This window comes from Mesoplodon mirus (genome assembly GCF_964341445.2).
Source record: "Mesoplodon mirus genome assembly, chromosome: 14".
In the NCBI taxonomy this organism is placed as follows: domain Eukaryota; kingdom Metazoa; phylum Chordata; class Mammalia; order Artiodactyla; family Ziphiidae; genus Mesoplodon; species Mesoplodon mirus.
Genome location: NC_138990.1, coordinates 45,604,947 through 45,662,141, shown reverse-complemented (window position 1 = coordinate 45,662,141; position 57,195 = coordinate 45,604,947). Strand labels below are relative to the sequence as shown.

At 47.7% G+C, this 57,195-nt stretch overlaps 1 protein-coding gene across 1 annotated transcript; it reads right to left on the bottom strand.

Annotated features, from left to right (window-relative positions):
* Positions 1–3,006: 3,006 nt before the first annotated feature.
* Positions 3,007–51,770, bottom strand: DPYSL5 (dihydropyrimidinase like 5; the record flags this gene model as incomplete). Its single annotated transcript, XM_082642947.1, has 13 exons — positions 3,007–3,109; positions 5,685–5,766; positions 7,808–7,976; positions 9,685–9,892; positions 11,943–12,085; positions 13,496–13,637; positions 18,106–18,262; positions 19,273–19,348; positions 21,192–21,236; positions 23,170–23,238; positions 24,053–24,232; positions 26,243–26,401; positions 51,510–51,770. The coding sequence occupies 13 exons, from the start codon at positions 51,768–51,770 to the stop codon at positions 3,007–3,009; spliced, it is 1,794 nt and encodes a 597-aa protein (XP_082499073.1).
* Positions 51,771–57,195: the final 5,425 nt, after the last annotated feature.

Here is a 57,195-nt window from a genome sequence, read left to right as displayed (position 1 = left end):
GAGCGGCTGAGCCCGTGAGCCATGGCCGCTAAGCCTGTGCTCCGCAGCGGGAGAGGCCACAACAGTGAGAGGCCCGTGTACCGCAAAAAAAAAAAAAAAAAAAAAAAGTGTAACATGACTTTACGTCGAAAACTTACTAAATTTATGCTCAGCAGAGAAATATCTAATAAACCTCTAAGCTCACTATATTTCTAAGTTTGTCAGATTGGTAATAATTATTTAGTACTTGGGAAAGGTATTTAAAAAGGAAATCGAATTTTAAATGTAATTTAAAATGTTGTAATGTGTTTAAATTTATAAATTGAATCAAAGTCCCCTTAAAAGTAAATGATAAAATTTGGTAGGCTTACAACTTTTAATGGAATAATAAGGTCTATATGCTAAACTGAAAAGCTAGGAAAGTGCCCCCAGGCCTTTACCACTCTGCTGCATCCACAGCCGCTGAGACCTCACGAGGCCTCGGAGGGCTGTGCGGAGATTCAGGGCTCGTCACCAGAAACTCCAGTCCTCGCCCGTGAAAAAGGACCCATTTTCCTCGCCTCTCACCATGCCCTGCCCATCTTTCAGTGATGGAAAAACTTTTGACGCCTGACAAGCATATTAATAAACTCATGAATATATAGGCGTACCTAAGATGCCCAAAAAATTCATTGTCCAAACCAAGACACATTTGAAAGTGAAGGGGGCGCTATTAATAATTATCCTGGAGGGCAATAGACTTAAACCAGGACTGTCTGGGCAAACCCAGACAAGATACCTCTAGGTATAAATGTGTGGTTTGTAAATATATGAGGGGAAGCAGGTGAAGAACTCAGCTGCCACCATTAGAAGATGGTATCAAGTATCAACAAATGTTAGATCCTTGAATGTTTTGCTGGAAAAGTACTAAGAGCCCTTTCAAATATATTATCAGCAACACGGTCAAATAGCCGTTTATTAATTTAGGACTAGAAGGTCTACACTCCCTGTGTGTCGTGAGGTTTCTTCTTTGTACCTTGGGTGTCATGAGGCCCATCCTCCTCCACTGCAAGAAGTGCAAGGCAATTCTTAGTGTTAGGTTGTACCTGTATATAAAAGTCAGCCTGGGGCTTCCCTGGTGGTGCAGTGGTTGAGAGTCCGCCTGCCAATGCAGGGGACACCGGTTCGTGCCCCGGTCCGGGAAGATCCCACGTGCCGCGGAGCGGCTAGGCCCATGAGCCATGGCCACTGAGCCTGCACTCCGCAATGGGAGATGCCACAACAGTGAGAGGCCCGTGTACCGCAAAAAAAAAAAAAAAAAAAAAAAAAAAGTCAGCCTGTAATTGGAGTGAAGAAATTGAGGGTGATGGTTGCTTAGCCGCTGGCTCGTTCAGTTTCCGCAAATGCAGATTCTTACAAACGATCAAGTGTTACTTTTAAAGTCTGAGTCTGTGGTCTTTTGTTTTCCCACAACTACATACGTACAAAGGCAACCAGTGTCTTCCTGGGTATCTTATTTTCTATAAACCACCTGGTACCGTGCACATGACCTGCCAAATGAGTGACCATGCCATTTTTTCATTCAAACACTTACAAAGGATTTTTGGCAGTTAGTCAAATTCTGGTGTGCTCCCATGCATGCTATGGGGAAACAGGGTAACACAGGCGCTTTGGTCCAGTATCATCCCAGGGACTTGGCATCCTTCACAAGCCCAATAATGGTGTTTCCATCTGGCTCCGAAACCCCAGTAGAACTTATACACACAGCTCATTTCATTACAGTGAAGGGCTCTGTCCTAACTGCAGTGTTCTGGGTATTTCTTTTGGTCATGGGCTGCCTTATTTGCAGGAGGGTTGCTTATTTGGTGAGAGCTTGGAAGGTTCTCCGGCTGCCAACTATTTCCCCATTCTACCTAAAATTCCCTCATTAAGGTTTTGTTTTTGGGGCTAAGAAGTACAAGTGACCCCATAGTACTGGTAGCAGAAATTTCCCTCACTCTTTAGTGAAAGTGTTTGATCAGATAACCCCCCAACCTCTGGCTGAGATCTAAGAGAAGGTAGATTAGTCTTGATGCAGATGGAAGGGTTTGAAGGCACAGTGGGCCAATCCAAAAGGTGGGGTTCCGGAGAGCCAGAGAGCAGCCTACAGGTCCTTCAAAGACACACTGGCCTTGTACAGTCCTTTGAAATGTGATCTTGTGAGACCATGATTCCAACAGCCAAGGGTTCCAGTGTGAAGACGGGGCTATGGGTTTCCAAAATGGTAACCAAGAGAATAGGTGAAAAAGGGTGGGTGGGGAAAGCCTAGTCCCATCCCCACTCCTGCCTGCCTTTTGTAGCTGATGTTTTCCCCAAATTATTCCTTTTTCAGATAACTCAGCCCAAACTTGTCCTGGGATATTTGGTGCCAAAAACCTTGGTTTTGTTCCCACCAGGAGAGAGGACTGGCTACTAGCTGTTGGGCCACTGAGGCTCCCATCTCTTAACATTTTTTTTTTTTTTTTGCGGTATGTGGGTCTCTCACTGCTGTGTTCTCTCCCATGTGGCCTCTCCCACTGTGGAGCACAGGCTCCGGACGCACAGGCTCAGCGGCCATGGCTCACGGGCCCAGCCACTCCGCGGCATGTGGGATCCTCCTGGACCGGGGCACGAACCCGTGTCCCCTACATCGGCAGGTGGACTCTCAACCACTGCGCCACCAGGGAAGCCCCTAACATTCTTAATCTTCAGTCTCTGCTCAGGCCTCCCAGTGAGCTGTCACCTGCCACCTAACACAAGTGAAGACCCAAAACTGACTTTTTTAGCAACTGAAGCCTCATCCCAGCCACTGTGGAAGAAGAGGTTCCCTTACCAAGCTCCCTCTTCTTTGAAGAAACACAACTGAGACCAAGTGAGAAGTAGCTACAGTTTAATACAAACCTGCACCAGAACACAACGAGTCGGGCTGTTTTGTTTTTGCCTCAGTCAGGTGGCCAAAGCACAGGACCACGTGTCCTCTTGGGGTTGACACAATCTTAGCACCATGACATTTACAGAGGAGTGAGGAAGTCACTTGGGTGCTGGAGGCTCCATCCCGACCCCAGGCTGTGGCTGCCACCTGGGCAGCTGGAGGGGGTTTGGGTTTCCGAGCGGTTCTGTGGTTTCTGGGTCAGTATCGGAAAAGCCCTCCTCACGGCATTGGCTTGACTGAGACCTACTGTGGACTCCTAGCACTACACACACGCGCACACGCGCACACGCACAGTAGCACAATTTCCTGGTAACTTAACCCCACAAACCTAGAGAGCAGCTAAGGCAAGAACAACGGTATTTATTCAGCAAGTACAAGACCAGTTTGAGAGCTGCATTCGGTGCAACCAGAGCCCCTTTTCATTCCAACCAAGAGCCAGTGGGGCTGGTGATGGGGCTGGCCGGAGCTCGGCACAGGGGCAGGGAATGGGTGGCAGGGGGTGACCTTTCATTTGGTTCCTTGAACCTCCTTCTGATTTTCGTCTAGAAGCTCCTGGGCAAGGGTGGGTCTATGTAAGGGTCGGGGGTGAATGAAGTGGAAGGCCTTCGATGGACCACACCACCGTGTGGTCTCCCAGAGCCACGGACCATGCATCTCTCGGGCGGAGGCACTCAGAGAAGGTAAAGCTTTCCTAGCCCAAGCAGGGATGCTCTGCCCCCTGGCCACCACCACTGCTTGGCTCTTTGGCATCTGCCCAAGGCCCATGACCCAGCAAGGGCTGAAAGGGATAAAGATGATGCGCACTGTACCACGGGGTCAGTGTCACACAATTTCCTAGGCTCAGATCCCCACCAACTGTCCCCATGGCCACCACCCTCCATGAGTGTCTTTGTTGCCTCTGCTTCCTGGGTTACTGCCTCAGTCCTCTCAGCCCCTAAGTGAGGAAGAGGGGCATGAGTGGAGAAGTGAGGATGTGGAGACAGCTCAAACCAGAGGGCAGGCCTCCAAGTAACTGGCTCTGGCTCAAACAGTGATACGCGTTAGTTTGTTTACAAGAAAAATTTATCTACCTGTGCAAAACAAAGCAGAATGCCTACTGGGAGAGTAAGTCTTTTAGTTGGTTAAACTCTCAGGTGGGATCTGCAAGAGATGTCACTCCACTCCTCCTGTCCACAGCTAGGGTACACAGCCAAGCTCTTAAGGGCAGTCCTGGACGTTTCTGGAGTCAGAAGGCCTAAGCTTTCTGGGCCACAGCTGTGAAATGGGGAGAATAATACACACTTTGTGGTCATGAGGAGCAATTGAGAGCTCATACATGAAAGGGCTTTGACAACGTGAAAAGCACTACAGAAATGTGCCGGGTATGACCACCGGCCCAAGAGACCAGGAGCCGCGTGTCAGCCCGGGTGCTCAGACCAAATGTGCAACATGATGTCGCTCCCCGAGGGGGAACAAGGCTTAGCAAGGGCAGCCTCTAGTGTTTCCATGGAAACCACCTGGAGCTTTGGAGGCAGGGAGGGCCCAACTGGGAGGAGATGGAGGCCACAGGCAGGTTAGGGTGAGGTGCTGACCACAGGAGACGGCAGCCCCTGAGCAGCGCTGTGGGCTACAGCCAGGTCTTACTGGCCTGGCCTCCCACCTGGCATCTAGTCCCACCCCCATCTCTCTTAGCAGGCATGAGGCCTCTCACCAATCACACAGATGAGCGCCGGGGCCTCGGTCCAGTAGGCAGAAGCCTACAGGCGGCTGGGTGTGTGTGTGGCGTTAGTGCTGGGAGTGACCAGGGCCAGAGATGGGAAAGGCCACCCTGCTCCCTGAAGGTCTGCAGGGCCAGCATCCCGGGCATCCTCTCAGGATGCAGGAAACTAGACCAGGAGGGGAGGGGAGGGACAGGAAGACTCCAGGAAGGGAGAAAAAGGGCCTGCGAGTCCAGTATCCCCCTCTCACCCCTGTCATCGGTGCCCTAGGCTGTCTGGTTGGTGTAGATGCAGCATCTCCTAAGGTCCACATCTATTCCTGTTTCTATGCTATGCTAGTGACACGAAGCACCGTCATTTTTCACAGGATGCACAAACAAGTCAAACCAAACCACTGCGCAAACCAAACGTGCAAAACAAAATCATATACACGCGCCTGGCACCAGCCTCATGCCCGCCCAGCCAGCCCTTCTGGGCCTGGGACTCCTGGGGGGTGGCGGAGAGGAAGCAGCTGGCAAAGGGCGCAGAGTGTCCCAGCCACAACCAAACAGGGGCAGGAGATGAGTGGGGAAAAACCGGAGGTCCTGGGCATGGCTGGGATGCTAACACCTGTCTGACTTGGGGAAAGTGACCACTGGGCCGAAGGGGATAGGGGAGGGAGTCCTTTTCTTTTAAAACACATCTGCTAAAGTGCTCTGGACAGCTGGCGGGTCAGCCAGGGGCAGGGCACTAAGGTCGGGCTTTCCCAAGGCCAGCCCAGAGGCGGGTGTGAGAGGAGGGGCGGGGCCAGGCTCTATGCATTGGGCTCAGTGCATAGCATGGGCCCCTGGGAAGCCTGCCGAGGCCAAGGCAGGAAAGGACTGCAGCAGGTGGAACACATCTCAAAGTGCCTGTTAGGGTCGGCTCGAAGCACAGTGAATCACGTGTCAGACATGGGGAGGGCTCCCCATGTCCCGGGGCCCCCTCAGGTGGTGCGCTGCCCAGCCCGGCCTCTCCCGCCCCCTGCAGCTGTGGCCGGAGGGCGTGTGGGCTGGTGGCAGCGGTGCATCTTCACTTGGGGGGCTGGTCAGTGCCTTTACCAAATGCCACTTGACCTGCCTCCGGGGGGAGCGAGGATCCGAGCTGAGGCTCTCTTTGGAACATGGTCATCGATCTGAGAACCTGTAAGGAAGGAAGCAGAGGGTGAGCTCCCTTGGGTAATAAAACCAGGTCCTCCATGCTTAGGATCTAATTTAATTCTCAATTCAACTCCATCCCATTTTACAGGTGGGGAAACTGAGGCTCAGGGAAGTTAACTTGGCTAATGTCACACAGCGTATAAGTGGTAGAGCCTGGACTTGAACCCAGGTCTTCCTGGTTCAGAGCCTCCATGATTAACTGCCTTGCTACGCTGCCTTCACTGCTGCCAACCCTGGGGGTATGGTCTCTTGCCACGCACATGGACCAGGGAGCTGCCTGTTAGCAAGTGGGCCTTTGCACATATGCCTCAGTGAGCAAGAGAGCGAGAAGAAAGGGTGCGCCACTGCTTTGGAAAATAAAAGAACAACACCCCAAAGGCCCCCACGTCTCAAAGTCCCGAGACTTAGAAAAGAATGCCTGGGGACTTCCCTGGCAGTGCAATGGTTAAGACTCTATGCTTCCACTGCAGGGGGCATGGGTTCGATCCCTGGTCAGGGAAATAAGATTCCCGCATGCCCTGCGGTGCAGCCAAAAATAAATAAATAAATAAATAAATAGGAAAAAAAAGAAAAGAAGGTCTGTGCCCCAGGGAGTGTGGTGGGACATTCTTCAGCCTGTCCCATTTAGAACAGATGAGGTTTGGGGCGGAGGGAAGGTGAGAGGCTGTCTGATGTCTGCTGAACCTGAGAGCAGTTCCACCCAGTCTTGGCTCTGCCCGAGACTTGAGTGGGAGCAGAAGCCAGGGGCCAGAGGGGGCTCGCAGCTCTGGGGGCCTTGCTGCTTCTCCCGGGGCTGGCAGCTGCAGGAAGGGGCGGGCCCAGGCAGCCGTGGGGAGCTGCACCTCCTGGACTGGCAAAGCCGGGGCTCCCACTGACACTCCACCCCGCAGATCCCTTTCTGACTCCCTGCACTCGGTCCCGTCGCTGGCGGGAGTAGCAGTGGCCCTCAGGGTGGGGAAGAAGTTATCTCGGTAATGAGATTGGCTCTGAGACGATGGGGAGGGTGGTGGAGAGGACCCCTCTCCACAGGTGGTCAGCTCCTCAGTCAAGAACCACCTGAGCTGCTGCCAGCACACGGCTGGGCACAGAGGAAGCTCAGCGGGCAGCGGGCCCCTCGGCTCCCCTCTGGTTTAGTTCTCGGCCTCTCATGTTAGGACAGTTTGCGGCTGCGTCTTACCTCCCCCAGGATCTTGCTCCTCCCAGCTTCCGGCCCCAGCACGGCTCCGCTGCAGAGCGGAGGCTCGGTCTGCGCCAGGGCTAGTCGTGAAGGCCGTTCAGTGAGACCCGGCCCCTGCCCCTTTCAAGTAGGGATCATGGCTTCCAGCAAAGCTGCTTGCAGGACCAAGGCATCTTACAGTCTCTGCCTGCTCTCCCGTGAGGCTCGCCGTTTATGCCGCAATGACCCCCACCTTTAACTACGGCCGAGCACCTGGGACACACGCTGTCGACGATAAAGTCTCTAAGCATAGATACACCCCATATATTCTGCATTGTATTACATACAGTACAATTCCTGGCAGCAAAGAAGGTGGCAGAGGAGCAAACCTGAGGTTAAGATGAGGGAGGAAAGGGTATAAAGGGAAACACTACGTCTTTTCAGCGAGGCTGGTGAGGAGCGGGGTGGGAAATGGGGGTGCAGACCCACGTAGCACAGAGTTAACGCTTCTGCGCTCAGATCATCTCTGGGGCATCCCTATGTGCAGGGCCCTCAAGGTATCTCAAGGGATGAAACTATTTGAACTTAGAAACCATGGGGAAAGGCCCCAAAGGGCCATGGCCTGCTAGAGTGGCTGGTGCCCAGGGACTGGGAGAGCCCTCCTTCCCCGCCCGCCAATATTAGTGTGTCTATAACATGGGGCCCAGCAGTCATCACCGGGCAGGGGATCGGGGAGGGAGGGAGAAGATGGAGAGGAAAGCAGCATAAACCCCTCTGCGGGGGTGGGGTTCCTAGTCCCTCTGCCCTCCTCCTGTCCCCTCACTGGGGTGGAGATGCAGGTGCCAGGCCAAGTGGCCCTTGCTCTTACCAGAGAGGCTGAAGCTGGATTCATGAAGGTCCCTCATGCCTCCGTGTCGGGTAACAGGCCGGGTAGGGGTGTCTGCGAGTGGCGTTCCCATCTCTTTTTTCCCAGGATGCACAACGACAGCTACATCCCCCAGGTAGGGAGTGCGGTCCACTCCCCTCACCTTTAAGGTCTAGTGAAGGTGGAGAGCAGAAAAGGGGAAAAGATGATGCCGTCATCTTTTTTTTTTTGTCTATGGATTTGCTTCTTCTGAACATTTCATACAAATGGAATCATATAATATGTGGTCTTTTGTGACAGGATTCTTTCACTTAGCATGATGTTTTTAAGGGTCATGCATGTTGTATGTAGTATATATTAGCACTCCATTCCCTTTTATGGCTGAATAATATTCCATTGTATGGATATACCACATTTTGTCTATTCAGTAGTTGATGGACGTTTACATTGTTCCCAACTTTTTGGCCTTTATGAATAATGCTGCTATGACATTCATGTACAAGATTTTGTGAAGATATATCTTTATTTTTCTTGACTCTGTATATACCCAAGAGTGGAATCGCTGAGTTATTTTAGTGACTCTATATCTAACATTTTGGGAACTGCCAAACTGCTTTCCAAAGTGGCTGCACCATTTTACATTCATTTGACGATGAATGAGGGTTCCAATTTCTCCATATCCTCACTGACACTTGTTATTTTCCTTTTTCTTATTTTAAATCATTGCCACCCTTGGTCAGGTAGTCTTGTGTGTGAATGTGTCGCTCTTACAGTTCTTTGTGGCACGTCCCCCAGAGGTGGGGCTGAGGTCTCCTGCCATTGTCTACATCTGTGAAGCATATTGGAGATGGGACCATTCACCTACCTGAGAGATCCTGAGTTCGCTCTTGAATTGAATACTGGGATAACTAAAGTCATGCTTTTTTTTAAGGTAATCCAAGTCTTCTCCCTGATAGAACACCTGCATTTGGGCTGGGGCTCCCAGGCCCTTGGTCATGATATTTCTAAGAACATCCACCCTTTCTAGACAGAATCTGGAAATAGCTAGGCAGGAGCATTTTGAACCATAATAATATTGCTTTAGGCCAGAGGAAGGGAAGGGGAAACCTCATGATGCTTTCACCTGTCAGTTTTGTCAGATTTGTTCTTTTCTGATGATTTGGGTTCTCCACCCAGAGGCCAGGGCTGCAGTTGGTTCCCAGCACCCGGAGTTGTCAGGAAGGACAGGATAGCTCTCAAAGATAAGGCTGGACAATCAATCCCCAAGCGACGAGGCAATAGCCAGTCTTCTCTTGGGTGAAACTCTACCCAGAGTTCGGTATCCCTGGGGATAAGGTGGAGCCCCAAGCTTCAGTGAACACCCAGGGTGTTTATGGAATCCGAGGACTGGATGAAACTCTCACGATAAGACCTCAGGCCACCCCCGCATGGCAGTGAGCTAGACCTGGCTTGACCACTTCATTGGGGGGCCCAGACTCAGCAAAGCCCACCCAGCCTACTGCAGTTACAGGGCGGCTGTGGGGAGTTTGGGGAAAGAGCATCTCCAGGGCAAATAGGACAACCCAGGCCAAGCCAGGAGTCCCCTGCCCCTGAGGGACGACAAGAAGCCTGGATGTCAGGGAGAGCTATGAGCACCTCATAGTATCCCCGGGCTCTGAGGGAGTTGGGGACCCTTCCCAATAAACTTTACTTTGTTACAGGTGCTCCTTTTCTAGAATTTTGATTGTTCCCAAAGTGACTGTTCAGGCAATGAGATTTGGTGGAAAGACAGAGTGAGAACCTCTTCGAGATGTAAAAGTCATATAAGGTGTCGCCGCCAGGGGCCTGCAACCTCTTCCCACGCGTCTTCTCCGCACCACCACCCCCGCCGCCCACCTCACCTTTTCTCTCTGGACCAGCTTCTTGTAGACAGTGTCTGGGAAGGACCTCAAGGGGCAGAACTTGCCGGTGCCCTCAGCGCACATGAAGACGCCGTTCTCGTACACGACCCGCCCCCGGCTGATGGTGACCAGTGGGACACCATGGCAGCGCATGTTCTCATACAGGTTGAAGTCTCCTCCCTGCACCTGGGTGCTGGCTGAGATGGTCCTGGTGGGAAGGCAGTGGAGGGAGAGAACGCTCTGAGAGGAGGTAAAGATGTCACAGCTCAACAGAAGGGAAGGTACTTAGCGGGAAGGGATGCTGCTCAGTGGGAAGGGAAGATGCTCAGTGAGGAGGGATGACCCCCAAAGGCTAGGATGGGCTGTGTCCCCCACAAATTTATATGTTGAAGTCCTAGCCCCCAGTACCTCAGAATGTGACTGTATTTGGAGATAGGCCCTTTAAAGAACTAATTAAAGTGAAATGAAGTCATAGAGGTGGACCCTAATCCAATCAAATGGGTGTCCTGATAAGAAGAGGAAATTGAGACACCAGAAGTGCACACACAGAGGAAGTGCCATGTGAAGACACAGGGGGAAGATGGCCATCTACAAACCAAGGAGAGAGGCCTCAGGATGAAATCAACTCTGCTGACACCTCGATCTTGGACTTCTAGCCTTCAGAACTGTGAGAAAATAAATTTCTACTGTTTAAGCCTCCCGTCTGTGGTATTTTGTTATGGCAGCCCTAGCTGACTAATACACTGGGCTACACTCTAGGGGTCTTTCTGCCAATAGCAATCACTAACAACCACACCTGCAACAGCAGCAGGGACCAGCCCCAGGCTGGATGCAGAACCCGGCTTCTCAAGTGCCCTAACGGAGAAGCAGTGTGGGGATCCCAGCAGGGAGGTGCGTTTCTTTGCAATTCAACTTTAAAAAAAAATTTTTTTTGTGGTACGCGGGCCTCTCACTGCTGTGGCCTCTCCCATTGAGGAGCACGGGCTCCGGATGCGCAGGCTCAGTGGCCATGGCTCACGGGCCCAGCCGCTCCACGGCATGTGGGATCTTTCCAGACTGGGGCACGAACCCGTGTCCCCTGGATCGGCAGGCGGACTCTCAACCACTGCGCCACCAGGGAAACCCACAATTCAACTTTTTATCTTCAAAATCCCAGCACATTTTTGTCTCTCTTGTTCACTGCTAGCTTGTGCACTTAGAAAAGTGCTCAGCAAATGGTGGCACTTCTCTATTTGTTGAGTGATTGAATGAAATTTAACATTAAAAAACAATTCCCATTACCCTGCTCAAATCTCTGAGTAAAGATGATGCCCTGGGGCTTCCCTGGTGGTGCAGTGGTTGGGAACCCGCCTGCCAGTGCAGGGGACAGGGGTTCAAACCCCGATCCGGGAAGATCCCACATGTCACGGAGCAGCTAAGCCCGTGCACCACAACTACTGAGCCTGCGCTCTAGAGCCCGCGAGCCACAACGACTGAGCCAGCGTGCCACAACTACTGAAGCCTGTGCACCTAGAGCCCGTGCTCTGCAATGAGAAGCCACCACAGTGAGAAGCCAGCGCACTGCAAGGAAGAGTAGCCCCCGCTCGCCGGAACTAGAGAAAGCCTCCGTGCAGCAACGAAAACCCATCTCAGCCAAAAATAAATAAATTACATAAATTAATTTAAAAAAAAAGATGATGCTCATAACAGATGAGTTATGCTGTGGCTTGATAACTCCTGATGCACTTCATTTACCCACTTGTGTTCATTAACGCCATGGGTGTCAAGCGCTGTGTGCTCAAGGGGACCTACACCCTCAACGGGAGAAGCAGAGTGTTGGTGGAAGAGTCTGGAACTGAGTGTCAGGACAACTATCTGGTTCAGCCAATTATTAGCTATGTCATGTGGGGAGTCCCTCTACTCTCTGCTCTTAGTTTCTTCAACAGTAAAATGGAAATAAGAACTTTAGGCTTAAGTGCTTCCTGGGGCTATGTGAAAAGCAAACGAGATGGTTGATGTGACCTAGCTCTGAAAAACTGTAAAGTGCTGTCCACATTGAGCGGCACTCTAGCAGATCTTCAGACCTTCTTGTTCACTCTTGCATTCCTAGTGCTTGGACCATGGCAAGCCCTCAAGTATTTGTTGAATTGAACACACCTTAGGGTCATCTTGCTCTATGCTATAAGTAATGCAAAGATGATATGCTTTTGGAGTTCTGTAATATAAGGCCCTTAAAATCCCAAGTCCCTCTAGCCCTGGAGACTGGCAGCAGGTTTTACTTTGTAGCTTCTGGGTCCCACACAACCACGTCAGCATCGGCTCCAGGGATGATGCGGCCTTTGCGGGGATACAGGTTGAGAATCTTCGCTGCATTGGAACTGGTAACAGCCACAAAACGGTTCTCATCCATCTTTCCTCCAACCTGAAACATTGCAAAAGTATTAGGTCAACTGAGGCCCTGTGTGTGTGCCTCAAACCCCGGGTCACGCTTGACCCTGGCCTGAGGACTTTTAGTTGGTCAGAACAATGGTGCTGAGAAGGACAATGCCACGGGCATCATCTCAGATGAGCCAACCTGCTAGGCTTGGTTCCATGCTATTCCTCTCTCCTTTTTGCAGCAGTGGGGGAGGGTGGGCCCTTGTTCCAAAAGGTTGCTTTCCTGGTGCAAATCTACCTCCTGTTTGTGAAACCAGGTCTACTCGGTACTTACTCTGGATAAATCAGGAGCTTCCCTGCATCCATGAAGGGACATATATTCTCTCCTGGAAAGGCATCTTATGGTCCCACCCGTGAAGGCACCGTGGACCCTTTTCAAAGGGGATTCCGGAGCTGCCCATGGGTCTTCCCTGAGCTGGTTGTTTAGGCTTGAGGATTTCAAATCTCTCTGGCCTCATACTCTATGCTGCATCTAATCTGTGATAGGTCAAGATCAGAACTACTTATTCTTCATGGGCAGAACAGGAGATATTCAAATGAAGTCCCAGTCTCTATCTTTATTATTGGACAAAAGATATCAAGATCTTTAAAAAGGTTCATATCCCTTGGCGCAGAAATCCGCTTCTAGGAATCTGTCCTCAGGAAATAATTAGAAATGCTGATGTACACTCATGAACAAAGAGATTCTCTGCAGCATTATTTCTAAGAGTAAAAATTTGAAACAGCTGAAAGTTCCAAACATCGTGGAAGGATTAATTAAAGTATGGCACTTCTGTTGGAGGGAATATTATTTAGCCATTAAAAATATGTTTTTGGGCTTCCCTGGTGGCTCAGTGGTTGAGTCTGCCTGCCGATGCAGGGGACACGGGTTCATGCCCCGGTCCAGGAAGATCCCACATGCCGCGGAGCAGCTGGGCCCATGAGCCATGGCTGCTGAGCCTGCGCGTTCGGAGCCTGTGCTCCACAATGGGGAGAGGCCACAACAGTGAGAGGCCCGCGTGCCGCAAAAAAAAAAAAAAAATAATAATAATAAAAATAAATAAATAAAAATATGTTTTAAAAGAATTTTTACTGATATAGGAAGACACTCAAAATACACTGTTATATGAAAAGAAGATGAACCCAGTAATTAAAATAATGTACAGTACATGCATAGAGCTGGAAAGAAATATACCAAAATATTAATAATTTCTCAGTATGGAATTATGGGTTTTTTCCCTAATACTTTTCCGTATTTTCCAAATTTTTATGCTAGGCCTTATTACCTTTCCAATCAGAAAAAAAAAAGACCTTTTCTGTTTTCCTTTTGAGTGAAACAGGAGCTGTGGTTGACCCAGCCCTCCTAAGGGTGAAAATTCTTCCGAGGCCCAGAGTGGGGAGGGTCCTGGGAACGTACCACGCCTCTCTCCCAGATGACGCTCATGCGGTCCTGTACGCCGCTCACGCCGTGTGGGATCTTGGTGAAGTCCTCCTTGCCCATGGCTTTCTGCTTCGTGGTGAAAGGCCGGTGATCTGACGCCACAATGTTCAACGTATCACTGGGTAGAGAGAAGGACATGACCAGTAAGGGGAGGGGAGGCCAGGGTCCCAGAGGGTGGGGACAGGGACAGGGAAAACACCTTCACTTGGAAACCCGGCAAAGCTGGTTTCAATCTCGGCTCTGCCACGTCATAGCTGTATGACCTCCAGTGAGTTATCTGTGAGAACCTCAGTTTACACATCTGCAGAATGAGCGTATGTGCCAACTGTGGCACAGAATGCCAGCATCACGGGAGACCCTGAGAGTCTTTGGATGTTAAGAGAACTAACGGGTGGAGAAAAATTGAACTTAAGAGTTTAACTAAGGGCTTCCCTGGTGGCACAGTGGTTAAGAATCCGCCTGCCAATGCAGGGGACATGGGTTCAAGCCCTGGTCTGGGAAGATCCCACATGCCGTGGGGCAACTAAGCCCGTGCACCACAACTACTGAGCCTGCGTGCCACAACTACTGAGCCCGTGTGCCACAACTACTGAAAACTACGTGCCTAGAGCCTGTGCTCCACAAGAGTAGCCACCGCAATGAAGCCCGCACACCGCAACGAAGAGTAGCCCCCGCTCGCCGCAACTAGAGAAAGCCTGCGCGCAGCAATGAAGACCCAACGCAGCCAAAAATAAATAAATTAAAAAAAAAAAAGAGTTTAACTAAAATGAGAGGGTGGAGGTAGTTTTACTTCCATAGAACCATATGCCGACTCCCTCTCATCTCCCTCCTCAACCCGCGCCAGGCCCTGCTGGCAATAAGCACGTGCTTGGTAAAACGCTCAAGTTCCATGTTAAGCTTTGCTTGGATGTGAGGGCCCTCTTGGCCCGGCAGGGAAGAGGAAGGACAAGACGGAAGAGAAGTCTGCCTTGATCAACCAGCAACGACATGCCAGTGGTTCATCACCGCTGCCATCCGTGAACATGGTCCTCAGATGGTTGCTGAGGCTACGGTGGGTAAGGCATGGCCAGGCTCTCGAGGGGTTCCGGGCCAGCTCAGAACTTGGGGCAGAGACTTACATCGGTGAGAGTGCACATGGCATGCCACTCTGTGGCATGGGCTGGTAGATCCCTGCGCCAAAGGCGCTGCTCTGGGCCCTCTCAGAGACTGCGGGAGGGGCTCTTCCACAGAGCAGAGGGTTTATTCTAGGGTCTCCTGGGGATCCCCACATCCCCCAGACCTGCAGAACCCACCAGAGATAGACAGAATCTTCAGGTTTTTACTTTGTCCTCAGGGATCCACCAGACACCCGGGTAGGGCTCAGGTCAGAAGATGCCCATCAGAGTCATGGGTTGAGGGTCTGGGATCCCAGGACCCCATGCTTTAACTGACAAGTCTTACTGAGCACCCACTTTTCTAAAAAGGCCCCTACACAAATAAGTGCTCACTAGGCAAGAGTGAACGGGGGGGCACATTCCAGAAGGGCTTTTGGGGTCCCCTGATGCTGCCCTGAATCTGGGAGGTATGACAGACCCATCCCTACTCTTTAAAGTTTAAAACACCACTGCCTTTTGTTAAGTACTTTAAAAATATATATGTTCAAATGAAAAAATTTCTGATCCCTTTGAGAAGTCAGATTTTAAATAAAGGACAAATCCTTATATCTATAGATTGTACTTATTACCCTGGTATATTCGAAGAAACCACATCCTAAAGTAGGTCATTATGAAGCAGCTCATATTTTCTTATAGAAATATAATAATTTGTGTCTGGGTTTTCTATCAAGTATTTTGCATAATACCAATTATCACCAACAATGTCATAGAAGCAAAATTATAGTAATCATAAATTCCTAAAAATGTAAAAACTATGCTCCAAATTCTATAAAACTGCACACGTTTACAATATGCACTGATTAAAAAAGGGATTCGGGGACTTCCCTGGTGGCACAGTGGTTAAGACTCTGAGCTTCCAATGCAGGGGGCCTGGGTTCGATCCCTGATCTGGGAACGAAATCCCACATGCCGCAACTAAGAGTTCGTGCGCTATAACTAAGGAGCCAGCGAGTCGCAACTAAGGAGCCCATGAGCTGCAACGAAGGAGCCCGCCTGCTGCAACTAAGACCCGATGCAACCAAATAAATAAATAATAAATAAACAAATAAATATTAAAAAGTGGGATTCAAACTATTCTCCTAATAGTTCACATGAAATTATAATTCTATTTAAATGAGTAGAATTTAGTTAAATAATTTAAATAAATTTGACAAAATAGGCTAGATATAAAAACTTAAATTATTTGATTAATAATACTTTTCTTCCCCTGCCTATTTAAATTTGTGTGGGTTTGGGCACTGTAATTTGGGTGGGTTGGGGGTTTTACTACCTTTTTGTTCTTTCAGTAAATTTGCTTGTGGCAAGCAGAGGTATTTCAAAAGATTCTTTGACCTTGGAACTGAGCCCAAATTCTTATAGTGGGTTCTTGATACTTGTTTGTTTTTGTTGTGTTGATAATGATGAAAAGGAGGCTGGTTTTTCCCAACAAGAAGCATTTTTTTCTTTTTTTTTTGGCAGTACGTGGGCCTCTCACTGTTGTGGCCTCTCCCGTTGCAGAGCACAGGCTCCGGACACTCAGGCCCGGCGGCCATGGCTCACGGGCCCAGCCGCTCCGCGACATGTGGGATCTTCCTGGACTGGGGCATGAACCCGTGTCCCCTGCATCGGCAGGCGGACTCTCAACCACTGCGTCACCAGGGAAGCCCCCAAGAAGAAGCATTTTTAAAAGAAAGAGCTGATCTAGCTTTTCTCCCTTTACTCTCTCAGATTGGTTAAATCTGTCAGAGCTGCCACTGCTCAGAATCACAGCAAAACTATGGGACAGGCTTTAATTACTGCCACTGTGCCACAGCATATCCTGCCCCTCCAGGGGCCACCTTCACCCCGGGACCCGGGTGTATTTGGAAAGCCCCACACTGCTCTTTCGGTTGTTAACATAGCAGGATGTGGAGTGGAAATTTTCTAGTTGTTAGCCAACCAGGACTGAAAGCTAAGGACATGGATGAAATAAAAGCCCCATTATCTAACGACAGCCACCTCCAACTGGAGCCGGTCACTTCCCTCAACACCCCCCACCATCACCCCAACAGAAGTGTATCACCACCCCCAGGTCTTGTAAAAGCAGAAGACAGGGAGGGCGACTGAGGTGTTAGCAGAGTGGTGAGTCCTGCAGTCTCTCCCTTCTTCCTCTTTTCATGGGTTGAATGGTGCTTTCCTCTCCCCCAACTAGTCTCCTCAAGAGGGGACATTTCGAGAGGTTCGCCTGTGGAGAACAGAGGTGACAGCAACGGGCACCTGCCTGAGCCTCTGGGTGAGGAGAGCCAGGGGTGGGGGCCAGCCTGCCCTCCCACCGTAGGGAGTGGCAAAGCTGTGTGAGCTTGCTCTGGGCCCCAGATACTGTAGAAGGTGGCCAGGCTTAAGCTGCTTAGCCAGATTCTTGTTCACGGGGAATTGCTAGTTCTGGAAGCCGGGAAGGTACGGGAAGAAGAGGTCAAGCTGCACTCCATCTCCTGTGTCAGAGGATTGCGTGAGGGTGACTCAAGAGAGCCTGTATTTGGGCACATGCCCCACACAAGGAGGGCCCCAAAGGCCAGTCACTTTCAGCCAGAGAAGCAGCAACAATCAGTGCAGGAGTTCAGATCGTGCTTGGGTATGGAGTGGAATTCCCCACCCTTTAATTCTACTAACATCCCTACTAATTCTCTGAGCTGGGGGCGGGGAGGAGAAGAGGATGACTTTTAAACTGAACTGGACTTCAATAACCAAAAGAGAAGGAAAAGCAATGGCCTTTACCATTATCACAATGTCACTAGAGGCAAGAAAGAATTTGAAGCAAAACGAAACAAAATCTTTCCATGTTTGTGTCCCACCAAATTCAGACTATTCATTAAAGCATTTTATTTCGACCTGGATTGAATGGGGAAAAGCAGTGTTAGAAAAAGAGGAGCCGGGGAAAGGGAGGTCTGGAGGAAGAGGTTAAGGGGAAAGAGGGAGAAAGTGCGGAAGAAAAAGGGGAAGAGGAAAGAAAGGAGGGAGAAACACACAGAAGGAGGGAGGTACATACAACGAGAGAAAACCACATAGGACACAATGAGAAGAGGGAGAGGTGAAGAAAAAGGAGAGATAGAAAGATGCACAAATTTTCTAGGGTAAGTCAGAGACCACGTCCTATAGTTCCCCAGTGGTCTCCAGTGTAAGGTATCAATGTCCTTTGAAATTCTGATAGCCACTGTTCACAGTTTTATATATGCTCTTTACTTGTCACCTCTGAAGCTCTCATCCAAATCAAGTGGTGATAGGAGCTGCATGGATGGCAATTATCTGATGGGCTTTGGAGAAGCTAACAAAAGCAAAATCATCCTCTGGACACAATGAAATCAAACTTAGGTCAGGTTTGGGGCCTCTACGATATCACCTTAAAGATCTACAAATTCCCGGGATGGCGCGCGTTGTGAGATAGTGCCATGCCGTGGTCCTGCTGAAACACCTTACTTGGCCAGCAGGCTCATGAGGTAGGTTGAGGTGTTGGTGTCCAGTCTCAGGGGAGGCACTGTGACGTAGGCGGCTGCATGGGACCAGTCCTGGTGGTAGTAGTGTAAGCCCGTCAGTGTGGCGTGCGCGGTGGTGGTCTCGGCCAGCACGACTTTCCCTGAAAGAAGAGGGTTCAAACCATCACCAGGAGGCCAGTGAACCTGGGAGATCATTGGTCTGAGCCTCTCATGGGGAAGGTGAAGGAGCTGAAGTCAGAAAGGAAGGGACTTGCCCGAGCTCAGCTGGGCATTTGAGAGCTCAGCTGGGGTCAAGGTCAGACTGCTCTCTGTCCCCGTGCTGACTGCAGGCAAGAACAGAAGGGCGAGGCGCTGAGGCGGGGCAGCACTGGTCTGTTTTCTGAGTAGGCGGCTGCTGGGAGCAGCTTCAGGAGAACACTGGGGGTGGCACCGTAGCAGGGGATGGAGGGCAGGGAGACGGAGGGGGGAGGCTGGAACAACAGCGCAGGAGAGACAGCGAAGGGGGTCCCGCTAAGGAGAAGCAAGAGGCAGGATTTGGAGGGCAGTGTGGTGGGAAGGCTGAAAGCCCTTGCTCCTGATTTATACCCTCAGGTTTCTGACCGTGACCTGTTTCTCCTGTTACTGGGCCCTCACTGGCACCCCGAGCCGGACTGGGAGTACAAGCACGTACAAAGCCTTCAGGTGCTGCCAGGTGCTCCGACACACAGGTGCCCTGGGGCTGGTACACTGGGTTCCTGAAAGGGACATTGGGCCCTCACAGTGTCGTTTCTCCAGGGACTTCCCAGGCATTTCCCCCCTGAAATGTCCGTTGGAACTGGTCCAGGATTTCATGTTGGTTACCAATGCAACCACTAGCAAAACCCAAGAGACTGAAAAAAATACCAGTTAATGAGTTGACTGAAAACTTGGAAAACTTTACCAGACCCAGGAGACGTGATGGACACTTCTGTAAAGCTGTTATGCAAACAAATGTGCAGAGGAAAACACTGGTGCTAATGGACTGAACCCAGGCCAGTGCAGGGTGCTTGTGAGGAAGACAGCCAGAGAGAAAAGGGAAAGGCAGGCTCAGGGCCTGGCCCCAGGAGCTGGGCTGGGAAGTGCATGGGCCCCACCACACATGGGTGCTGCTCAGCCCAGCCTACGGACTCACCTTGCATCTTAGCAGCTGCTATAACGTCACCGGCCGAGATGCTGGACACGTTGACCAGGTAGATGGGACAGTGAGTCTAAGGACGGGAAACACGGTGGGAAGGAGAGAGCATCAGCCCCATAACCTAACAAGGACCAAGGTGACCGGACCAGCCCAGTCCTGGCCCCAGCGCCGCCCCCTGCATCGCTTAGCACTCCCCTCAGCGTGGCGGTCTTCTGCCGGGAATGCAGGGCTGGTGGCTGCAGGCTGGGGAACCCCACGAAACAAGGAGGGGACAGGCAGCGCCCAGCACCAGAGCCCAGCAGGGGGACATCAGGGCAAGATGTCAAGTGGTGAACCTCACATTTTCTGCCAGCCAACAACAAGACTATTTACAACTTGAAATGAGGGGCTCTTAATTTCCTATTCATGAACGTGATGACCTAGAGAGAGTTGTGTATTATATCCCATATCTAAAATGATGATACCTGCCATCTGAGGGCTGCTTTATCAGTAGACAGAATGTACCCTGGAGAAGAAACAATACACAAGAGGTTCAGGGCTCACAGTCTACACCAGACAGGACTGGTCTTGCAAATGGACGCCTGGATTACAATACTGATTAGCTTTTCCTCTGTCAAGCTGTGTGACCACGGTCCATGGCTTCACTTCTCTGGGCATGTGTTTGAACTAAGAAAATGAGGAGCTGCCCTTTTGTTATTCAGAACTTTCCTAATTCTGGGGTAAGTTTCCATCAGGAAGTAATTGATAGCATAACTATTGTTATGACACTACATCAATGTCCTTGTCCAGCTCCTGGACTTATAAAGAGCTAATGGGAAACTGTTTTCCCAAATGTTATTCTAATGCCTTCTTTGCCTATCAAATTAGGAGGATAGAGAATTTAGGGGCTGGCCTGACATTTGAGGTGCTTGGCACAAGTTTCCTGGCTAATTCTGAGGCCAACTGGACCTCCAACCTCTGTGTTCCCCTGGTGTTCCTAACACCACATCCTCAGCTCACAGCCTTCAGGGTAGCCTAGGTCTTTCCGGAGAAGTTCTTAAGGGTTAGCGCCCATTAGGATCATTAGCAGGCTTGTTAAAACACAGATTGCTCAGCGTCACCCCCAGTTTCTGATTCAGCGGGTCTGAACAGGCCTGAGCATTTGCATTTCTGAGTTCCTATTTCTAACAAATGATGTTGATGCAGCCGGTCCAGAGACCACACTTAGAAAACTAGAGTTCAGACTCTCTGAGCAAATAGAACACTTAATGATGGTTTAGGAGGAGAAAGGATCTTGGTACAGTGTTCTCCTGTTTTTAAAGTGCTTTTCCTTCCACGACTCCTTGGATCCTCACAACCGTCCTGTGAGGAGTAGGTGATATTATCATTCCAATTTTAGATAATAAAATAGTCTCTCGGAGTGGTTGATTGACTTGCGTGTGGCTGGAAGCTTGTCTTTGGTCAAGGCCCCAAGGTGTGTGCTCATTCCCACCACCACACTGCATCCCCCTTACATACAGTTCAGCGCCCCCTTACCCTGAACCATACCAAGGAAAAATCATGAATGGCCCAGAGGCGGAGGTTCGAATCATGGTTCTCTAAGCAAATGTCTCTCTGCTCCTCTACAAGGAACAGATTCCGGCTGCCATGAGGCTCTGTGGTTCCCACCTTGCCCTGCCTCTGCTGGGAGGCATTTCCATTTGAGCAATGAACCAGGTCTCAGCAAGCTCAGCAGGGTAGAATGGAGAGCCGGTGGCAGGGAGGACTCCTGCCAGGTCTGTGGGAATAGCAACGTTCATTCAGCAAACGGTGGTCATTTGCGGTCCTGTGAGCCAGGCATGGGGCTGTCCCCCAGAGCAGAATGGGACTCTACTGTACAGGCTGGGTTCTGACCCCAGAGTGGAGAATGGGCTGAGGGTGAGCTGGGGTCTACTTACTCTGTTTGCAATGGTGATAACTCGGTGAGTGGCTTCTGCTTCCAGCTGTTAGAAACAGAGGACAGGAAGAGAACAAGCTTCACCATCTCCCCAAGCAAGCTTACATCTCCCTGACACCCCACCTCGTAGGCAGAAAGTGCTGGAATGTCTGACTCAGAGCTGGAGTGGCAAACAGCACCCACAGGGGCTGGCTCGGGGGGAAACCCTGGGCAGGGACACCAAGCTCCAACCACCTCTGCTCACACTGAGAGAACACCAGGACTTAGGGTTCTAGGCACGTCTTTGCTGGATGCTACTCAGGGCTTAATTAAAAGACAACAAAACAAGAGCAAATGAAAACCTGCAGTCACATCTCTCCCTGGTTTCTGGTGCATTCTCTCCACAGCCATCTCAGAACTGTAGCAAAGGAGCAATACTGATTGATTTCAAGCTGGAAATTAGCCTAGATCGGGATTTCTGGACCTCGGCACTAGTGGCATTTTGGGTGAGATAATTCTTTGTGGTAGGGGCTGAATGGACATTGCAGGCTTTTTGGCAGCATCCTTCACCTCTACCTAGTAGATGCCAGTAACTTCCTCCCCCCAGGTTGGGATAACCCAAAATATCTCTGGACATTGCCAAATGTCCCTGGGGAGCAAAACCTCCTTAGATGCTCCCCTTAATCAGTAGATGATGAAGGTGGTATTCTTTTTTTTTTTTTTTTTTTTTTTGCGGTACGCGGGGCTCCCACTGCTGTGGCCTCTCCCGTTGCAGAGCACAGGCTCCGGACACGCAGGCCCAGCGGCCATGGCTCACGGGCCCAGCCGCTCTGCGGCATGTGGGATCTTCCCGGACCGGGGCACGAACCCGCGTCCCCTGCATCGGCAGGCGGACTCTCAACCACTGCGCCACCAGGGAAGCCCCGAAGGTGGTATTCTTGCTGTTACTGCCACTACAGTCAGCACTGCACTCTTCCCCTCATAGACCTCCACAAAGTCCAGTCCCGTGCGCATCTCCCCACCCCTCTTCTCACAGGCACTCTCAGTGCCTTGTTGAAGCTGGTGTGTCTTTCTCTATCAACTCTGAGGTGCCCAAACAGGAGCTACATTCAAGGGGTCTGGCAGACAGAGACAAACTCACGGCAGGCGTAAGGTGGGACCCCCGCCCACACCAGGCTGACCCACTATAGGCTGACTTGGTTCCTGTCTGATGACAGAACTATCACATCCTGTCTCCAGCTCCTCGTCCCCTAAGGCCTCCCCATCAGTCCCTCATGGACATCCAACCACCACTCTGCATTTAAGGCTTTGAAGAAATGGAAAATAGCTCTCCCGTCACCACTGGTTAAGGCATGTCTGAACAGGGTCATAGGGCAAGAACACATTATTTATCTAATGTGATCCTCCAGAGCCGAATTTTTCAGCAAGGGGGACCTGGGGGCATTTGTGTTGACACCTTGCAAAACTGTGCAAGGATAAAACCAGAGGGCAGAGGGAGAGCAGGGCTTAGTCACCATCTCAGCAACATATAGAAAAAGGGGGAAAGAGCACAGACATGCATGTGCCTCTCGTTTCTGGTGGGAAGTGTCCAAAGTTTTCCACAGATGCTCAAAGGGATCTCAGCCCCAAAATGCCAATTCACTGGCTTATAGTCTGGAATTTCTTCTAACATCTAAAGGCCCTTTCAGTCTGTCTTTTCTCTCCCGATTCAGTTTTGGCCAAAGCAACCCCTGGCATGTTCACATGGCCTCCCTCAGACCCTTGAAATCAGCCCCCAATGAGGTGGGTCTGTTTCCCCAAAGTTGTCTTCCCCAAGGGAGCTCAAGGCCAGGTCGGCTGTAGCATGGAGGAAGCTGTTCCCTGGGAAGCTTCCAGATGGGAATTTCACCCATGAAGATAGCAATACCATACAACTCGTATTTACTGATGACTCTTCTATCTTAAAGGTTCTGTGAATCTTTAGGAAAAATGATGACAAAGAACACAGATATCTTCCTCACCTCCTCTGGACGGCTGATCTCAATTCCTTCTGGGCCTGTGATACCCAAATCTAGCGCCTCCTTTGCACCCTGAATAAGATCAAAAGAAAGAAAATTGAGACAATCATAGAGATACAAAAAATACTGAACCCAAGGGACAGTAAAATATGCTCAGCACAGCCCATTCCAATAGGCTTGCTGCTTTTCTCACTTCTGTGATACTCATCTTATAAAGAGGGCAGGATTAGTACAGGGATCCCCTGAGCCTCACTTCATAATGATTGAAAATATCTTTTCCTCTTAAAAATACAGTTCAGTCACCAGCCAACAGGCCTGGGACACTAAAGACAAACACTGTTTATTGATCTGCAAATCAGAATTTCCTCACTGGAAATCTAGTTAAATCTCCAGCTTCCACAGATGCCTAGATTAACCTTTACCCCAAGTATCCTACTTAAGACCCAGTAGTACAAAGGGGCTTGTCTCTCTTGGTACCAGTGAGAAGATCTCTATAATACCTCAGGTCCGCTGAGGAGGTACCAGAGAGTGGAATGTTGACCCTTATTTATTCTGTACATCACATCTCATTAAAAATATTTCTTAGAGGTGCTCCAAATTCCTTTGTGATAATGGGATTTAAGTGTCATATTTGAATGAAGACCTCATCATCCAAGACTTAGAAACCCTTTTGGACTATACGGAGAGATTTGTTTTTTACAGACACTAGAAGAGTTTGGATTTTTGGACAAAGATCTGTCATCTGGGCTGTTAACATCTCACACTTTCTTTTATAATTTGTTTTATCTGAACCCTGTAGGGAGGGTCATGGGTGGTCAGGAATCCCCCAGAGAATTGTCTCTATTGGTGCTCCCCCAACTTCCCCCAACATTCTCTACTGCCTTGCCTCGGCCACGAGCTCCCCATTTTCAGCATGGACCCGGGCGATCGCCCCAATATCCTTGCAAGCGTGCAACACTTGGTACAGTTCGTTGTCCCGAAGCATATACAAGTCCTTGTAGGTCATGAACATCTGGAACGAGTTGACGCCCTTCTCCCTCACCAGGGTCTCCATTTCTGCTTTCACCTGGAGAGCAGAATGCAAAGGCAATGCCACGTGAGTACAGAGGGCCAAGAGGCTGACTGGCAGACGCTGGCCCAGCGCGGAGGAGAGGTGGCTCTGTCGCCACGTGACCACCCGCAACCTTGCAGTATCTCACTCTCCTCTCACTCCACAGGCTGCTGTGAGGTCACATGAGCAAATGGATGCGGAAGTGTTTTGAAAATTGTCCAGCGTGACACAAATATAGAAACGAGATGTGGGCATGTTTCTCCTATCACATAAGCTTGTCCTGTGTTTCTGCCTCCAAATCAGCCTTATTGGTAAATGCACTAATGCCTTTTACACCTGTGGTCAGTTCCCTCTGCCCCCATAACAGAAGGAGTGTTACAGAGAAGGCGTACTAATGCTAAAAATCCAGAGACCTGGGGAAAATCTAACTTAGGGACAAAGCCAAACATGAAGCAAAGCTATGTGAATAAGGAGATTCATCCCAACATTACTTATACTAGGAAAAAATGGAAGAAACTTTGGTCCAACAATAGGAAAATAAATTGTGATTCATCTACTTGACAGAACATGAGCTGGCCATGGCATTGATGGTCATGAAGACCGTGCAGCCAGATGGAAAATGCTCACACTTAAGCGAAAGAGTTACTATGTAAAAAGCAGGTATGAAAAAAGACCAGATGGAAATAAGCTAAAATAACAATAGTGATTGTGTTGGGGTGACTGAATTATGTGCTTCCTTTCTTTTCTATTTTTAAAATCTGTAATTAGAAAAACAAATTTGGTTATTATAAAAAAGAATTAAAAATTCTAGATGCCTGAAAATCCCCACAACCTTTGGGGACTTAGGGATAGCTGACTTGGCCTCAATGTTGCTGGGAATCTGAGCAGACGCTCTCTATTCCAGGCCACTGGAGGAGGGAAGGGAGAGAGGCTCAGGGTAGGGGTCGCCCATCCAGGAGGGTGTCCGAAGTGGACAAAACTTCCATCTGAGATAAAGGATGGCTAACATTCAGTGTGGTCTGCACCTTTTACCCGGTACCAGGAGGGGGATCTTCATGTGTGAGGTTGGGGGGTTCCAAGGCCTTTCATAAGCACCAGTGTGGATATAATGGAAGAGACTGTGTAAGCCCCACGCTCAAGGCTGGTACCTGAGGGCAGAAGTACAGCCAGGCTTTTAGTCAGTGTCTCAGAAGGGGGTCAGGCCCTTTACATCAGGATCCACAGCTGGAGAACTTTGTAAACTCTCTTAATGTTTATTTATTTTTAAGATGCCAGGGCACCCACTCAAGTACTGGCACATGGTGATTAATGAGCACTTGATGAAAGAATGAATACCCAGGTTGCTTCCCTGGGGTAATAAGCAGTAGAACTCCAGAAGTGAAGCAAAATCTAAATGCCTGTATATCTGTATTCAGGAAGAACAAGGAAGAGGGAATCCGGGGAGCAGGGACTGGACTCTGGCCCTGGGGCCTGGGCAATGGGAGGCCAGGAAAGCCAGGGACACAGAGGCTGAACTGAGAAAGGGCCCAGTGGGAGCCACACACCAGGAGCAAACTCAGGGTGCCCAGAGCAGGAGCTGGGGCCAAGCAGGAAAGAAGCACCCCAATCCATTCTTACCAGGTGGCACTGAGCCAGGACGGGACCCTCCGTTCAGAGACCTCAGTGCTGTCACTCCAAGCACAAAATGATGTGACCCTCAGGGCTGACCCTTACTGAGCTTGCTACTCAGCAGCAACCCCTTAGGCCTTGCTACATAAGTGACACCTTAGGTAGAGCATCAGGACATGCTGAGCGCCTTGTGGTCAGAGCGCTGGAAAACTGGCTCTTTAAATTAAGCAAAACAGGCCTCCCCCTTATAGAATCATAAGTATTTTTTCTTTTGGCATTTGGAGGAGTTAGGATGGTGGTGGGAGGGGTATTCCACACCGCAGGACAGCATCACCCCCCCAGCTGGCTCTCACCAGATGGCCCCTCTGCCAAAAAGAGCACTGGTTCTTCTTTTGGGGTTCCACCCAGTGCTGTTACCTTGGGTGCCCACCAGGGGATCCCCACATGGAGGGCGTAGTCACAGCAGACCTTGGGGTCAGCCAGACCCCGGCACTTCTCGTAGGCATCCACAAGGGAAGTCTCCTTGTCAGGCAGGACATGGCCGATGATCATGGTGGTACCTCCAACTAGTGCTGCCTGAGGGAGATGGGAAAAGCAATCTCGTCACATCTCTACCCACACCCAAGTCGCTGACGTGGGGACACTGGGTCCTCAGGGGGACCTTCAGGACAGCCACAGACTCTCCCACACAAGAGGCTGGGAGGCCCAAGTGCAGCAATTTTGGGAAAATGTAAGGAGCTGTCAACACAGGAGCCAGTGTGTAATCTTCATCATTACTGTGGATCCAGCACACAGACCTGCTTCTTCCTCATCTTGGGTTGCAGCTCAGTGCTTGGAAAAAACCACTTAGTGTGTTACCAGTGCATATATTTCCAAATGAGAAGACTCCCCCCAGACAATTTCTGACCAACTTGAATATATAGATGATGTAATCAAATGTCTACCATAATGTAATATAAGTCTGTTTATAATATTATTTTAGTTACACATATATATGTAAACCATAGTAAAATGTTAATTTGACTCTATTGTTTTGTTTTATTCGCTCACATTTCATGAAACAATTCTATTCAAAGTTTTTATAGGCATCTTCACATCAGGGTCTTTGTCTTCAGTTTTTCCAAGAACATTAACTTCATTTCCATCTGTCTTGTTTGAGATAGAGCATTTTAGGTCCCCGTACAATCTATCAGTGAAAAAATGATCCTATCCACAATCTCCACCAGATGCCACTTAAAAAGAAATCTTTAAAAGGTCTCATTTGCAAACACAAACAATGCTCCCAGGAATAATTCCTAAATCTGTATTAAAGGTCTGCCCCCACGTACTTTTTTAAAAACCAGTTTGGTCAGGTGACCTCCATGAGCTTCCTAAGCTAGCATTGACCAAAGGCTATTCCAGGCTAATGGGTTGTTCTCCAAAAAAACTTTATTAAAATAGAAATTGAGACAGGCCCCATAATATGTGAAACTTTATGAGGGCTTTAATATAGGTGACTCTCTTTTCTTGATGAATTAAAATTTGGACAAAACCTACTCTTTTATTTGGATCCTAACAGTGACTGGAATCAGCTCCAAGTTCAAGTCCCTGCTATGCCACCTCCCAGTTGGATAACCTCAGCCCGGTTACTTGACCTCTGTGATGCAAGAGGTCAAGTATGTTTTTTCTCTTTTTTTCTTTTTTCTTTAAAAAATTTTCATTTATTTATTTTTTAAATATTCTGTTACAGAGTCTTTACCTGTACCATGGGACCAGCTTCCTTGCTGGAGAGCTGTGAAAGTCAAGAGAATCATCACTTTGTAAAATTTTGTCCTAATCTGTGTGTTTAATTATTCAGAGTTTAGTTGTTTATCTCTGTCTTTTGTATGGGAGGGAAAATAGCACAATGAAACTGTCTTGATGATTTCATGCTTCTCTATTCAGTTAAATCATTGATCACGAATCAGAAATATTGCTGGAGAATGAGGGACTGAAAAAAAAAGTAGTTCAGTGGCCAAGCAACAATTACAATGAAAGCTTTTGCAACACTGATTTTCCATGCTGACCCTGGCTGGGCGGGTGAGACTGGTCCCCTTGTCCTGGGAAACCCAGGGGCCCGACTTCTTGCGTAGCTTAAAGCAACCAACAGAGGGTGCTAGTTCTGCGGCTCAAACGTAGGAGTTGTGATGTGGGAGATGGAGAGAAGGGGGAAGAGCAGCAGATTGTAGCTTTACTAGCTGGCTTCTATTTCTGATTTTGCTGGATTGTGCCAGAATGATTCACCCTCGTAGCAGGTGGTTGTACTCTATTTTGTCCTAAAATGCATTTCTTGCTTTTATGTGTGGACACGGGGGTGTCTGGTATATTGGGATGTTACACACTAAATTGTCTTACTTCTGTGGTTCTAGATTGTTTTCCTTTGCACTCCCTCATCTGTCTGTAGACTTGCATAGAAAAGAAAAGGGAACATGGCGACAGCACAGTGCAATAAGAGAGCCAAGACCGTTCTTAGCATCTGTGGGCTTCTGAGAGTAGAACAGGAGGTCTATCTGCTGAATCTCTAGTTAAAAGTTACAGGTCAAGCTAACAAATTGTTACACAGAGTATATTCTGTTCACCTACTCTAACAGATATATGTTCATAATGACTCAGAAGGCCAGGCTTGAGTTCAGAATTCTCAGAATGCTTGCAGTTCTGAGCTACACTCTAGGGGATGTTGGCCTTCAGCCTCTGCGTCTGCCTCTAGCCCATACTCTCCGACTCCGGTTATGTGTCCTGCAGCCCGTGGATCTAAGCTCTGCTCACTCCTGCAAGATGCCGCCCTAGGGCTAGGCGTGCACAGAGTGGTGGTCTGGCCCCCAGAAAGACAGATTCAGGCTAACGTAGGCCCTGGCAGTGCTCAGGCCCTTTGTCAGGGGATTCCAGGGCCCCAGAGTGTGGTCCAGGATTGGGACAGTGGGCTCTGGGCAGACATGGGGGAGTTGCCTGTAGTCCAGAGCCCATGGCAGAGACTCCTCTTGCCTAGGTCCAAGGATAGTGACTGAAAAGCGTTCTGGACGGAGTCAGAAGCATCCGGCAGAGGTCCTGACTTTCCCAATTGCCGGTTGTAATCCTGTGTGCCTGCTCTGCTCTGCACCTCACTGCTGGGGGCCCACAGCAGCTCAGGTGGCAGTGGAGGTAGGAACCTCTGTAAGCTGGGAAGGGGCATATAAACATCTGGAATAATCATTACTGCTGTTACCCTAGGCCTCAAAGCAAAAGTTTAATGGGATCAGTAACCACTTTCCCAGCTGCGGGTTCAGGATCCCAGACCAGATGCTGGATGCACTAGTACTGGTTTCCTCCCAGGCAAGATGCACACAGAGCTGACTTCTAAAACATGCACAGCTCCCACCCACGGGATGAATGCCGACAAGCTCAGTCTTCGCAGGAATGTGATATCACAGATGTGACAGACCTTTTTACTGTCATTCCACACAAAACAGCCTGGTACAAATCAACAGCAGAGCGTGGTGCAGTCCTGTTCCGGAGGCTTTCAAAAGGATTATATTTACGATAATCAAAAGGAAAGGTGACTGTGTGACTGCTGAATGTTCATAACTGTCTTTATGCAAGAAAAGTAAGCTGTGAAAGATCTTAAGAATCAATAGAAATGATGCTCACGGAGGCTAAGTCTTCACATGGAACAAGGGTGATGCTATAACGAGTGAAAAAGACAGAATTCAATAAGCGTACCCAAGATACTTACAAGTATGTTTAAACACACACACAGCCACACAAAGAAAAAAAAATAGAAGGAAATATACCAAAACATTAACAATGACTGTTTTTGGATGATGAGATTCTGAGTAGTTTATTTTTTCTAATTTTCTGAAATTTATTTCATAGAATATATTATTTTCATAATATGTGTACATAAAAAATTAATTTGGAGGAAACTAAAACTACTTAAAATTTAGTTAACCATGTTTATGTATTTAAAATACTTTCTTTTAAAGTTATGTATGAAGCATTTCAACCATACAGTAAAAGTACAGAACATAATACAACACATACCCATGAACCCACTACTCAAATTTAACAGATGTTAGCTTTTTACTGTATTTACCTTACATGTTTTTTAATTAAAAAAATGAAAGAAAATATTTTCAATACAACGGGAGCCCTCCATCCTATTCCCATCCCTTAACCCTGAGGTTGATATAAATTTCTCCCATCCATGTTTTTATGCTTTTACTATATTTGTCTTGCAAATCTGAAAAATGTACACAAGTGGTATTATACTGTCCATGTCCTTTTGCAACTTGCTTTTTTTATTTGACAGAATTAAGATTCATTTATGGAGACAGACACGACCATGGAACAGCTAACACACTAGGGCCTACTGGAGCCTGGTGGCTGACTGAACTGTCCATTTATCAACCCAGGCCCTTGTTTTTTTGACACAAACTACTATCCAGCCAAGCATTCCCCACTGTGTATGTGGCATTCATCTCTATTGTGAATGTGAGACTTCACATCTCTCACTGTTAAGTTAATATGGACTTTAGGACCATTTGTTTAACCAACAGACGCAACATCATCACACACATTTGGCAGTATATGAAACATAATTTTACTATTTCAAAGGGTTACCATTATTTTGTTTTTAATATTTGTGACATACCGCTGGGTAAATCTGGGTTTATTTGATGCCCAGTCATGTCACATCCACTTGTTCCCTAAGAAAAACCAGTATTCTTTTTTTTTTAAACATCTTTATTGGCATATAATTGCTTTACAATGGTATGTTAGTTTCTGCTGCATAATAAAGTGAACCAGCTATATGTATACATATATCCTCATATCCTTTCCCTCTTGCGTCTCCCTCCCACCCTATCTCACCCCTCTAGGGGGACACAAAGCACCGAGCTCATCTCCCTATGCTATGCAGATGCTTCCCACTAGCTATCTATTTTACATTTAAAACCAATATTCTTAATGGTAATCCATTTTATGTCACGGTTTCCAGGCATACGCTTGGCAGGAACTTGTACTGAACTCAACCTAAACCTGTTATTATAAATGTCATCTTTATGCTTCAGAAGTTATCAGACCACTGTGGGCACATGGGGGTCTCCGTATTGACCAGGGACCTGCTCAGCAAGTTGGAAAGAAATTTCAGATAGAATTTATTTGCTGACATCACAGCGTTGGAAAGCACAGTGCATTGGCCCTTCCTGGTTCTGTCAGGACAAAGATCTTTGGAGAGTCATTCTCTACCATCTTCTGTGTTGCTGTGGCTCTAATCACATTTTGCTGAGTTCCCAGTAGCGATGGTTTTTTCTCTACCCCTCCACCCTGCCCCCCAAAGGGAAAGGCTTGGTTCTCTGGCTCCAAGGCCAAGAATCAACAGGTCAAGGCACAAACTTTGTACCCTGTTGTTGAGAAGGCACTTGGGCCAGAGCTTATCTCTGGGGTTTTTCATTAGGGGTGGCGTAGGGACTTCCTGTGAGCATATTTTCACACTAGTGCTCAGAAAATGGGTGTGTTTGGGGGGAGGTGATTGGAATCATAATAGCAGGGTCTGGAGTATCTAGATGTATAGATTATGGGTGACTCAATCTTCACAGAGGGAACAATCCTACACTGAGAATCAAATAACCAGTATTTGGATGTGCTTTGTAAACTAAGTGCAATGCAAATGTTTCTACATTTCTTAATGCAGTTGAGAAAGCATCACTTGTTCAGATGGATCTGCTTCTCTTGGAAATTGCTGAACCACTTCCTTTTCTTTTCACATTGAATGTATCTTCCATCTTTTATTCATACTCGCTCGAAGTAGAAGAGAAAAAAAAAAAAACCAGATCAGTGGTTTCTCTCTTGCTCTGAATAACTTCCTTGCCCTTCAGGGATCTTGTTGGCTGCTCCCTGGCCCTCAGGAAAGCCAGCTCTTAAGCAGTACCACTCCTTGGGATGTGAGAGACTCCCCAGAGAAGGGCCTGAGCATTTCGTCAAGTGAGATGATGTATGTATGGTACGTAGAACCATGCCTGGCACTCAGTAAACACCTTTCTCATCCTGAAACATACGCCCACCAGCCAACACCAGGTCCATGGTTATGTGGCTTGTGCAGTCCCACAGTGCCCTGTGTTCAGACTGGCTCTGTCCTGGTTTAATCTCTGCTGTCATCCTGAAATTCTTTTTTTTTTTTTTTTTTTTTTGCGGTACGCGGGCCTCTCACTGTTGTGGCCTCTCCCCTTGTGGAGCACAGGCTCCGGACGCACAGGCTCAGCGGCCATGGGTCACGGGCCCAGCCGCTCCGCGGCACGTGGGATCTTCCCGGACCGGGGCACGAACCCGTGTCCCCTGCATCGGCAGGCGGACTCTCAACCACTGCGCCACCAGGGAAGCCCCTGAAATTCTTAATAGTATTGAAACAAGGAGTCCATTTTTATCAGCTACATTGACCTGATCTAGGGAGATCACGCTCTTAACAGGCTTACGCTGGCTTCACTGCCAATCATCCAGCTCACACTGGGGGCTCAGGACCCTGACCCTTTCTCCGATAATTCCCTTCAAGGCCGCTTGAATGCTGACCACTGCTCCAACCTCTTTTAGAGTCTCCCCAACACCTTTTATCAAATGCCCCTTTTCTCTGGAAAACAAACAAAACAACACAAACCCTCCCTGCAACCAGCTTTTCTCCAGGACACCAAGTGATACATGATTGCTCCTTGGGACCACCCACCATCCCTCTGGCTACATACAGCTCCCCAAGCCTTTTCTTGACCTGTTGAGCTTATTCTTCAGCTGACTGGTTTTCTCTAAATTGCACATCTATAATTAACTGCACTTCTCAATTTCCTTTTACTTTTCACTCCTACCTTCTGGGTGCCAGCCTCTGTTACTTCATCTAGGGCATGGTCCCACTTCTGATCTTGCAATGCTCTTACTGTAAGCATTACCATAGCTAAAACTCACCCTTCATTCTTTGAATTTTCAGCAGAGGAGACAGGCAACATTCAATCTGCAATATACCTTGGGAAAAGGACATTTTCCCACACTTAACCTGCTTGCCATTTTTTAAAAAAAATTATTTATTTATTTATTTATTTTTGGCTGCGTTGGGTCTTCGTTGCTGCATGTGGGCTTTCTCTAGTTGCGGCGAGCAGGGGCTCCTCTTTGTTGTGGTGTGCAGGCTTCCCATTGTGGTGGCTTCTCTTGTTGCACAGCACGGGCTTTAGGCACGCGGGCTCAGTAGTTGTGGCTCACGGGCTCTAGAGAGCAGGCTCAGTAGTTGTGGCACATGGGCTTAGTTGCTCCGCGGCATGTGGGATCTTCCTGGAACAGGGCTCAAACCCATGTCCCCTGCATTGGCAGGTGGATTCTTAACCACTGCACCACCAGGGAAGTCCCCGGCTTGCCATTTTTAAAACACATTAATGCTATATTTAGAGGCAAAGTAGTAGAGTGACAAGAACCAGACTTTAAGGCAGGCAGATCTAGGTTTAAATCCTAGCTCCATCACTTATGGTTATAAGATCCTGGGCAAGTTATTTAATCTCTTTGAGCTTCATTTTCCCCATTTGTAAAATGGAGTAATAATACACCCCTTGTGGGGTTATCATGAGGATTAAATGAGATAATGCACGTAAAGCACCTGGGACAGCACCTGCACATAGTAGGAGCCCAATAAATACTAGTGATTTATACAACTTTTTTTTTTTTTTTTTGCGGTACGCGGGCCTCTCACTGTTGTGGCCTCTCTCGTTGAGGAGCACAGGCTCCGGACGCGCAGGCTCAGCGGCCATGGCTCACGGGCCCAGCCGCTCCGCGGCATGTGGGATCTTCCCGGACCGGGGCACGAACCCGTGTCCCCTGCATCGGCAGGCGGACTCTCAACCACTGCGCCACCAGGGAAGCCCTATACTACTCTTACAGCTATTATAGTTAGTAAACAATAAGCATAATTTGTAGGTAGCATGAATGTGCACACCGTGTATGTGTATCAGGTGCTCCAGAAGAAGTGAGAAATATAAGTACCTTAAGGTGCTTAGAGTCCAGTTAGCAAACAGGACAAGAAAAAAGTTCATTTCGAATAGAAATGACTTCAAAATAATGAGAGTACAAAGCAGCACAAGATAACATTCCTCAGTGGTGACGGCAACATCAAGTTCAACAGACCAGAGGAGGGGAAGGACACAGTAGGATGGGCAGGCTGAGAGCTGGAAGGGGACAGGATGAGACACTCTGGGGTAGGAAATGATGTGGGCAGAGCCGGGGACACAGCCAGAGGACAGAGAATAGATCTGTTTGGTCTTGGCTGAGGCAAACTGTGTGGACCTTGATGAACTTGGATTCCATCAATCAGCAAAGTTTAGCTGTGTGGAGGTGGTGGTGATGACGGGGCTTCGGGAGTGTGGGGTTTAGGAGCACATTTACAGAGAGGACTCTGGTCACCCCCATCCCTGGACGTGTCTGTAGTCACAGCAGGCTTCTGGGCGGAGCAAGAACATGAAAATCAGACTCCAGAACATGGCCCTGACTGCTCAGTGCAAACTCGACTGCAGTCCTGAGATGATGGACCTCAACCTGGGGACTGAGATGAAGGACATATGTGAAACCTGTTTCGGGGAAGAAGTAGCAGCCAGGTTTGATGACAGAAGAGGAGAGGATGTAAATAACAGGAGAGGTTTTATGCCTGTGTGGCTGAGAAAATAGTATCAGGAGAGGAACAACCAAATTTAGGAGGGAAGGGAGTCTTTAGAAATCTTAATGCAGAGCTGATGGAGGGACAATGGAGCAGATGAAAATTGCTAATTATAACCAACATCCATTGAGCACATAGTCTGTGGCTATTTAATTCTCACAACAGTCCTGTGAAATATGTATTATTGGGCTTCCCTGGTGGCGCAGTGGTTGAGAGTCTGCTTGCCAATGCGGGGGACGCGGGTTCGAGCCCTGGTCTGGGAGGATCCCACATGCCGCGGAGCAGTTGGGCCCGTGAGCCACAATTACTGAGCCTGCGCGTCTGGAGCCTGTGCTCCGCAACAAGAGAGGCCGCGATAGTGAGAGGCCCGTGCACCGCGATGAAGAGTGGCCCCCGCTTGCCACAACTAGAGAAAGCCCTTGCACAGAAACGAAGACCCAACACAGCCATAAATAAATAAATAAATAAATAAATATAAATCATATGGGCTTCTAAGAAGACCTCTGCTTAAAAAAAAAAAAAAAGAAAAGAAAAGAAATATGTATTATTATCCCCATTATTCAGATGAGGAAACTGAGGATTGATATTCATATCTATTAGGCTGGGAAGGACATCTCTTCCCATCCATTTAGGAGGGGGGTGGATAGAGGAGATGAGCTGAGGTGACATGGAGGAGAGCTGAGGGTGCCCAGGCCCTTGGTCCCAGACTTCTTAGCAAAACAGAAGAAAGGTTTTGGGAAAATTAGGAGTGTCAGTCTGAGCCAAGACGAGGTTTAAGAAAACTGTATGGGGGCTTTCCTGGTGGCGCAGTGGTTGAGAGTCCGCCTGCCGATGCAGGGGACGCGGGTTCATGTCCCAGTCTGGGAAGATCCCACATGCCGCGGAGCGGCTGGGCCCGTGAGCCATGGCCACTGGGCCTGTGTGTCCGGAGCCTGTGCTCTGCAACGGGAGAGGCCCCAACAGTGAAAGGCCCCCATACCGCAAAAAAAAAAAAAAAAAAAAGAAAACTGTATGGGAAATGCACTACAGAATCAACGAGGGAGGGCTGAAGTAAACTTGCCATATTATAAGGGGTCAGTTCCATGAAGCCAGGAGCTGGGACAGAGGAAGCAGGCTGGGATTGCTGAGGGAGTGGGGAGTCCAGGTATGGACTGACAAAGGCATCCAGATGGAGGTCCAGCACAGCCAAAAATGGGGAGGGGTCCCACAGCAGAGTTTGTCTGGGGCTTAGAGTGACATCTGAATTTTTATGTTTGTTAGAAATACAGCTGGATTCTCCGATGGTACGTGAAGGCAGGGTGCTCTGGTGGGAGAGGCCTGAACTCTGGAGCCTGGCACACCTGGGTCCGAGGTCTGGCTTTATCGCTGAGGAGTCCTGTGGTCTTGAGCAAGTAAGCTCTGTCTTGGGAGGATGGGGGTGCCATTCCTGGAAGGGGGGGTCCCCGGGAGAGGAGTAGGGTTGTGGTAGATGTGTTGGGTTTGGGGCAGGTGCATGGAGGTGTCTAGGCTGTAGCTGTAAGCCTGGGAGTCATCAGTAACAGATCACCTGGGGAGAGAAGGTGGGGAGGGGGAGAAGGCAATCTGGGATAGGATCCTGAGAATCAACCACAGAGGAGAGGAGTAAGACGAAGACAAGACCATGGAAGGAGGCTGGGAAGGAGAGCCAAGAGGCAGGAGAAAGAGCAGGCTGGCACGGGGTTATGGAAGCCAAGAAAACCCTGTCACCAACGCAAGAATCTCCCTGGCTCACTGACTTCAAGAAGAGGTGAGCTGCCCTAGAAGTTAAGATGCCTTTGAGGAAAACCCAAGCTCCCTTCCCAGACGTGAGCATACCAGGGTAGCCTTCCGGTCTCAGGGACAGTGAACACATCTGCTTGGGAAGCCCTGATTTAAGCCTGCCTGGCTCCTGCTCAACAGGTAGACCCTGGGCACACAGGACACAACCAGCTGCAAGCGCTGCTGAGAGAGAGAAAGGTAGGGATTCAGTGTGAAATCCCCATCTGCCCTCCTCCCTTCAGCGCCATCAATAAAGAACAGGGCTGACTGCTATGCTGTGAGGAGCAGCTGGGTCAGGCGCAGGTCAGACCAGGCTGTGCAAGGGCTCTTGCTCCCCCTTCCCTTCTGTTGCAAATTCCTGAAGACAAAGAGGTGCTGGCTGTCTCCAGGGCTGCTTGTGCAGTGACCTTGTGGCAGGAAAGCTAATTTCAAAGGACCCCGCAGGGAAAGATGGCTCCTCGGCTCTGGATTCTCAACCCTGGAGGGGCCCAGGGCAGCAGGGGAGTAACCCCCACTATAGAAACTTTGGGGTGAAACTAGACCCAGAGAAAATCTCCTGAAGGGATGCAGACCGACACAGGGACCTGGTCCCCACGAGGTGCTCCAGGAGAGGGTCACCTGCACAGCAAAGTGCTGCCCTCACCTAATCTTCATGACCACTGTGTTGGACAAATGTTTTCACCATCTCAGTCTCTGAGACATAAGCCAAGACTGGGATCCAGGTATTTTTATTCCAAATCTCATACTCTTCCATAACCCTGAGAATACATTTGACACCAACAAATAGTAACTAAGCACAGAGCTTCATAGCCTGGGGCAATCCTAACTGCAGATTCAGGATCTCCCACCTGGTATACTTAAAATAGACAACAGATAAGGAAGTATATACATCAGCCCTAACATTTTCTCATTTTAGAACTAGGAATACACGAATACCAAATGGTGGGAGAAATATAAAAAGCATGCATGGTTTTTATCATGGGACAATGCACATTTCTGTGGTTAAGACATTTCCTTTAAATCTGGGAATAAATTGTGTTAATTTCCAGACCCAACAGACTAGCATGTCCCAGGGACACAGAAGCTAGCAAAAAGTGACACCACTCCCGTGGAAGCCATTGGACCACTGTGGCAGTTAGCACCTAGGCTGAACTCACGTTCAGGAGAGAAATTAACATTTACTGACAGCCTGCTTTGTGCAATGTTCTTAATATTGTTAATACTTATTATCTTATTTGATCCTCAGAATGACTCTGTAATTTAAAGCAAGGACTCAAACAGATATCTGTATACCCGTGTGCATAGCAGCATTACTCATAATAGCCAAAATGTGGAAGCAACCAAGTGTCTATCGACAGATGAACGAATAAACATAATGTGGTACATACATAAAATGGATGTTATCCAACCTTAAAAAAGGAAAGAAATTATGACACATGCTCCAACATGGTTGAAACTTGAGGACATTATGCTCAGTGAAATAAGCCAGTCACAGATGGACAAAAAAAAAATGTATGATTCCACTTCTATGAGGTATCTAGAATAGTCAACTTCATAGAGATGGAAAGTGTAATGGTGGTTGCCAGGGGCTGGGAGGAGTGGAGGATGGGAAAGTTAGTATTTACGGAGTACAGAATTTCAGCTGGGGAAGATGAGAAAGTTCTGGAAATGGATTATTGTGGTGACAATATTGTGAATGTACTTAATGTCACTGAACTGTACAGTTAAAAATGATTAAAATGATAAATTTTATGTTATATATATTTTATCACAATAGAAAAATTAAAAATATATGATTCTATAGGGTGGAGGTTATTCCTCTCGTCTTACAGATAAGAAAAATAGGTCTCAGAGGAAATCATGCAGCCAGACTGAATGAGGGTCTATCTGCCGCTAGCACCTTAGGTTTCCTTTACATTATGCCGCCCCTTCTAGAGCTCAGGATAGCCCTGGTCTGACTGCGGGGCTCCCTGGCTCCAAGATTCCTCTGTCAAAGGATGGAGAAAAGCCCAAGCGAAATTGGACCTAACTGCAGTTTAGAAACAGAGGGGTAGGTGTGGCTTGGGCTTGAATTACAGAGCTAAACCTGAGAATTGTGCCAACATCTAAAATTATGAAATGAGGATCTCCAGGCGTCTTTCTAATCCAGAATGATTATCTTCACTGCCGAGCATCCAATTTAAATCACTGTGTTTAATACAAAGCCACAGAACAGAGCAGGCTGTCTCCCGACATGCAGTTACCATGGAGACTGGAGATGATCCTCAGAGGGAGTTATGTGGCGGAGAGAACGTGGCTGCCAGCTTCTGAGAAGCCAGGGGGCCAGGGGAAACCGTTCTAAAATAGAGCCCGGAGACGCCCTTTGTCATCTTCCTCCTTAGCAAAGCCCCTTCTAATCCCAAAGCGGGAAAGTTTACAGGCAAGCAGGTCATGACCATCTTTATTAAAAGTCCAGGCTGCCCAAAGAGGCCAGACAAGAGGGGTTTGTCAACAATCCAGAAATAAACCACATGTAACCCCATCTGCTCTCCTTCCCTCATCTACTCCAGTGCTGGCGAGTCTTCATTTTCGTCCCAAAGCTCAGCGATAATAGTGCCATCAAGCTGCCGAGGAAGGCTGTCCTGAGGCCGTGCTGGGTGCTGATGCTGGGGAATGCGGGCTGGCGTCTGCTCTGGGAGGCAGGGAGGCCTATGCCTGTACTTACTAGCTTGGAAAGGCATTTCACTCCCTGAGACTCAGCTTCTCCACCTGCAAAGGAAGGAAAATAAGGCCTGCCTGAGGGGGGCTTTAAAGATCACGATACGTGTATAAGGGATACAGAAATGCTGGGCCTGACGGCAGTGCAGCCCTCCTGGAGGGGACAGCGGCTGGAAGCTTAGCTGCAGGTCCTACGCAGAGCCATGCACTGCCAGATGCCACCTGGGGGTCTGGGAACCCAGAGCCCGTGAGAGGCTCCACACGTTCCAGGCTGAACACTGTATTTTCCACACAGCAGGAAAAGTAGACTCTTTGATGGGCCACTATGTCTGGGGCTTAGAGATTCAGAACAAGTGTGCTCGCCCGAATATAAGTCCTAGTTATCTTAAGCCTGGCAAAGTGAGAGTCAGGGCACCTAACTGGGAAAGAGCTACAGCCCAGGCCTGGTGGTAACAAAGGGTACCAAACAGAATGGAAACCTGACAGAGGGAAGGGGAGAGGGTGGCAACAGCTCAGTGGTTAGAATTTCAGTTCATGTAAGTTTTTTTTTTTTTTTTTTTACGGTACACGGACCTCTCACCGTTGTGGCCTCTCCCGTTGCGGAGCACAGGCTCCGGACACGCAGGCTCAGCGGCCATGGCTCACGGGCCCAGCCGCTCCGCGGCATGTGGGATCCTCCCAGACCGGGGCATGAGCCCGTGTCCCCTGCATCGGCAGGTGGATTCTCAACCACTGCGCCACCAGGGAAGCCCAGTTCATGTAAGTTTTATCCTAACCTAGTCCGCTCAGAACTCCCGGCGCACTTCTGTTCTCCACTGACTCTAACTGTAAGACAAAGAGGGAGCAAGAGAAAGCAGAATGAACTCTTCCCTATGATGTCATCACAATTTATTATACATAAAGATATGGATCATGTGAAGAAAATATATTGAGATCAATATGTAGCCAAGTATCATGGAACATCCTCATGGACCTCATCTGAACCCTCAGCACCCAGTTAAGTTCCTTTTAACACACACACATCACAGATTTGTTTCTCTCCAAATAACTTTAGAAAATTCTAAAGAAAATTCTTAACTTTTGGCTAACAGAAAGGGACCATGCTAAGGGCTGAGAATGTTTATCAAGTGCTTGGTTAATGCACTCAGTTTACTGTTCTCTTAAGTTTTTGGTTTACAGCCTGCACTAAAAAAGTTTGCTTCCAAGGAGATAGAATGGCCAAAACAACTTTGAAAAAGAAGGACAAAGTTGGAAGACTTACACCACCGGCTTTCAGGACTTACTGTAAAGCTATCATAATCAAGACATTGTGGTATAGGTGTAAAGATAGATACATAGATCAAAAGAACAGAAAAGAGAGTGCAAAAATAGACCCACACATATATGGTCGACTGATTTTTGACAAGGGATGATCTTTTCAACAAATGGTGCTAGAACAATTGGATAGCCATATGTAAAAAAAACTGAACCTCAACCCTTACTGGATACCATATATAAAAACCAACTTAAAATGAATCATAGACCTAAATGTAAGAGCTAAGATTATAAAACTTCTAAAAGAAAACATAGGAGAAAATCTTAGTGACCTTGGATTTCACAAAAATTTCTCAATTACAGCATGAAAAACAAACTATGAAAGAAAAAGAATTAATAAATTGAACTTCAAAATGAAAAACTTTTGCTCTTCCAATGACATTGTTAAGAAAATGAAGAGGTAAGTCATAGCCTGGGAGAAAATATTTGCAAAACACGGACCCAAAAAACGACTTGTAGCTAGAACATATAAATAACTCTGACAACCCAATAAAAAGAAGACAAACAGTGCTCACTTTGGCAACACTAAATTTGGAACAATATGGAGAAGATTAGCATGGTCCCTGCACAAGGATGACACACAGATTCCTGAAGCATTCCGTATTTTTCAGTTGTAAGGTAAATAAGTACTAGGGATGTAATGTATGACATGATAAATATAATTAACACTGCTGGATGTTATAGGTGAAAGTCATTAAGAGAGTAAATCCTAAGAGTTCTCATCACAAGGAAAAAATTTTTTTCTTAAAAAATTTTTATTTATTTATTTTGGCTGCACCGGGTCTTAGTTGTGGCACACAGGACCTTCATTGCGGCATGCGGGCTTCTTAGTTGTGGCATGCATGTGGGATCTAGTTCCCTGATCAGGGATCGAACCTGGGCCCCCTGCATTGGGAACGTGGAGTCTTACCCACTGGACCACCAGGGAAGTCCCTCTTTTTCTTTTATTTTGTATTTATATGGGATGATGGATGGTCACTAAACTTATTGTGGTAATCTTTTCATGAAGTATATAAGTCAAATCATTATGCTGTACGTCTTAAACTTATACAGTGCTGTATATCAACTATATTTCCATAAAACTAGAAAGGAAAAAATAAAGATTTACCTATTCTTTACATTTCATAAAAAAAAAAAGACCAATGACTCAAAACATAGGGAAAAGATGTGAACTCTTCACCAAAGATATACAGAGGGCAAATAAGCACATGTAGAGACATTCAACACTAGGGAAATGCAAATTAAAACCATAGTGAGCTACCACTGATACATCTGTTACCTGTCTAAAATTAAAAAGACTGACCATAACAAGTGATGGCAAAAATGTGGAGTCTGGAAGGAACAGAAAATGTTACAACCACTTTGGAAACCAGTTTGGCAATTTCTTAAAAAGCTACATGTACACCTACCATATATTCTAGGCCTCCCACTTCTAGGTAATTACACAGGGGAATGTAAGCATATGTCCACAAAAACACTTGTACCAGATATTCATAGTCAGTTTATCTGTAGTTGCCAAAAACTTAATAATGCTAAGTCAGAAACCAGACCAAAAAAGAAATACATACTGTTTTTTCCATTATATAAAAATGTGAGAAAATGCAAATTAATCTATAGTGACAGAAAACAGATCAGTGGTTGCCAGCGCAGGGAAGGATTACAAGGGACACCAAGAAACTTTGGCTGGGGGGAGGTGGTGATGGATATGTTTATTATATTAATGGTGATGGCTTCACAGTATATACATATGTCAAAGTGTATCAAACCATACACTTTAAAAATGTGTGGCTTATTGTATGTCAATTATACCTTAATCAAGTTGTTTAAAAAAAAAGCGTACACATAGATTAAAAAAAAAAAAAAGTGGCTTCCTGGGCTACCCAATCATGACCTTCTTCATTCTGTACATACTCTTCCCAAGAACAGAGTTCACCAACATTCATCAAGTTTAATTTTATTTTTAAATATTGAGAACACTGTAGAGAGTTTAAATCTAAAGAGGAAAGTTATTTATAGATGAGGGGTTGAATTCATTAATCTCTAGTGGCACTTCCAGCTCTAAAACTGTGTGCACGAGTGAGTGCACATGTGCGTATGTGAGAGTGCGTGTGTACGTGTGCGACTGTGAGAGTATGTGAAAGTGTCTAAGTGTGTGAGTGTGTGTGTAGTGTGAGAGATAAACATTTGTGAATGAGGGACTTCCCTGGTGGTGCAGTGGTTAAGAATCCACCTGCCAATGAGGGAGACATGGGTTCGATCACTGGTCCAGGAAGATCCCACATGCCGCGGAGCAACTAAGCCCGTGCGCCACAACTACTGAGCCTGCGCTCTAGAGCCTGCGAGCCACAACTACTGAAGTCCGAGCGCCTAGAGCCCGTGCTCCGCAACAAGAGAAGCCACCACCATGAGAAGCCCGCGCACCACAACGAAGAGTAGCCCTGACTCGCCGCAACTAGAGAAAGCCTGCGCCCAGCAACAAAGATCCAACACAGCCAAAACAAACAAACAAACAAACAAAGAACCACACTGGTGAATGAGAAAGATCTTACCTATAGCTGGCCTACAGCTTTATCCTCACATAGTCACTAATTAGGGATCCTTACAGCTCCTAATTTTTAATTAACAAGAAATAAAAAAGGATCAGAAGGAGAGAAAAACATGGTTGGCTACAGGGATAACCTGAGGGAACAGTGAGGCAGAAACCACTTAAGGGAGAAGATACAGCGTCTACACACATTTCTACCTGCCAGTGAACCATTCTAAGATGTGTACCTGACATTCAACACAGAAACATGGCCACTTCAGATAGGAGGCAACCTCAGTGCGGTTTCGGAGAAGAGATATTTTCAGCTGAGATTTTTGAAGCCTTCCATAAGGCCATATTCAAATATTTCTTGAAATATTAAAAAGTATTCAGTCTTTAAGAAAGGAAATAGGAGGAAGAAAAATACATCATTCAGGTACTATATGTATCACTGAAGTATACATACAATACACGATGTATTTTTCTTCTATCTTTTTTTTAAACCCCAGAGATGCTGGATGAGAGTATAAAAGCAGAGCTAGTATGAGGTATGAAAGGTTTCCAAGATGCTTGGGTTTAATCACAAAGGGTACATTTATCTCTATTCTTGAACCAAAGGTTTTAAAAAGCAATAATCTCTCTGTATAGATCAATTCTTTGCAAACACTCTTATTCTAGGAAATGGGGAGCTGCTTGGTCACCATAGGAGATTTTTTTCCAATGCTAGACGTAAAAATTTGTAAGAAATGATAGATCTCTCTTATGTTTGTTCTAAGAAGAGTCAACCTGGCCTACATGTTGGCCTGCCAATGAACATAGATGTACAGTGAAAGTTGCCAGCAAGGTTTTGTTATACGAGATACCTGATTTGAAGCAGGACATCTTTAAATAGCTCCTGCTACCTGCTGAGTTTATGACTGGATATTTCTGTTTTTAAGAGAAAGAAAGGAAAAAGAAAATTATCTAGAAGTCATCACCAGTACTATTTAGGCTCCATTTGAAATCTATAACACACACAGTCAACCCTGACAGTAGAGACAGAAACCAATTTTGTAATTCCTATTTGATGTCTAACACTTTAATACGTATGCCTGTGAGGAAACTTCACAAATGGATTTTTCAGGGGTTGGTCCTCAATCATCACGATCTATTTATTTAACAAACACTCATATAGTGCTTAGTAAGCACCAAGTACTTTTTTTTTTTTTTTTTTGTGGTATGCGGGCCTCTCACTGTTGTGGCCTCTCCCGTTGCGGAGCACAGGCTCCGGACGCGCAGGCTCAGCGGCCATGGTTCACGGGCCTAGTTGCTCCGCGGCATGTGGGATCTTCCCAGACCAGGGCTTGAACCCATGTCCCCTGCATTGGCAGGCAGATTCTCAACCACTGCACCACCAGGGAAGCCCAAGTACTATTTTTTAAATATATTTTTTATTTTAAAATTTTTATTCATTTTTTATTTGTGGCCACGTGGCTTGTGGGATCTCAGTTGCCCAACCAGGGACTGAACCCTGGCCACGGCAGTGAAAGCTCTGAGTCCTAACCACTAGACTGCCAGGGAACTACCAAGTACTATTTTAAGTTCTTTACCAGTAGTATCTCAACACACATAAAGTATTATCATAATCTCCATTTTCCAGAGAAAGAAACTGAAACACAGAGAGAGATTAACTCATCCAAATCACACAACCAGTAAATGTGGAGCTGAATTCAAACTTTGGCCGTCCACCCCAGCCTGTGCTCATGACTGCCACCCTATGTAGACATTCCTCTATTTCTTGAGCATCTATTGTACTACATGTTTAAATCTTTGTGAGTCTGTGGTGAGTCACGAGTTAAATATAAATTGTCATCTCTGCCCCTCAAAGTTTTCAATCCAGTTGAGAGACAAACTTTACATAGGAAACAATTTGAAAGCCCCAGGATGACACTTTATTTCAGCTGAGGAGAAGAAAGTGGATCCTGGGCCTGAATTAGCTGGAGGAAGAATGTGACATGAGCTTGGTAGGTCGTGAAGGCCTTCTGTGGACGGGTGGGAAGGGATGGCAGGAGGGAGCATGGGACATTCATAGCGAAGGGGGCTGAGAAAACCCCCTTCCTGATGGATGGGCACATGTGGGCAGTGAGGATTGGATGGAGAGGTCAAGGTCAGATGGGGAGCTGTCCAGGGTGAACATCTAGGACTCCAAACTAGACAACAGGGAGCCACTGCAAGTCCTCAAGCAGGACATGACCCTGCTGGCAAAGCCGGGGACATAGGCAGCACGGGCACTAGATGGACAGTAGAACAATCTCATTGCAAAGCCAAAGTGGGTGGATCAAGTAACCCAAGAAACCAGACAGAGTCAAGGCCAGGCCTAGGGTGGAGGCAGGTACTCACAGCCTGGGGACTAACAGTTATCATGCACGTACTCTGTGCCAGGCACTGTGTGAAGTCTTTTTCATGCATCAGCTCATTGAATCCCCACAACAACCATTTGTAAATGGTAAAAACTGTCAGCTCTAAGGCACTGACATCAGTGTTATTCCTCTAGGGACAGTGGCGCGTTATAAAGCCGCCATCTTGGGGAGGCGGAGAGCTTACTCTGCTGTCTGCCTGATGCATCAGTTCCTTGATGCCTTTATCTGGTTCAGGCAAGTTTGGAGCCACACAGTGTCGAGTTAACTATTTGCATGCAGCCTACTGAGAGGTCATAGGCTGTCTGAAAGGGGTGACTGTCCAGAATCTGGGGTTTCAGGATCCTCTGAGTGGTGTGGTGAAAAGGGCCTCAGACTGAGAAACATACAGTCTGGTCCAACTACCTCGGGGACTTGGGGCAACTCATTCACTCTCTCTCCCTATCAATGGGAGGGTGGGGCTACATTTCTAAGGTCCCTCCAGTTTTTTACCGGAATGAAGTGAACTTGGGAACATCAGTTAATAAGCAAGACTGTATGAGTCTGGATCCCGATAAGCAGGAAATGTTACTGCAGAGCAAAAAGACTGGAAAGACATTTTGGCTAGAATTAAACAGAAATGGACAGCATAACAGAGTCAAGAAAAAAGAAGAAAGGAAGTGAGCAGCATTGAAAGGTTTAAAGCCAAAAAAGCAAGTTTCAAAGGCAAAATAGCAAAAACAGTCTGCTCAATGGATAAATGGGCTCCTTGGTAAGAAGGCTGGCAGGCTGGACAACAAAGGGACTTTATTTATGTCCCAGCGGGTCATATCCCAGGACTCTGATAGGTTTAGCCCTCTTGCAGTGGGAGGAGGGAGGGAGGGTCAGGACCCTCCACCGGGGGCGGGAAGTGGCAGGCCACCTAGCCTGTACCACTGTACATCTGCTAGGCTGATCCTGTTCTAGACAAACACTCTTTGGGTTAGGATTTGGCTCCCCTTGTGGTTTGACTACAAGAATAGATGTCCTGCTGCTGATGGTTTTGAGTTAGTGGGAGGCTGTTTCAGTGACCAGATGGCCCTGGCACAGACAAGAGAGAGTCTCTGGGCCCTCAAAGAAGAGGGACAGACCCAGCCGGATTTCCATTTGATGACATCTTGACCATGGCCAATTCGCCGCTCATTGATGATGTCTATGCGGTACAGACAGGAGGGCAGAGCACAGCACCAGGGACACTTAGCAAGTACAGGGGTTCTAGGCCCCAGGCTGGGGCTTGGGAACCCAATTATGGGACCCTATAATGTAAATAGGAGGAGAGAAACAAATAAATAATACTGGCAAGGGTGAGGCAAGATAAGCCCAAGTTATCAAAGGGGATTCAGATATCATCCTGGCACATAAGGAGAGGGTCAGACAGGCAACAGGAGTTAACAGCCAAGACAACGTGCCATTCAAAATAGCCGAGAAAGTTCCTTAATAATCCGCATGCTAGTGTTAGGATCATCAAGGATGCTTAAAAAAAAAATACATGGGCTTCCCTGGTGGCGCAGTGGACAAGAATCTGCCTGCCAAGGCAGGGGACACGGGTTCGATCCCTGGTCCGGGAAGATCCCACATGCCGCAGAGCAACTAAGCCCATGTAGGCTCTACTGAGCCTGTACTCTAGAGCCTGAGCTCTGCCACCGCAATGAGAAGCCTGCGGACCGCAACGAAGAGTAGCCCCCGCTTGCCGCAACTAGAGAAAGCCCGCGTGCAGCAATGAAGACCCAACACAGCCAAAAAAAAAAAAAAAAAAAAAAAACAGATGGGGGAAGAGGCAGACCTAGAGACATTGATTTCATTAGTCTGGGGTGGAGGGTGCAGGCAGTAGAGAGGAGGGGTCTGGACATGTATTTCTAAAAAATTCCCCAAGTAGTTTTACTGTAATTTGCTTCCAAAGGTTGGAAACCATTGGCCTAGACAGTGGTTCTCAGTCTATTTTTGGAGGAGTGGGAGGCAGAAGAGGCATCTGGGAAGCATTTCCCCATTGTCCCTGCTGCCCCCTCTATCACCATCTTAGTGAAGGGGCTGTGCCTGTAGTTTAAAAAGCCTGATTCTGATATTCCCACCGGGCCACGGAGAGCCACTGGTGGCGTGGAGCTCAACAGCCTGCATTAACATTCTTATTATGTAATATTAGATTCACAGCAAAGAATAAGCATAACTTATGAGTAAGCTAAGTAGGATAATGATAAAAGACCCCCGTGACCCAAGTGAAATCCTAGACCTTTATTAACACAGTTGGTGTCACTGGCTCTCCTCCCTCCCCTCCTGCCCCTGCCATCCCACAGGAGATAACCCCCTTCCTCCATGGGGGCATTTTTAACAAGCAGGGCGTCCTGGCATCTCTGGAGACCAGGTTCTGGGCCTCTGGGAGGGAGGGTCCTGCAGGTTGGAGGTGTGGAGGAGGCGGGGAGGAGGATGGAGTGCCCGGGCTGTGAGCAAGGCGGGCAGAGGCAGGGGAGCCAGGCAGAGCATGCCCCGGCCTCTAACAGAAGCAGAGGCGGGCAAAGCATGTGTTAAAGAAGCGCTAGAGAAACCCCTTCAGACCCAGTACAATGGAGACCCAGATGCTCTCAGAAAAGACAGGCTTTCAACGGTTTTGTTTTCCCAGCCCTGGCTGCTGCTGTCCAATTGACAGGCAGGCCATAGCTCAGGGGGTGCAGAGAGTTCAAGGCCCTTCGGATCTGTCAGACGAGAACAAAAAGGCGCAACTTGATCTCTCTTTCTCTATAGGCTAATCACAAGGGTGAGCTTTTCCTTGGGGTTATTATTCTATTATAAACCCAGATGCTTCAAGCAGATCAACTGTTACCTTTCTTAGAAGGTGCAAAATAGGCCAGCGGCAATCTATCAGGGTGCACAGCCTGGGCCTGAGTGCCACAGGCTGCGTGAATAATTAAATCCACACATCCCTGACATCAGCAGTGCAACAGGAGAGCATTTTCTCTCCCCAGGAGATTGTCAGGAATTAAAGATAAGAGGAAGCCAAAATATCCAGCTGTCGGAGCACCAACAGGGAGAAGCAACCCAGGAGTGGAGGGGAGGGGGGGCGGGGCAGGAAGCCAGTTCTTGGGAGGCTGGGATGTCTGAGGCAGGACTCTGGGCAGGGTCTCCCAGAGGGGTCTGGGGAGGACTGCGTCAGGGGCTGTGTTATGAAACAGACACTCAATATGAGCTGCGGCACAAGGGCAAGGTCCGATCTTACGTAGGGGGTGGATATAAAAAAAGGTCAGTTTAGGTGACACGGGCAGCCAGAGTGGCTTGGGGTTTATGGGCCTTAAATTTCCTATAACTTGGGCCTGGCATGGATTGGGGGTGTCTGATCCTGCAGGAACTGGGAGAGGTGGGAGCCTTAATCACACAGGGGCTTTTTTGTATATTTCCAGAGACAGCTGCTTCCATGGATGAGAAGCCTGGAAAAGATCAAAAGTTACCCACCACCTTGCACAAAGATGCACGTGCAAAGGTCTTCACTTGTTATAAAGAGCTGAAGGCTCTCAGGGGAAAACTCGTCACTCCTGGCTAATGAGGCTCCGGCAGATGACAATGTGGAAAATAAAACAAAGAAAGGCCAGCCTCCTCTCCCAGAGGCTGGTAGGCAGCACAGTGACAGTGTGGCATCCGACCCTGGACTAAAGATCTCCCAAGTGGGGAGAGTAACCAGCAAGCTACAATTTTTGGTGCAAGGCTGCACACTGCATACAATTTTTGGTGCACACTGCAAAATGGACCCCAGCATGGATTGGTGTGGTAATCAGAGTTATGTTGGTGGTAAATACTGGGTCCTCTCTTACTCTCTTGCTGGGAGTATAAACTGTTACAACCAAACTGGAAAACAATTTGGCAGTCTCTCCTAGAGCTAAACATGTGTGTCTTCTATGACCCAGCCATCCCACTCCCAGGAACATGCCCAGTAGAAATGTGGACACATGTTTACTAAAAGACATGTATGAGAACATTCACAGCAGCAGCGTCTGTAATAGCCCCGAAGTAGCAACCACCCAAATGCCCGGTGATAGCAGAATGTCTAGGTGCTCTGTGGGCTCTTGTACAGTAGAACACTATGAAGCAGTGAAGTACAACATGCAACAACATGGCTGAATTTCACAAAAATAATGTTGAGCAAAGGCAGCCAACGCAAGGGTACAGGCTGCCTGATTTCATTTACATAAAGCAAACAGTCAAAACCTATGGTGAATATACTGAAAACCACCCACTTCTGCACTTTAAATAGGCAAATTGAATGGAGGGTGAATGACATCTCCATGAAGCTGTTAGTTTTTAAAAACTATGGTATTAGAAGTCAGGATAGTTGTTATCCTTGGTGAGAAGTAGTGACTAGGAGGGGGCACAAGGGGGGCTTCTGGGTGCTGACAATGTTTGGTTTCTCAATTTGGGAGCTGGTTACAAGGGTGTGTTCAGTTGTGAGGATTCTGTGTACCTTAGAACCTGTGCGCTTCTCTGTATGTATGCTCTACTTCAATAAAAATAACCACAAATGAAGCAGGCCTGGCCTGGCAGGGCTCAAGTGCATGGGGATGGTGAGCTGGGTGTGCTCACTCTCTTCAGAAAGGCCCCGACTGCCACCAGAGTCCCCCCAAGAGGACCCTGCAAGAGTTTATGAGGATGGGGCTCCCCATTCATGAGTGAAGCATCACCTGCAGGGCCCTGGAGTAATTCTCAGAGGAGAAAGTAGGGCAGGTCCACCAATCACTTCTATTCCCAGGGCTTGGCTCAAGTGGGCAGGTGTGGCCTGGGATGCCAGAGTATTCAGTAGGCCTGGCGGCATCCTTGCCTCAGCAGAGGCTGGGCCATGGCTACTGAGACTCCTCACAGCTCAGCCTTCCGGGGGTCTGATCTGTTGCGTCTGGACTGGGAAGGAGGCATATCCTCAGGGAGACCTTAAGGAACATCTGCCTGAGGTGGGCCAGTCTCTGCCCGCCTGGCAGCCCCAGCCAGGCTCTTCAGGGTGGGTTTGGGGAGTCTTATCAGTTGCTGCCTAACAGCCGGAGCACTGGAGCCCCCAGGAAGATGGATCCCAGGGGGAGTGCATTGAGCATGGGAGAGGGGCTCCCTGAGAATCCCAAGTAGAACAGAGGTGAGATTTTAAGGTACAGGGCCAATGGGCATTTGAGGCAGTGGGCCAAAGTAGGACATAGGACTGCTGCTACTGGTGGACTCCTTTCACCCAGGGAGCATTAGAGGCCAAGTCCTTTATAAATCAGACAGTACAGAGGGCTGCTGCCAGGGTCAGGGACTTCTGACCCTCAAGATGCTGATTCAACTCTGCATTTGAAAAAAAGTCTTCATAGATGAATCTGAGGCACAGCTGGATGTAGAGACCGCATGGATAAGTATCAATCACTTATTCATTCAACAAACAATTGCTGGCCAGCTACTCTCATTCCAGGTCAAGGCCAGGCTCTGGGAAAGCAGAAGAATACAGTCAGGTCTTGCCCTTAAGGAGCCCATAGTCTGGTGTCCAGGGAGAGGCCTACGTATTACAGATAATTACAACACACAGGGATGACAGCAATGACAGGATTCTGGAGCACAGAGAAAGGGTGAAAGAACCTATTTGTGACTCTTTGGCGAAACATAATTTCCTCCTGATTCATTTGTTTCACAGGTCTGAATTTTTGTATTTTGCATTTAGGGACATAAAGTAGCTCAGGCCCAGCTCAGTAATTCTTAAATATTGTCCATGATAATTCACTCTGAAAAGAGGGCCTACCGCCAGTATCTTTCAAGCTGTTTTTAAAAAGAACAAGCTAGGAAAGATAATAAAAGATAGTTAACTATGTCTGTTTCATAATTCTACCATTAAAATCATCTAGAATAGGCATATCTATTTTTCACAATTTTGGGGAAATTAATTTAGCTTATCATACATAAAGCAGTCCCTCAGACCTACCCCCCCACACACACACCTCCTGCCCCACACATGAGCAATAACAAACTCCAGCTAATTCCCCTCTTCCTCTAGGTCTGTACTACATGACATAAAAATATAAAAATAAAATCAGTTCCTGGCCTGGGTACCTCAGTAAGTGATGTGATCAGCAAAATAGGCTTAAATGCCTCCTTTTCCATAATCATAGAAATCTATGACATTTAGCCTGAAATTTCCTATTTTAGTTGCCACAGTGGCCCCTTCAAGAGCACCCTTCTCCTTTGAGCAATACATACAGCAGGAGCACCCTGTTCATGTGGATCTAGTCCGGAGCAGCCCCAGAAACAGAGAAAACCACCGAGGAAGGCACCTTCCCCAAACAGAAGCATTACCTTGGTCCCGTGGTAGAAGTCGTCCACGCATGTGGCGTTCATGAAGGTCTGGTGGAAGTGGGTGCTGGTGTCGATGCCTCCAGGGATCACCAGTTTCCCAGTGGCATCAATCACCTTGGCACCTCCGGGGATCATGAGCTCACGGCCCACCTGCTGGATGATGCCATTCTCAATGTAGACATCAGCCTCGTGGGTGCAGTCATCATTCACAACCTTGCCTCCCTTGATGAGAATCCGCACACTGGCTGAATTGGCAAGCATGTTCCTGTGAAAGGTGAGAGGGGGCGCTGGTCAAGGTCAAAATTCCTTTTCACTGTCACCAAGGTCCCACCCTTTCCTGTGAGAGCCCAAACTCCATGGGCAGAGTAAGTGAGCAGGGATGGGGAGGAAGTTTCTCCACAGCCTGAGGACACTGGTCCTATAGCCAGCTGGGGTCACAAGCCTCCCACTGACCTCACAGCAGGACTCATCGGGAATCATGACACCACAGCAGTAAGGGTGAAGCTGGGGCCCAAAGAAACATCAATTTTCACCTTCTCAAAAAGTTGTGGTGGTTCTAAAGCATTTTCATATCTCTTGTCTCATTTTATTCCTAAAACAACCCAAGAAGTGGCATTTTATAGACGAGAAAACTGAAATTGCTAATAAGGAATTTATGGCTACAAAGTAGCCAAGTCAAACCCAGACGTCTTGTATGACCAATGTCCCCACTATACCATATGGTCCTGAAGATATCAGAGGCTCCTGGGACGTGTCTCAGAGAGCCAAATTCTCCAAGCCTCGCAGCTGCTTAATTCATGTCATTCTTCAGATGGATTCTGATTCAGCTCACCCTCCTATGTTTGTCTCAAGAAGTCCACGACCACACTGAAGCTCCACAGCTGGCTGCACATTGATAAGCTCATCTGATATGCTCAAGTCCCACCCCCAAGATTCAGCTTTATTTGGTCCAGATTGCATCCCCAGAATCAACTTTTCAAAAGCCATAGAACCCTACCATACACTTAGAGAATTAACCCCAATTTCTTCCAGAAAATAGAGAAGGAAACCTTCCCAAGTCAGTTTATGAAGTAAGTACTGCCCTGATACCAAACATAGAGAAAGACAGTACAGAAAAAAAACAAACAAACAAACTATAAAGTAATATCCCTCATGAATGTAGATACAAAAATTTCTAACAAAATATCAGCAAATAGAATTCAGCAATATGTAAAAGAATTAAAGGATCCCACTATGCAAATGGAATTACTTCCAGGGATGCAAAGCTTGCTCAATATTTGAAAATCAATCAATGTAATCCACCATATTAACAGGCTAAAGAAGAAAAAAATCACATAATCACATAAATTGATGCAGAAAAAGCACTGGACAAAATTCAACACCCATTCATGATAAAAAAAAAAAAACTCTCAGGAAAGTAGGAAAAGAAGTTAACTTCCTCAAGTTGATAAAGAACATCACCAGGGACTTCCCTGGTGGTGCAGTGCTTAAGAATCCGCCTGCCAATGCAGGGGATATGGGTTCGATCTCCGGTCCGGGAAGATCCCACATGCCACGTGCTGCAACTACTGAAGCCTGTGCACCTAGAGTCCGTGCTCCCCAACAAGAGAAGCCACTGAAATGCAAAGCCTGTGCACTGTAACGAAGAGTAACCCTTGCTCAGTGCAACTAGAGAAAACCCACATGCAGCAACGAAGACCCAATACAGCCAAAAATAATAAAAAATTAAAAAAATTAAAGAACATCACCAAAAAACCTACAGCTAATATCAGAATTTATGAAAGACTGAATACTTTCCCCCTAAGCTGAGAATAAGGCAAGGATGTCTACTCTCACCACTGTTATTCAACAAAGGGAGTTCTAGCTAGCACTATAACAAAAGAAAATGAAATAAAAGGCATATAGACTGAAAAGGGAAAAATAGAACCATTCTTATTTGCAGGTGACGTGATGGGGGCTATGCAGAAAATCTCAAAGAATCTACAAAAAATCTCCTAGAACAAATGTCAGTTCAGCAAGGTCACAAGGTACAAGATCAACATACAAAAAGCTATTGCTGGGTTTCCCTGGTGGCGCAGCGGTTGAGAGTCCACCTGCCAGTGCAAGGGACATGGGTTCGTGCCCCGGTCCGGGAAGATCCCACATGCTGCGGAGCGGCTGGGCCCGTGAGCCATGGCCGCTGAGCCTGCGCGTCTGGAGCCTGTACTCCGCAACGGGAGAGGCCACAACGGTGACAGGCCTGCGTACCACAAAAAAAAAAAAAAAAGAAGTTTTTTTTTGTTTTGTTTTTGTTCTTTTTAAGCTACAAAGAAGGCAGAAGGAGTCCAATGTGACCCTTCATTCAGGTCCAGTGAGCTCAGTCCCTCCCTCTGCCACTCGCCATGCAAGGAGATGAAAAAAGAACCTGCTACCACCAGCCATAACACTGAATTCTTCTCTAGAACACTTGGGCTGCCACCATGACTCACCCGGTCGTTTTCCACTTCCTTGTTGGAAATCCCTGAAAGCTAACCAGGCTCTGAAAAGGCTGGGCTCCCTCAACAATACTGGGGAGTCCTGGAACCTCTCTGGTCTGGAGATCCCATTCACACAACCTGACCTAGTCCTGGAAATCCAGGCTGGACTGGACTCCCAGGACTACCTTAGAGGGAACTCATTCTCAGAACTTGGAGGGTGCTGTTAATGATCTTAACAGTTAGTAAACACCTACTGTATACTGGGCCCCTCCCTAAGCCCATCAGATACATTATCTTACTTGATCTTTACAGTACCCTGAGATAGGTACCATTATTGTCCTCAGTTTCACCATGAGGAAGCTGATGCTTAGAAAAGTTAAAGGAACTTCCTCAAGGTCACACAGCTAGTTTGTAATAGAGTTGGAATTGAAACCCAGATAGTCGTTTTCAGAGCAGTTATGAACTGAATGTTTGTGTCCTCCCAAAATTCATGTTGAAGTTCCAACCTCCAGAGTGGCTATATTTGAAGATGGGGCCTCTAAGGAAGTTTTTAAGGTTAAATGAGGTCATAAGGGTGGGGCCCTGATCAGATAGGATTAGTGTGCTCATAAGATGAGACAACAGAGAGCTTTCCCTCTCTCCCCTACCCCCTCTCACCCCTGGGCACCATGCTTATGTGCAGAGGAAAGGCCATGTGAGGACACAGTGAGAAGGTGGCCAGCTACCAGCCAGGAAGAGAGTCCTCACTGGAAACCAACTCTGTAAATAATGGCTTCAGTGTAAATAGTGGCCTGGCTGCTAGGTCTGATTAGGCACAATGCTGTCAGCTCCCTCCAACCCTCTGGCAGACTATCACCTTCAGACTGGAGGTTGTTGTCATCATAGCTACCTGCAAGACTTTAGTCTTTTGGGGTTACCAAGGCCTTAGAACACTCCAGGCCTGGACAGGTGTGGTTGGATAATATCAAAGCTCCCTGCCCAAGGTGCTTTTAGAGAATATCTTTTTAAAATGAACATTTGTGTGCATGAAAATATTCTATAACTTCACTCCTTCTCAGTGTCAAGCACTGGAGACAACCCTGAAGGCACACAGGACTTGCTCTCAAGAAACTCAGTCTAGTGGCGAGAGAGACACAAATAATTGCATTACTAAGTGGCTAAAGTGTCCAGGGGACACTGGGTGTCTCTCACCAGGTACCAGACACCACAACTGTGACTGGATGGGGCCAGCAGGTTGGTGATGGGAGGGGTCTTTTTACACAAGTATCCTCCCCACGTTTCTACATTTCCAGATTGTCTACATCACCAAGATGTCTAATCCCTCCTGGTCCCCCCATGCTGTTGACTTGTGTGATGGTTGACATTCATTATGCTTCTCACCTCCCCCAGTAACCTCATTAGCACCTCATTCCTACAGCTTTCCCTGCTAGTCTTTGCTAAACGAAAGAAAGGAAAGACACACTGGCATCTTTTCCCACAGTGTGCCTGCTGTCTGTGAGTGTATTATGCATGTATGAACGTTACAGAGTGGGGGGGTGGGTGAGTGAGGAGATACTTTGGACTTCTTTGGAGAGTCCCCCAAAAAGGGAAAGGATTTGAGCACAGTTGTTGAAACACATGCTTAAGCAGTGCAAACGCCACTGGCTATGACTGTCTTTCCCTCTGCTCTGGTTGGGGCAGCACATTCAAAGAACATTCTTGTCAATGGTCATGGTCAAGAAGGTCAGGATCAGTTTTACTAATTTATGATTCTTTGAGTCACCGATTTTATCCCCAAACATCATAACTGTATAGATAGGGCCAATAGCCCGCCCACTGGCTTACTACATGCTATGGATTGAATGTTTAGGCTCCCCCTCCCCCAAATTCATACGTTGAAGCCTTAATCCCAATGTGATAATATTTGGAGATGGGATCTTTGGGAGATATTTAGGTCATGAGGGTCATATAGTGCCCTTATAAGAAGAGACACAAGATCTCTCTCTCTCTCTCCCTCTCTGCCATATGAAGACACAGAGAGGATGACTGTCTGCAAGCAAGCAAGTTCTCGTCAGGAGTGGAATTGGCTGGCACATTGATCTTGGACTTCCCAGCCTTCGGAGCTGTGAGGAGTGAGCTTCTGTTGTTTAAGCCACCCAGTCTATGGTATTCTTATTATAGCAGCTCAAGCTGACTAAGATACCACATTAGATAGAGATAAACATTATAATCAAATCATCCTTAAGTAACAACTGGGCCTTAAAATAAATACACCTCCTTTAAAGACTTCTGACTGTATCCCCACACTCCCATTTGTTTAACCAAAAACTTTGATCATCCACTTCTTCTGTTTATTCGAACAAAACGATTCAAACCACATATCTGTCCTCCCAGGAAGAAATGGGGAAAAACTGCCAGATAGTTCAATGCTATTATAAAAAATAAATCAGAGGAATGGAATTCTAGAGCTGCATAGATTCAAGTTCCCTCTGACTTTCCCTCCAGTCCTGGACTTTACCAACAGTGACCTTGAATCAAAGGGAACCAGTCCAGGACTAATGGGGTGGTGTTATGCTACAAATATTAAGGATCTTAAGCATTTTACAATTTATTCAGGGAATGACACCTTCCACAGCAAGATGGTGGATATCTCCAATATGCAAAGATTTATCCAAGTGTACCCAGCTCGTATCCCCCAATTTCCTGGTCCTTATGTTCCTAAACCAGTGGTGGGTCAGAGCTGAGGGGATGTGCAGGCTTGGGGAAACAGGGACTTCCGGATGGGAGGGACAGCGGTGTAAGCTGGGAGCTCAGTCTTTCATGAGAAAGCCTCTTCATGTTTAAAATAGTAGCAATTATTGCTATCTGCCCTCCAACAACTGTCTTTCTGGATGACAGTACATTTCCCGCACCGCCCACCCTCCTGCCCTTTTCCCCGCTGCTGAGCAGCTTCCAGGGCAGAAATGCACGGGGCCGGGGGTGCATCCTGCCAAGTGGACAGTCAAGGTTACGGGCAGCTCTGCTTCCCATTCACAAAATGCACGCGCCCCACACTCCTAGAAGGCGCACAGTGTTCGTTCCGCCGACCCCAACACCGTGTTTGGAGCTGCCTGCTTCTGTCATCACCTTCCACACTTCCCCGAGCCTGCAGGGAGGCGTGAGACGAGAGCGGCACAGCTGCCTCCTGCCGGCAGCTCAGCAGGGAGGACGCCCAGCTCAGCAGGGAGGACGCCGGGTGGCTTCACGCTGGG